We start from the raw sequence: 56,642 nt of genomic DNA, 5'->3' as shown, positions 1-56,642 counted from the left end.
CACATCCCTCTAGCGATCCTCATGTCATTCACTTCCATCCTCTTCATATACCCTTCGTTCCCGTGAACCGTTTTCTTCTGCATTTATTAGCTTTATCCGTACCTCAGGTAGTTGGTGACATAAGGAGCTGTTTCTTCGTTTCCGTCGTAATGAGCTCCGCGACTGCGAAGATTTGGCTGCCAGCGCCGAAACGTCCCGGCTACATCCTCTTTATGCCCCGCGTATTCTGCAGATGCTGCCCTGGTGTTCCGCCGTCAGTCGGTGCTGCTCATCGTGGCCGCGTCTGCAGTGTGCTCTATCATCCTCACACTGGTGGTCATCAAGCTCCTGCACACCGACGAGATGATCGACCTCGCCTGTGTCAGCAACGCGTGCCGCCAGGTGCCTCCACAAGCCCAATACAGGAAGCTCCATCACGCGGCCGCTTTTTGCATTAGCCAGCTGATGGCACTTGGCAGCCTGACACTCGCGAATGCACGGCACTGTTCAAACCCTGCATTTCGATGCAGCGGAATGTAGCGGATAAGGGTGTGGGCTAGATTGCAGCTTGCTCCCTGGCGATGTCAGTGCAGCTTAAGAACCTCTTCCAATCAAAATTAATCAAGAGTCGTCGACAACGGCAACCTTTTCTCTTTCCCTCCTTCCACCTCCTCTTTTATTCCCTTCCTCAAGATGTGATAAGGAGCAGCGCTGAACCTTGTTTTCGAAATCACCGAACCACTCCAGTACTTGGCGTCCTTGTCGTTTCATGCGACTACGAAACCAGTGTCAAACCGACTGGACAAGAGCCCGTTTTACCCAAGTGTTTTTCCTGCCATCACAATCATTCACGTTTTCGTTTTAGCACAATAAGTACGTAGCTTTCGCTCCAGGGTCAGTACACTGACTCCATGGAGAACTGCACGATACCTTATGACACTGAGGGGACTATGCGAGTAAACTCCAATACGGGGGTCTTACTCCCCTATAGGGGAGTAAAAAGAGAGTAAGCTGTCCTCTATCACACACCTTTTCATAAAAGGGTGTGCGCTAGAGGACAGCTTACTCCCATTTGGGAACAAACTCCCATAAGGGAGTTTTTACTCCCCTATACGGAAGTCAAAAGGGAGTAAGCCGTCCTATCATGCGCACTTTTTCATAAAAGGGTATGCGCTAGATAACAGCTTACTCCCTTTTGGGTGCAAACTTCCATACTGGAGTTTTTACTCCCCTATACGGGAGTATAAGGGAGTAAGCTGTCATCTAGCGCACAGCTTTTCATAAAAGGGTGCGCGCTAGATGACAGGTACTCCCTTTTTACTCCTTTGCGTTCAGAGTGTAGGGATGCTAGATCTCGTTCCACACGCCTCCGCCAGGTGGCCGCGTACTTGGAGAGCGTGGTGGACCCCAGCGTGAGCCCGTGCGACGACTTCTACCGGCACGTTTGCGGCCGCTGGCAGCGGACGTCCCCGCCGCTCCGCTCCTTCATGGCGGAAGTCGCGCACAACTTCAGCGAGACCCGCCACGCCGCCCTGGCGCGAGAGCGCCAAGGGGGCGCAGTCGAACGAGCCGCCTCGCTGCTCTACCGCTCCTGCCTGGACTTCTACGGACGCCCGGCCGACCTCGTAGCAGCCGCGACTTCGCTGTTCAAGGTAAGGGCTGCAGTACAGCGCGTGTCCGCCATATGTAGACCGCTCTAAAGGTGTCCCGTGAAGCAAACAAAGCGAGAGTCAGGCCGGAGCTGCCGGGTTCTGCGTGCAATACCGGACATGAAGAAGAAGGCAGAACACTGACCAAAATAAAAATGAACACTTAAATTGAACACTTGGTCGGTGTTCTGCCTCTTCCTTAATGTACACCCCCAACTAGACGTGTTTGGTCAAATGTTTAGGGGAAGCCCCCAAGGTGGAGTAAATTTGTAATAAGGGAGTTGTTCTCATTGTCCTCCACCCAAGCGCTGCCATACGGCTACAAAAGAAAGCTGACCAACAACTGTTCCCACTTCGAGTTGTTGATCAATTCGCTCCCGCCCTACCATAAGCTTGCCGTCCCAGTTAGCTCAGTTGGTAGAGCGACTGCTCCGATGAAGCGGTTCTAACTCCGGACCAGGACGAAATTTTCTTTAACTGCGAGGTTTCTGAGAAAGCTGTATAGCTTTCCTTTGTACCCGTATGGCTGCGCTTGGGTGGATGACCATGAGTAACTACACCCCTACTACCAGACGGGTTTCCGTTCAACCCTCCACTTCACAATACCGGACAGCCGAGCTGGTTGGTTTTACATTTAAAAGACAACAACGCAAAGAGACGAATAAGAAATAAATAGACGTACTGAACTGCTTCTCGACAGGCATTAGTTGAAGTAAATTTATAGCGCTCACTGACCAAGTCGAAGTGAAAAATTGACGTTTGGAAACTGCATGTGTTCCTTGTTCCCACTGAGGCTAAAAGGGCAAGCTGTCGAAACATAAATGCGAAGAATATTACGTAATGATTAAATGCACATGGGTGGCATCGTCCCTTCCTTTCGGTTCATAGTACCAGGCGTCGTTTGGATGAATGATGACTCAAGCAACAGGTTAACACCATTTAACCTGTTAACGCAGCCCCGTTAGCGGTCGTGACAGGTATAAGGCAGTTAACAGCGTCGTTGTGACAATAACTCAGTCTTGAGGGACACTAGCCGCCTCTTACTTGAGTTGTGTACCACTATATGAGGTTTTTAGTTTCGCCCTTGAGTCTTTGTAGGACGCCGCCGGGATAATCTACACCACTCTCATGCGCACTGTGCAGTGATCATGGAAGTGCCTCTAGCGACGGGACACTTTCACGTAAATGTCCGGTCGCTGCAGGCGATATCTGCCCCTGTGGTGATCCTGTACTTCGATGTGAAGCGTTGCGCCAAGGAAGTGTCGACCAGTCCAGAACTTTAGTAGATCCGGGAGGATTCCGGAAACACAAAATTCCGCGTTTTAACTGATGACGACGAGGCGACAGGTAATCTGGTGAACTTTAGTGAGAACAGTGTAGCGAACTACGCAACAGGAAACAATGGCTGTAACGTTGCGAGACAGAAAAGAGCGTCTTGGATTAAAAAAAAGGGAAGGGACGGCATCCTAGCTGCCTTTATAAGGAGGAAATGCACTTGGGAAGAACAGATAATGCACAGAAGACATCCAGACCTGTTCGAGCGACAGTGGGGATGCCAAGGGAAGTTAAACGAATTCGAGAGTGTTCGGGGCTCCGGTAAGGCGATTACGGATTTGCGGAGCAAGTTGCAATCGTCGCTGTCGGTCTTTGCGCCCCAGTTTAAAGAAACATGATGGTGATGAGTACTGTGGTGAAACTTATAGACTATGTAGGAAACCTCAGACAGAAGTTTCCCGCTTGTGCTGGATACCTGGCGGAGAGCTTATGCTAAAAAGTGGTCACCGTTCTTCCAGGAACTGGACATATCCCGGCAAACCTGGATGAAAGAGACTGCTCCAGAGGCGTTCTTTGCTGACATTCTTCGCCTCTCCTTCGTCTACCGCTTCAATTCGCTCTTCAAGATCACTTCCCGGACAACAAGAAACGAGACCCACTACATCATAGACAGGCCGCCCTCTTTCGCGCAGCGCACTGGCGCAGACCACGCTAACGTAGACACCCTCAGGCAGTACCTACGGAGCCTATTGGTTGCCGCAGCACACGAAAACGTGACCAGCAGCGTGCTTGAGCAGGTTACCATCCTGGACAGCGAGAGATCGCGAAACACGTCGACAGAGGCGCCGAGACAAGGAAAGTTAGAAGAACTGACCTGCGGAAGCCTGTCCGGGCCGATATGGGTCGACGTCTTGGCACAGCTCCGGTCAGCGCCAGACGTCGCTTCCGTAGAAGCGCGTCAGTTCGGCGCCATCTGCAAAGACCTGACGCTCGTCCTCGTCGAGACGACTTCGGCAGCGAGGCCTCTGTACTTGATGGCTCTACTCCTGGCCCACGTCGTGAGGTACGACCACAAGCTTTCAGAGCCGGAAGGTGGACTGCGGGCGCTATGCCTCAAGGAGACGTCGACGGTTTTCGGGAGCGCCTGGCTTCCGCTCCTCACGCGTCTGCTGTCAGTGTCCGAAGAGTCGCAGTGGGAGATAGACGGCTACTTTGGCTCCATGCAGAAGGGAGCCAAGGAGCAGGTCCTCGCGAGAGAGTGGATGACGCGCGAAGACAGGATGGTCTTGGCGAACAAGCTGGACACGGTCGGGATGGCGTTGTTTCCGCCCGGAACAGCCTTGGTCGACCACTGGGAGCTCTGCTTCCAGCGCAATGCCAGCCTGGTCCTGACGGCCACGGACTTCGTCCGGAACAAGGTGGTCCTGCAGACCAGGAACGACGATGGAGTCTCTTGCGAGAACACACTGGACGCCGACTGGACTCGCCACCAGGATTTGCTCCAGGGCACATCTCTAGTCGTTGACAGCGCGTCAACTACGCTGATCGTACCGCACGCTTTCGGTGTACCCCCTCTGTTCTATCCAGGTCTGGAGGAGAAATACATCAATCTAGCCGTCCTCGGAATCGCAATGGCACAACATATTCTCGGAGTCGCGTCTTCGGTGGCTGAGTTCAACGACAGTGCTGACGCCAGAGGATATCCGTGGAGCCAGGAGACAATGGCTAGGTATTTGAAAACTTTCAACACGCATGACACTTGAAGGCTTTCAACATGCACTGCAATAGGCATAAAAATAACTACAAATAATTACAAAACAAAGTAAACAATGTTTGAGGGCTAGCCTCAGTTCCCTAGCCAAAGTTTCAACAAGAGGAGTTGCCTTCGTGCGGAAAATCGCGGTCATTATTGGCAGTGGTTATACAACGCCCTCAATCCTTGAGGGGTTAAGACCGGTGAGGAGGGTAAGGGTGTGAAATGGGAAGGGCAGCCAGATGGTGAACATGAACTTTTAAAAATTTAAGTGCAGAAACGTGCACAGCTTGTGACCATTATGTAACAGTAAAGGGGGAGATCGCTTTTCGCGCCCTGTACCCATCTAAGCAACATCGCTTAATTTTGAAAAGGTGGTCATGGATGCTAAGTTGGTACAAAGCTGGGAAGTCGCTGTTGCGGACTGCATTCGAAACGCTGGCAGGAAAGCTCGAGTTCTCATTGCATAATCTGCAACGCGACCACTAGACTTGTTGCCGTCAATATGTATTTGGCCTAGCTTTTGAATCGAGATCTGAGTAAACGCTTCAATTTCAAGGCAGGTCTAAATATTAGCGTCTTTTACCGATGGCCAACAGGTCTAAAAAATTCTGCCAACCAAAAGTTCTGGCTTTCGAACAAAAATATTTTCATAGCAATTTTGGTCTGCTTTATTTGCTGTCTGTAAAAGTTCCTAACAGATTCATCTGGAGATTCTCTCGTAGCGGCCACGTATTTGCTGCGATTAAGTTGAAAAATAACGGCAAAAACAGAATTTATTCAACCTGTCAATGGCTGGACTGAGATATTCATTACGATGCCCGAAAGCTATCTTACAAGCTACTTCTTTCCACCGGGCTCTGAAAACTATGTGCATGTGAATATTATTATAAAGGCTGCGGAAAAAGCAATGACATCTAGCTCGCGAAAAAAAAAAGAAAACTCCTTACTCTCTTTCCTCAATATCACAAATAATCAAGCTAATTTTTTATTCGTGCACGAGTGACGAGCTCAGTCAAACCGCAGTGAAGGGACTTTTTCCTCAGTCACCCTTTTGCTCTGTACATTGTTTTCGAAGATAAACTTGATTTGATTGATAGATGGATTTATTTATTTTATTTATTCATTTATTTATTTATTTGTTTATTTAAGGGAATACCATAAGGTGGAGTAGATTTCAGATACCAATCAGTCATTAAATCAAGCACTGAATTTTTTTTTCCTTCATATTATGTACAAGGATGGTAATTAACCTTTAGCGCCCACCTGAAAGCAGCCGTGCAGCTAGCAAGCAAAGCTAACAGGTCTCTCAAAAGCTTAGCAGTTGGAGAAAAAATCGTCCTGGTCTGGGAACCCGTACTAGCGTATTATAAGGATTAACAGGATTGCGTTAGGATCAGGGTAGATTAGTGCATTGAGTAAGGGGCGGATGGGGGAAGAGCTAGAGGTTCAATCGCTAGCAAGAAAGGTACCGGCGAAGGAGTGTGAAAAGGTGGTTGATGCGGAGCTTCTGGGGGACACCAGCCTTCGTGACGCTGAGTTGAGAGTCAAGGTTAGGCAGAGTACGAAATGAGTTACGGAATTGTCTGCTGTGTGTATTAATTACGCGTTCGTAGAGCAGAGCCTCGTCACAGGTTGGAGGGCTTGACCAGGAAATTGAAGGTGACCAGATACTGAGAGCGTCGCTGAGAAGCTAGTAGGCCAGCTGCCTGCCGACTTAGTGCTGCCTGCGATCGCAGCATTGCCAGGGATCCACCTAACTGCGACCGTGGCGCGGGAGAGGGCATGGGCGACTTCAGGGGAGGTCGTCATGGATGGCTCTAGGGAGCGGGATTTTGAAGGAAGAGAATGGCATCCATGGAGTGCAAGATTAGAATGTATGTCAGTGCGGGGAGTACATGACTAAACAGGATCATGGAGTGAATCATCCCTTACAAAAATTTCTTTAGACAGTCTGTAGACTGTCCATATACTTCTGTCTATAAAATCTATAGACTCTATATAGACAAACCCTAGTGAACAGTGTATCTGTAGAATGTCCATGGACTTCTGTCTATAAAGTCTATAGACAAATCCTAGAGAACAGTCAATAGGCAATACAAATCAGTTAGGAGAGCAGAAAGTTGGGCGAGTTGGTTGAAATGCATAGTGAAGAAGTTGGCGCGGAAAAACGAGGACAAGCGAGACAAAGACGAGCGCTCGTCTTTGTTTGTCTCGCTTGTCCTCGTTTTTCCGCGCCAACTTCTTCAGTATGCAATACAAATCCTATAGACAATATATAGATTTATGGTCATACACTTTTAGCAGACGTTTGTCTATAGACAGTGCATAGACTGTGAAGAGACAAAAAGACATATCTATATTAAGGCAATAGAGGCTATAAGAAGCCTATAGACTGTCTATGCACCATTTTTGTAAGGGATAGGGACTAGCGCAAGTAACTGTCGAGAGTTGACTGTCTCCTCTGCTGTCGTCCAGGTACAAGCGCATACAGAACTGCTACGCTAGCCTGTCCCCCCCTTTCCACGGGCAGCTGCTGGGCTTCCAGTTCGACGGGGCCTTTCTGGCACCGGACGCCTTTGAGCTGAGCTATTCGGAGAAGTCCCGGCTGGACCCGCCCTCCGTGGCTGCCTCGCCCCAACGCGCCCGCGCCACGAGCGCCCTCTTCTTCAAGCGCGCCTGCCTGCCTCTGTGCAAGGCGCGGGACGCACCCGGCGAGCTGGACGAGGTGACGCTGCACGCCGCCTGTCTTCTGGGCGTGTCCAACGTGCCCTGGTTCTACGACGTCTTCGAGTGCCAGGACGGCGACCGCATGGGCTCCATACGGGAATGCCTGGGGCACTGAGGACTCCGCCTTCGCCGCTCCCCTATTCGTTTTTTTTTATTCACTGCCAGGTTCCGAACAGAATTAGTACATGAGGGGAATGGGTTTACAAGGAATTCGATGAACAGAACAGAAACATCCAAAAGGGTTCATCTCTGAAACACAGAACAATTGCCATGCAGCTCGAACTGATTCCAAAAAGAAAGAGAGAAGGAACTAGAACTGAGACCAAGGTTGTAACCCCCCTCCTATCCCATCCGTTGCCAGAATGGCAGTCCTACGCTTTTAGATTTGTTGTGCCCACTACTACAGGTTAACATCGGGTGCACATTTGTTCGTGGTATTTTTGTTATCCTGCATCGCAATGCTATGCCTTATTTGTTTGTTTTGCTGCATGCTGCAATTTTATTTTATCATTTTAACCGCCCCCACCTCAGCGTACTGTTCAGAAGTGTGCAAAGATAATGTTATTAGGCTGCGATAATTACCGCTTCAATCCCAGTGAATCGCGAGTCTGCAGAATACTTTCGGACAAAGCATTCCACGACGATAACGAAGTTCTTTTTGTCTGCACTGTTGAAAAGCAAGTGAGCGAATTTAATAGCTATCTTAGAAACGAAAGCCGATCACAATTATTTTATGCTTTGATTTGGAAAAGGGATCATAAATTAGTGCGATCCTGATTTTGCTGTCCTCTTCACAGCATTAATTATAGCCTCGAACTGCGCAAAACTATAACGTGTTTCCATAAGAAGGTGTACTTGTTCAGCGCAATTGTAATCCTGTCTCAACGATTTGGATAAGCTAGGCCGCATGTGTCACAAATCCGCAGTTTGATATGAGTCTGGTTTGCATATAAAATGGCCACCTTTGTTTAAAATTTGTGACAGGTTGAGACTGGCCCTAAAACGTCAGACAACGCATCACGTGTTCCGACAGGAAACGCCACTCTTGAAAGCGTCTGAAGGATTGACCTGAAGTTTGTCGAATTTAGAGCCATAAGACGTCAAATGACGAGAAATGTGCTTTTTCGATTGTACCGGCATGCAACTATAGCTCATGTCGCATTCTCACTGGATTGTCATCGAAGCATCCCTACTGCCTGCCTTTCCTCATCAGCCTGACAAACCAAGTCGACGAAACTGCCTCTTGGACTGCTGCTATGTGCCAGGCTGAAATGCTAACGGTGTATGAACCGATATTGTGTGAGCAGCTCTCATATCACGCAGAACTGCAGCTGTGTTCTTGCTTTTAGTCGACGCTACCGCCAGACAGGTCTTCATTTCACCTGTGATATCTGCACTGCATTTAAGTCATCGCTCAGATACCTGGAAACACTGCTGCTTCCACGGATCCATGGAAGCTATGGAAGATATCAGCGACAGAGTGTCACGGGGACGTTTAGGTTTTCGCATGCGGTGTGTACATAGCTGTGACGACGCGTGCAAGACCACCCCAGGTTAAGGCTGCAGTGTATCGGTGTGCCAAAACTTCCTTTTTTTTTAAATAAACACTGGTCACTGAACTTTTTCGCGTTCATCACTGCCCGCAGGCTTGTGCTCCTCGCCACTGTAAGAAACTCCTTTTACAGCGATAAGTGTGGGGGTGTCCGCAGCGGCGGCTGCGCTCTGGAAGCGCGGAGCTGCGCGCGTCGGACACCAGGGGCGCGCTAGTGTCGCTCGTGTGGGATGCGGATGCCCACTGCCGTATTCATGTAGACACTGCTTACGGAGTCTTCATGATCCAAAGTTGAATCACTCGCGTCTACATCATCAGGCGAAGCAGGAAAGCGCGGCCGGAGGCGGAAGTCCAGTGCCGACGAAGTACGAGACCACCGCAACGCAGCGAAACGTGCGAAGCGAGCTGCTGCAACGAAACAGCGTTCACTCCCCAAACACACCACTACTCAGGGGCATGCATAAATGCTCCGGCATTTACACATAAGAACTGCTCATGTGTCCCCATAATTTTTTTAATCATGAGTACAGGTGGAACCGAGAACAGAAATGTCTTCCTTTTCGGCACACTGTTTTCTCGGAAGCATTAACCCTGCCTTGTGTTTTTAGTTTGTTCGCAAGCAGAGGGCTAGAAAGCAGTGGCCTTAGGCTATGAACATAAGGCCACTATGAAGCAATACTTTTCGTTGGATTCTATTCGGTTTCTAGCATCCGCCAATCAGGCACATTGATAGCAGCCAAAGTGATCCGTGCGGCCAAAACGAAGTGCGAAAAGAATCGGAAAGAAATGGGATTCGAATACGCTCACATCACTCTCCACTCTCCATGTATAACAAAGCACCCCATCGCCAAACGTACACGCCCTCATAGAGGTTGCCATTATAAATTACGCAAAGTGAGCAAGGGCTGGTTGAAAGCCTCTGGGGGCTTGCCAACGTTTCGACAAGAGGGCTTGAGCAGTAAAAGTTCTTTGTTCATTAATTCCCTGGACTACCTTCCCCTCTTGTCACGAGTCACAACTCTTTCGAAACTAAGAACGGCGACAACAGTTCGAAGAAGGACAAGGCAGTAGTAAGCGGCTTGGGGAGGGGCAGGGAATCGGGGACCCTTTGTCTAGGTTAGGGCTCCCTGCGTATGAGGGCCCACCCAATCATTCTATAAATTAAATGCATTTTCTCTCCCTCTCTCTCCTGTGCCACTCCCAGTTCTTCTTTTGTTCCGTGCAATTGCAGGGTATCGCATTAAATCATCATAATCAGCCTGACTACACCCACTCCAGCGCAAAGACCTCTCCCATGTCGCTCCAATTAACCCTGTCCTCTGCCAGCTACGGCTACCGCATCTGCGCAAACTGCTTAATCTCATCCGCCCATCTAACCTTCTGCCCCCCCTCCCCCCCCCCTGCTACTCTTACCTTCTCTTTCAATCCTCTCCGTTACCCTTAAGGACCAGGGGTTATCTTGCCTTCGCATTACATGCCCTGCCCAAGCCCATTTCTTCCTCTTGATTTCGGCCAGGATGCCATTAACCGGCGTTTGTTCCCTCACCCACTCCGCCCGCTTCCGGTCTCTTAACGTTACACCTATCAATTTTATTTCCGTAGCTCGCTGCGTTGTCCTTAACTTAAGCTGAAACCATTTCGATTGTATTCCTTAACTTCCACGTTTTTGTCGCATAGGGTTTGCGGATACCTTCACGACTATCATTGCAACTGGAAGGTGCCCTTGTTGACTATATCAAAAATTCTTTCCATTTCTCAAAAGTCTGTACTTTTAATTATTTGTTCATTTACTTCCCCGTTCTCGAATATTGTTTTATATTTTTCTTAAATTATTTTTTTTCTAGTTTCCATTAACTTCCTTCTTCTACATTCCGGCCTCATGCCTCTTTTCCACGCAATCACCTGTATGATTTTCCTTGGCATTCATTCAAACCTTGGCCAATCAGCCTGCGCGGTTACGTGTCATGTCTACACAGGTCAAGAAGAAGAAGAAGGTTGCTTTTCGCGCGTTCCTTAATTCGCATTTGGTCAACGAAGCGTCAACCTGGCGTGCCTCTTAGAACAGCCGCTCGCTAGCGCTGTTCTATGACTAAATTCGCGTAGCCGGCCAGCCTTCTCTGCTAAGCGACCCGCCCCACTGTCCCGGTGAGCTGGCGCTTCGCCGTCATTATTTTTCAAGCGCTTGGGTTTATGTCCCTTTGTCACTCTTTCCTTGCGACATAGGCTAGCAGTATGTTTTAACATAGATGAATTAGCTACATGGTTTCGGTGATCCTTGATGGAAGAAATGTTTGTCTCAGTGTTGTCCTTTGCCCTCTGTAAGCTGGTGGATGGGCTGTAGTTTCAAAGGCGAGACTACTGTGCCGGCTGCCGGCACAGGGCTAAATTGCCTGCGGGCTATATTGCCGGCTGCCGGCACAGTATACTGTGCCGGCAGCCGGCAATATAGCCCGCAGGCAATTTAGCCGGTAGTTTGACCCCGTTGACTGATTCCGTTCACATCACGGCGCACAGCCAATGAGGCGACATTGCCTGCACTCTCTTTTTCCAGCTGTTTTGCCAGAATAATCCCCGGAAAAAAATTGGCCGTGGTTTGGCTCTGGTTAACCCTAGTTTGGAAAGCTTCGTTTCCTCGGCACGTCGTCTACGCAGCGTCTATTTCCGGCGCTCTAGAGAACACAAACCGGTTTCTTCCGCAGTTGGAGTCACTTCGGGACGTGGCACGACTTCTAGCCACATCTTCGTTACGACGCTTCTCGAGTCGTGCAGCGCGTTCTTCTGGCGTCTCTTCAGCGCGTTGTCTCTTCCTCGCTTCGTTTGTCATTGTTGCGTCTCTCGCGCGGTGACTACGAAGGCTGCGGCAGCAGCGACCCCCTGCGCTCCGCGTGACGTCATTCGGTTTCGCACATGCGCAGCTGTGGAAAATCGGTAGTGTGGCTCACGCGAAGCCCGTTGTTGACGAGCCTAGTGAAGCTTTTCGCTTCAGAAATGCCTCCGACAGCCGGCAATAAAACCTAACCTAGAGAATCTCAGAGTGCTATCTGAAGGAGACTCACTCCCAACGGAAACAAATATTGATTGGTCCTGTTTTTCATTTCCATTTATAAAAACAAAAAATCCTCCTGAGACAATAGAATGAAACTGCCGGCATTCTGTTTCCCGAGTGAGTCTGCCGGCTGTGAGCCGCAGGTGTAACAGGTGTAACTAGCGGATGTAACATTAAGAGACCGAAAGAACGATGGAGTGGGTGAGGGAACAAACGCGGGTTAATGAAACCCTGGTTGAAATCAAGAGGAACAATTGGGCTTGGGCAGGGCATGTAATGCAAAGGCAAGATAACCGACTGGAATACGCTATTAAACAGTCAGATCTGCATTAGGTATTTTAAGCTCTGAAGAGAGCAAGGGGGCAAGGGATCGCCCACCTTATGCCGGCAAACTTCTATATCTCATCCGCCCACCTAACCTTCTGGCCCCCCTGCTACGCTTGCCTTCTCTTAAAATCCACTCCGTTACCCTTAATGACCAGCGGTTATCTTGCCTTCGCATTACATGCCCTGCCCAATCCCACCTCTTACTCTTGATTTCGACTAGGATGTCATTAACCAGCGTTTGTTCCCTCACCCACTCTGCCCGCTTCAGGTCTCTTAACGTTACACCTATCATTTTCCTTTCCATGGCTTGCTGCGTTGTAAATTTTTCACGCACAGAAATGCTTCGCTTTATTATTCACTTGAGATCGGCTGTTCGTTGATTAACCAGGATAATGCCAGATACTATTTCATGGATAGGTTAAGCTTTCGGTCATATGCAGCCTTTCACCAAAGAGATAAAGAAAGGCAGACGGAGACCGTTCTTGTTATTTGTATTGAATCAACGAAGAGTGTATTGTCAGTACATAGTAGCCATATTAATCATCATAGAAACCAAAACCAAAATTTAGTCTAAGTTATTATTTATTAGCTCTGAGTTAAGTTTTGGTCAACGGCGAGATTATCGCTGGAGCATTTTCGCAGCTAATTTTTAAAGTCTCGTTGTCATGTATGCGTGGTCTTCTTAAATCAATGACAATTTCACAACATTTTCAGCTCCGTACCTCGTTCATCGCCGTCGTGAAGAGAACTATCAAGTCATGGCTGAAGGCAAGTACCGCTCACCTCCGAGAACTTGTCTTATTTCGCGCGCTTAAGTTGCCCTTCACAAGTAGCTCAGTTCGTGCACAAATGTTTTCGGATTTGTGAAACGGAATGCGGGCTCTTGCCTAGCAAATGCCCGCGTAGCCGGTGACGCGACGCCATTGAGGTACAGTATGGACAATTGCTAATCTGAAACCATGGAGAAACAGCCAAAAAGTACCGGTGGCTCCGCGCAGCTATAGAAACGTGAAACGCCAACCAGCCACCCACGGGCACGAGAGTATTGCCTGCATTTCCTTCTTAAAGGAGCCTTGTATTAGTGCATTTACGACACCCCCGAAACTCAGTCTCTATCAGCGAAGGGAAAAGCATCATCACCACCTTTGAAAGCCTTCGTAGCTTTATAGGCTTCTTAAGTGCGAGAATATACTGCTCAAAAGCAGACTTTGTGGCCCGAGTTATGACGCACCCTGCATCTTATGTTATAATGGCGAGGCCAGCATCAGAGTACAAATAACATCACATAATAATAGTAATTGGTTTTGGGGGAAAGGAAATCGCTTGAAAACTAGACAGGTTGACAGATTTGCCTGTCTGGTTGGGTTTGAAGACTTATAATGAACTGCACATCTCCAACCAAAAATTTTAACTTTAACCCAACGTTTCGAAGCCGACTCGGCTCCTTCATCAGGGGTGACTGAGGGCAGTAGCTAGCGTCTTTTAAGTATGGAGGGGAAGGGGGGGGGGGTCAAAGGAACAACAGCTGTGACGCGAAAGGCGCGGGAAGGAGGAGGAGGGTTTAGGCTGTTAGTCACGCTGGCACACTGCAGGGAGGTGCTGAATGGCGACTTTTTTCGTTGAGTTGAAGAGCGAAGTCCCTGGGCATATACTGGGGGCAGGTTTCCTTTTGTGCAGTTGATATTGTTCGGGGTGGTTTGGATATGCCAGGATTCCAGAAGCAGCCTCTTGTGGTAATTTGTTTCGGTTCCGAGGATGCGGGTTTCTTCGTAGTTGATTCTATGGTCGGAGTCCTCGGAATGTTCGACTACGGGACTGCGCTCTCTTGAGAATTTGCGGACGTCGTTTTTAATGTTGCCGAATCCTTTCTTTGAAATTTTTGGTTTCGCCGATGTAGCTTGCGTCGCAGTCGGCGCATGGAATTTGGTAGACAATGCCTTGGGCTATTTCTCTCGGTGGCCGGTCTTTGGGAACAGGTAGGCAAAGCGCAACAGTGTTTGCAGGCTTCTGCGTGATAAATCGGGTCTCCAGGTTGCGCACAAGCCCACGTGCCGTAAGGGAAGGGATAAAGGAGGAAGTGAAAGAAGAAAGGAAGAAAGAAATGCAGTAATGAAGGGCTCCGGAATAATTTCAACCACCTGGGGACCTTTAACGTGCACTGGCATCGCACAGCTAGCACACGGGCGCCTTAGTGTTTTGCCTCCATAAAAACGCAGCCGCCGCGGTCGGGTTAGAACCCTGGAACTCCGGGTCAGTAGCCGAGCGCTCTAACCACTGAGCCAAAAGTACATCACAAAAGTACATCACAAAAGTACATCACAGTTATAATTGTGAGAAAAAGACCAAGCATAACTTCACGGAGCGTTACACTATCTGTTTAACCTCTGCTGACAAGCTGGCCCGGCATTTTTAGTGGGGGCTTCGTTTAAAACGCACCAGGTGTAGTACAAAATTAGGCGTGCGATGCCCCGCCGCGGTGGCTAAGTGGTTAGAGCGCTCGGCTACTGATCCGGAGTTGCCGGGTTCGAACCCAACCGCGGCGGCTGCGTTTTTATGGAGGCAAAACGCTAAGGCGCCCGTGTGCTGTGCGATGTCAGTGCACGTTAAAGATCCCCAGGTGGTCGAAATTATTCCGGAGCCCTCCACTACGGCACCTCTCCCTTCCTTGCTTCTTTCGCTCCCTCCTTTATCTCTTCCCTTACGGCGCGGTTCAGGTGTCCAACGATATACGTACGTGACAGATGCTGCGCCATTTCCTTTCCCCAAAAACCAATTACTATTATTAACCAGCGATTCGCGTTCCAACCAGAATGAAAATGAAAATGGAAATTGGTTTTTGTGGAAAGGAAATGGCGGAGTATCTCTCTCACATCTCGGCCGATGCCCGAACCGCGCCGTAAGGGAAGGAAGAGATAAAGGAGGGACTGGAAGAAGAAAGGAAGAACGAGGTGTCGTAGTGGAGGGCTCCGGAATAATTTCGACCGCCTTGGGATATTTAGCGTGCACTGACATCGCACAGCACACGGGCGCCTTTTAGTGATGCAAGACCACCGATAATACTATCGATACTATCGATAGTTGTGTCACTATCGAAATATCGATGGTAAAAAAACTATCGATAGTAGTATCGATAATACGATACTACTATCGATAGTACTATCAATATCGATAGTACTATCAATATCGATAGCACTATCGGTAATACATTCGAACTGTCCCAGCTATCTTTTAGGCTGAACTGTCCCGCTTTATTTTAACTCTAGCAAGCTCTCACGATCCCGACAGTTACCTTTAAAATTGGTTGGATTGTATACAGCTCGTCGTGTAAAAGAAAAATGCACTACGCTTGCACAGTGCATATGCCATGATATCATGAGGCACAGCAATTAACGTTCGTTCTTTTGCTTGTGTCCTCTTGTTGCATTCTTTGTTGCACGTTAAAGAACCGCAGCTGGTCGAAATCATTTGGAGAACTGCACAATGCACCACTCATAGCCCGAGTTTCTTTCGGGCATTAAGCCTCATAAAACCGTGAAACCAACAAGGTATCGCAAATGTTTTGGCAATATCGCTGGGCAACGAATGCAGAATATCGATAACGTTACTATCGATAGTCTTACTATCGACAGTCTTACTACCGATAGTCTTACTGTCGACGGTCTCACTATTAATAGTCTCACTATCGATAGTAGTATCAATAGTCTGTCGATAGTAGCACTATAGATAGTGCTACTTTTGATAGTACTATCGCTAGTTTTTTACACTATCGATAGCTTCAAAAAACTATCGATAGTAGATTTTCCGATAGTTTTGCATCACTCGCGCCCTTACGTTTCGCCTCCATCGAAACGCGGCCGCCGCGGTCGGGTTCGAACCCGGGAACTCGGATCAGTAGCCGAGCGCCTAACCACTGAGCCACCGCGGCGGGTCGACCAAACTGCGCAGACGGTAAAGAGAGGGACGCGCGCATGCGCAGACAGCACCACAATTAGGCCTGTTCAAACGAGTCTGCTGCGCGAATGGCGTGAAATGCGCACCTTGCCTCCGGGGGCACGCGCTTGTGTGTTCCCTTTAGTACTGGACCTCGCTGCATGGCAGATAGACGGGTCTTCGAACAGGCTAAACCACCAAATAACATCCTTAGGAGCCTAGTATGATGTAAACCCGATGCACAGGACAGACGCTCGCTACCGGTTTTCAGTTCCGATGTATCTGGGACTGAACCGAGAGACCCTGAGATGGCTTCCAACAAAAACCTAAGAACGCGTGAAATTGGGAGCCGATCACTGAGCTTATAAACTTCGGCGTTAAACATGTGATTCAGCGCGTCTATAGGCCATGCCTGCTCCCTCGAGCTTCCGAACACGTGTTGTATTAACCAAATATATTGTCTGTTATTTTCGTCTCTTCTAGAACCAAAGGACGTCTCTGCTCCAAAGGAGCTACTCGAAGCACAGCGTAAGACAACCCGCCCGATAAGAATGTCTTTGTTTAATTTTTTTTAAACATTCGCTTCCCTTTCGCTGGTCCAGGAGAGTGTCTAAATTATTTAAGATTAAAAAAATATTTCAATTGCAAAGCTACAGAAAGAGGCTGAAAAAGATAAAAATAACAATGAAGAATTGTCGCAAATGCACCAGAAGATAACAGTGAACAAAAATAAAATTGTAGAGGATACTTAATCTCCGCGTTAAGGGTATGACGCGTTATTGTAGTGGGTTAGACTCCATTCTGAGAAGTTTGACACGTTTAAACACATTTTTCATTTTCTTTAATTGCTTCAAAATTTAACTGATCAATTACACACTCTAAATTTTCTTAATTAGCATCATCAAGCATTGGCTTTACATTCTGATCATTTTGATACGTTTTTACCCTCTTTTCCAGTCTTTTCAATTCTTTATTTAATTGATTAATTACAATAATTTCATTAACTCGTCATCGCTATACCACGCACCAATTAATAATCAATCACTAGAGGTACAAATCACCATGACACGGTTGTGTTTACGCAGCCGCCGATTATTACCGAAATTTGGAGCCGACTACGCCGACGGCTTTTCGACCGAACGAACTGTATACGCTGTAACCTAAAGGTTATATGAGCTTATAAAGTGTATATAAGAGAACATAGAAAGGACGTCATAGGACGCAGTACATCGCATTGTCATGTCCACTTTTAGCACCGTATTATACCCTCGAAAAACTTCTTTTAGGCACGCCCCTCCAACCGAAGGCTGGAGAAATAGCGTGGGTTTCCGTGCAACCAAAAAGAAATAAAAATCTTTCTCTGGTGCAATGGAGAAAAAAAAGAAGAGAACACAGCGTGGCCTCGTTCCGTAGCCACTACGAGCTCATCCTGGCGCGTGCAAAAAATCGCCGAGCGCCATCGACAGTAGCAGTGCTTCTTCTTATGCCGTACCAGCGCGAATCACTGCTCATCATCAGCCTGACTACGCCCACTGCAGGACAAAAGCCTCTCCCGTGTCTCTCCAATTAACCCTGTCCTCTGCCAGCTGCGCCCACCCTATGTCCGCAAACCTCTTAATCTCGTCTGCCCACCTAACCTTCTGCCTCCCCCTATTACGCTTGCCTTCTCTTGGAATCCACTCCGTTACCCTTGAGGACCAGCGGTTATCTTGCCTTCGCGTTACATTCCCGGTGCAAGCCCATTTCTTCCTCCTGATTTCGACTAGGACGTTATTAACCCGCGTTTGTTCCCTCACCCACTCCGCGCGCTTCTGGTCTCTTCACGTTACATTTTTTATCACTTTTCTTTCCATGGCTGGCTGCGTTGTCCTTAGCTTGAGCTGAAACCTTTCCGTTAGCCTACACATATCTGCCCCGTAGGTCAGTACTGGCAAGATACAGCTGTTGTACACTTTTCTCTTGAGGGATATTGGTAAACTGTCATTCATGATTTAAGAGAACCTGCCATATGCGCTCACCCCATTCTTATCCTTCTAGTTATTTCCCTCTCAAGATCCGGATCAGCTGTCACTACCTACCCTAAGTAGACGTATTCCTATGCCACTTCCAGCCCCTCGCTACCAGTTGTGAACTGCTGTTCCCTTGGTAGGCTGTTAAACATCACTTTGGTTTTGTGCATGTTAATTTTAAGACCTACCGTTCTGCTGTGCCTAACTCATTGATCACTGCTCAGATAGCCATAAATATTGTTGTGTGAACCCTTTTCCAGCTGCCGAGGTGTCGGAACCGGCGCGCAAAGTATCGGAACCTGATCTGTCGTGTGAGTGTTGCCTCTATAACTGCACTCAAAAATGCAAAATGATGGTATTAAAACTACGTTGATTCGCACCTTACGGGACCGCGCAAAATATCCGAAAAACCGAACGACGAATTACGGGGGTATCGAACAAAAAATATAGAAAACAAGATGACGCACATCATCCCTAATGAACGCTGAGAGCACGGTCGGGGATGTGCCTTCAACGAAACCATAGAAGGAAATAGCTGAGCGCAGCAGAAAAACATGCATGCAACCCTTACAGAAATTGTCTATAAACATTCTATGCACTCTTCATATACTATTGCCTTCGTATAGATATTTTCTTTTGTTCGCAGTCTATATACTCTCTATAGACAAAAGCCTGCTAAACATGCATGGCCATGAGTCAGAAGATTGTCTATATGTCTATAGCAAATTGTGGTTTCGGCTTGTTGGTATTGCTGCATGGCTAGTGAAAGCAGCGCGAAGACACAAAGACGAACACAGAGGCTGTCAGCGCCTGTCCTGCTAACAGCTTCTGTATAGGATTTGTATTTTGTGTGGACTATAGTATATAGAACTTGTGTATAAACATTCTACAGAACTTTTTGTAAGAGAAACTTCTGACAGAAATAGCACCACTGCTATGGCACCGAACAGAAATGCCACCACGTCAGTGCACTGCGCCTTAAATGACCTTCAGGGAATAGTTGTCCAGCGCGACACGCGTGAGTTACCGGGCAACTTCAGCCAATTCACGCAAATCGTTTTTGCTGTTTCCAGAATGAGAGAAGCATGGCTTTAAGGGCCTAAAGCTGGCAACTGCGGTTTTTTTTCGAGGGATGCCGCAAACTCGTCTCTGGAAATACACAAGGCGCGGTTGTGGTAACCTTTCCGCAAAGGAATGGCGCGACCCTGATTTTCACAGTCTGTTCATCTTCCCGGCAGCCAAGAGGTCTGAACTGAAACGCCATTCTTCAAAAACATCAGAGCCTGACCTTTCCAGTGAGTATCGTAGTCATGTTTGCATACCGTTCATGCAACCACTTCCGATCTATTGAAACATTAAAAAATGAATCTACCTATGGCGCCATGCATCCGCCCGTACGCTACTCCAAGCCTAAAGTCGCTGCAGCGTGCACCGATGAGGCTGTGAGTCTTGACATGCAGCCAGCAAAAAGAACACTCCTAATCTCACTTCCCCATAAACCTTTGTGGTTCCACATAAGACCAGTTAAAACCTCTGTTTCGTTTAATATAATCGGAACGAAGCTTGTTTCCACTTCTTTTTTATGTGGAACACACATTTAAGGCCTCTTTAATGCCTTTTTAAGCGTGACTTCCGTGGAATACGCTTAAGCATACCATGTACCGTGTTACCGGTACTGGAGTACAGGGAGCCCGCGAGCAGCCAGTGCGCATGTGCAAACCTTCTTGATGCCTAAAGATGGCGCCACGTACCCGGCAGCCGCGCGCGCGCACTTGTCTCATCGTGACCAATCAGCGCGTGCTCAGCGGCGGCGGGCTCCCGGTACTTCGGGAAACTACAACACAGTACGCGGTGTGCTAAAGGTGTCTAATTATGTAGAATTCGGGTCCCGGTTACTTAATGACCCGTTCGAAGAACAACTAGGTGCCAAGAGAGGAAAAGAAAGCCAGTGCCTCAAGGGGACTTCTTCCGCCGTTGGGCAAGTGACCAGCGGGTGCGTCACACCTGGGAGCCAATGGCCTGAAAGTGTGTTGAGTATCGAACTTCTGGATTCTCCTTCGAATCGTGAGAACGTACCTCTCACAGCTCCTTGTGGCTTCGCCTCACTGCCGGTGGCTACTCTGCCTTCGTTAGCCTTGCATTTCGCGCACTTGGATTTTAAAAAGTGCTCGGTTGGGCGAGTCGGTCAGTCATGATCAAGAAAGGGTACTGCGTACATATAAACAAGGACGAGAAGAGTACACAACAAGCACAGGTACACAACTCTGCACTTATGTACCCTTCCCATCCTTGTTTGTATCTGCGCAATACCTTTCTCTTGGATTCCTTGAAGTTCTCATAGAGTGCTGCGACCTGAATTATACCCGCTGCTTCTGGACTGCCGATTCGCCTTCTCTGCTCTGCGCGGTCTGCCGAGCCTGGTGCCGCCACTCGTCACCTCGACGAATCTGTTGTTATGGGTGCACTCATTTCTTCCGCTGTCCACTCTGATTTTCCTTAATAGCACTATGCGCATTTTTCTATTCCATGCGACCTTCTGTCCATTCTGTCTTCTTTCCATCACTTCGCTTCTTTTCCCCCTCTGGTCGATTCTGAAGAGTACGTACCTGAGAGTTCCGAGTATTCGCTGTGGTGAAGTGAACACAAGTTCATTTTATGTTGTTCTATACTAGTGAAACTATAATGAAGTCAACTTTTACCCTCTTAGCCCCTTGTCCGGCTTTTGCATGTCTATCAAGCAACGGCACCTCTAAGCGACGCGCCCTCCATAGCTTGACTGAAGATAAAATGGCGCCTTTCCTCGTATTCCTCGACATGGCATCCAGGAGCGCGTCGTAGATTATACGAGCACATCGCACACAAACACTGGTAGAATACCACGTGACTCATCGCGCGTGCCTCCGCATTTTCCGGTATATACGCCAGAAACGCCAACAGAGAGAGCTTGGCGAGGGTCTTCACAGGGACCTTTTTGAAGAACCCCTCCCTCCCCCCCCCCCCCCCCCATTTCCCACTCTTCGCATTTCGTCAGATTCAGTAAGAAGGGAATTCTTCAGTCCCGAGCGAAGGGTGTTAATATTTTTGTACGTAATGTAGATATCTTCAAGCGCCATAGAATTGCCGAGGGGGGTGGGGAAACCACTGAAAATGCAACAAAAGAGGCACTACGCAGTAAACAGTTCCTTTAAGGAACTTGGAATTTGCAACTTGAAAAGGGACTTTAAAGGAACTTTAAAGGAACACGAAATGAACTTACAGCTTTAACAAAAACGCAAGACAGTGGTCGGGAAAAACCTAGAAAGGAACTGCAAAAAAAAGGCACGTGAGGCCTCATGAAAGCTATCCAATAGAGAATACAAAAACAACAAAATGCACAACCTATAAAGACAAAACTCAATGATTATGCATCGAAACTACACGAAGTATAGGTGTGGGTAAGCAAGGAAAGTAACTGCAACTCGTGTTAAATTGAGTCATGAAAACAACATGTTTAGCTGACACTGTGACAATGAAGCAGTTTTATAGAAGGGCGAAAAGCTGCGCAGTCAGTTGCCTGTAGGCTACGACTGTGGGAAGGTGGTTTAGTTTTTTTTTCATGCACAAGAAGCTTCGATCTGTATAAGTTGTTAATGCGGGAAAATATGCTCCTTTTTGTTTAAACAAAGAAAGATCGCGACTGCTCGGTTCGAGTCAGACCGAAGGCTGGCAATCCTTTAATGCGCGTTCGCATTCTCTCTTGCAGAGTCCAGGCAATCGAGGAAGAGGTCCAGTTCCAGTAAGCGTGCTCACAGTTAATATGCTTTCACAGCGGCGTATTTTTAAACATGTTTTTCCGATCCATTCTTCTACCCTTCTACCGTTGGTAGTAGTGGTTTGAACAAGCAATGTGATTCGTCGACTCCGGTATTGAATATGTGCTGAAATATGACGAAGGAAAGGAAAAAAAAGAAAGGTTTCAAAATACGGCTTATTTCGCATTCCCAGCTTTCCTGCACATCCGCAACTATCGTCATCTGTTGGCCACCAGTGGCGAACATCGCGTAACTAAATGGGGATATTTTAAACGTAACTTTTAGAAAATATAGAGAGTCCCGAGAGATTCTCAGGAACATGGTGATTATCATGGCCATCTCTTCCTCGTCACTGCCAAATCCGACCTATTGGATGCTGTTTCCAACGGATATGAAAACATCAATGGCATATACAGCCGGGGACAAATGTCTCTGGACCGCGCGTTCTCTAACCGAAGCCCACAGCTCTATTATTAAACTGCCGGCTGGAGACCACACTTGCCAGGTTGAAAGTACAAAAATTTTGACTTTAACCTCTATAAGTGTGGTCTACATCCACCAGTTAATAGCAGAGGTATCGGCTTCGTTTGTGGAACACGTGGTCTAGAAACTTTTTGTCTCCGACTGTACCCTTACATTCCTAACTCGAGCGGTAATTCTGAGTGCTCAGCGCCTCGTCCAGAATGTCCTGAGTTCCTGAGCTTTGTATTCACACCTCACTTCTCGTTTTGCTTTCATTTCAGCTAATCCTGGAACTGAAAAGTCAGAGAAAGATGGTAAGACTGCATGCGCGCTTTTTGTCAGCCATTATGAGAATGCAGGAAACGTTGGTATGGGCGGTGCACGGGTCCACCACGTTTCTAGAACGCGGGCAAACGTGAATCCTCACTCTCAACCAATCATGCCTTTCAGAAACAAAGACTTCCAGGAAAAGTAAGCATGCTGGCACCCTTGGTACCCCCAACATTAGCAGCCACATTATTCTGTATGCCGTTCTTCGAGTTATTGATGCTTCCCATACTTGGTCTTAATATATCTCCGGCGTACACCTTCTACGTTCCAGGTCATTCTCTGTCACACAAACGAGAGAGGGAGAGAGAGAAAAAAAACTATTTGGTCCATTAATTGTTTAGCGTTCGGTCTTCGTCTTCATCGCTGCAGACTCTTGACCTTCAAAGCAGGGTTGGGCCCCTAGTCCAGGGCTCCACTGAGTCGCGCTGCTTCGCTTGCGTGCTGCACCATTGCCCTTTGGGCGGCGAGCTCGCAGCTGGTGAGCCGGCTCTCCCACTGCTCCGCACTCGGGGTTTTGTGTAGGTGGAACGTGTAGTTTCGCTTACACTCCCAGGTTATATGGTAAAGCGTGGGGGTTGCCCCGCACCACGGGCATGTGTTCATATACTGTGCAGGATACATCTTGCTAAGTATATGTAGGTTAAAGAATGTTCCCGTTTGCAGCCTCCGCCAACTAGCTGCTTCTTGTTGTGTTAGGCCCTTATGTGGCGGGGGGTATCTAATTCTCCTGCCTCTTTGATAGTTTAGGTATTCTGAAAATCCGATCTCCACGGTGAAGTGCTGTTCCAGGGCGTACGGCCGCTCGGCTCGGTACGTGATCTCTCAAGCCAAGCTGTCTACCCTTTCGTTTCCTTCTATCCCCGTGTGTGCCGGAATCCAGATTAATTTGTGGGTTGCTGTTTTTCTGAGGTGTACTGCTTCGCGGAGGATAGCTAAGGCAGCCCTGCAGATTCTACCTTTCGTATAGTTTCTGCATGCCTCTTTTGAGTCCGTTAGGATGACCAATGATTCGTCTTTTCGATAGCCCTCAGCCGCTGCCAGCGCAACAGCGACCTCCTCCGCTTCCGCTATCCTGACGCTGTGTGTAGTTGCGCAGGTGATTAGATTGCCTGCGTTATCAACTACCACCGAAGCTGTCTTGTAGTAGCTTTCGCGTCTATTACATGGAAACATGCATCCGTGAAGACTGTGTTTTCTAATTTGGCTTAGTGCCTCTCCGCATAATCTGCCCGCGCCTGTCTCCTGGCCGCGTGGAGATTTGGGTCCATGTTTTTCGGAATGGGATTGACCTGCAGGGTTTTACGGATCTCTTCGGGTATATCGGCGGATCGATCGAGATGCCCCCTTGGGTCGCGACCCAACCTTGTCAGGAGCGCTCTTCCTGCAGCTGTGTTTCTGAGTCGTTGCAGCTGTGTTTCGGGCTGTGCTTCTGCCAGGTCCACAAATGTGTTGCTGATTCCTAGCTGTAGCAGCTTCTCATTCGACGTGTTTCTTGATAGGTAGAGTGCAGTCTTGTAGGACTTCCTTAGGATTGTCTCTGCCTGTTCCGTTTCGCTTTTGATCATGGGGTGGTATGGCAGCGAGTAGACGACCCTACTGACTATGAGGCTTCTTACTAGTTTTAGCGTGTCTTGTTTCATTCCATGTCGTCGGTTGGAGACTCTGGTTATCACTCTGCCTACCTGTTCGGCCGACCTGCCGAGCAGGCAGAGTGTGTGGCTGCATTTTCTGCTTGCTTGCAGCCACATCCCTAGGACTCTTATCATGTCTTTCACCGGAACGTTTTGCCCCTCTAGTTTCACTTCGAGCGGCGCGTCGGTGGGATGTCTTCTTACCCTCAATAGTTCGGACTTTTCTGTAGAGCAGGCTAGTCCTCTTTTCTTCACGTATCTTTCAACGCATTTTTCTGCTCGTTGTACAGTTCTTGCTTTTCCCCCAGGGATCCATGGTTCACCCAGACCGTGATGTCGTCTGCGTACATCGCGTGCTGGATGCCCTGGATTCTGCTGACTCTTCTCGCTAGGCCGATCATCGCCACATTAAAGAGTATGGGCGAGATGACCGAGCCTTGGGGTGTTCCTTTGCTTGGGGTGGTGAAGACGTCACTCCTCAGCTCCCTTAGTCCCACCGTGGCCGTTCTGTTGGTCAAGAAGTCTTTGACATAGTCATGGATTCTTCTTCCGCAGTTGGTGTTGTTTAGCCCCTCCATTATAGCGGCGTGGCCGACGTTGTCAAAGGCACCTTTTATGTCGAGTGCCATGACTACGTTCTCCCCTTGTTTGGGCATTGTCTCCAGGACTTCTTCTTTATGCTGCAGAAGTACGTCCTGCGTCGAGAGGTTCGCCCTGAAGCCGAACATGGTGTCAGGGTAGAGCCTGTTGTTTTCTAGGTGTTGCTGGATGCGTTTCGTGACGAACCTCTCGTACAGTTTTCCCACGCAAGAAGTGAGCGAGATCGGTCTGAGGTTCTCGATCTGCAGCTTCTTGCCTGGTTTGGGGATCATGACTACTACGGCATGCTTCCACTCAGCTGGTATCTTTCCTTCTTCCCATAGTCTGTTTAGATAGGCCGTCAACTGGTCCACCGTTTCGTCGCTTAAATTTCTTATGAGAGAGTTTCTAATTCTATCTGCTCCTGCCGCTGTGTTTTTCGTAATGGCTCTCATTGCCGCGGTGACTTCCTCTCTGGTGATGGGCTTGTCCATATCTGGATTTTCTTCTCCAAGGTAGTTTCCTTCGTAGCCCTTGGGCTCATCTGTGCCGTAGCATTTGGTTCTGACTTCACCGAGGAGCTGCTCGTCTGTTCCTTGATATTGGTGCACTACTCTCTGTATGGCTTTTCCGCTCTCTGCTTTAGTCTTGGTAGGATCCATGAGAGCCTTTAGAATCCGCAACGTTTTAGCCATGCTGAGTGTTCTATTCAGCGAAGTGCTGAACTGTTGCCACCCTTGCCTGGCTAAGTGTGTTGCGTACTCTTCTGCTTGGGATGTTACCTCGGCTATCTTCTTCTTTAGCTTCCTATTAAATTTCTGTTTCTTCCACCTCTTAGTAAGACCGCGCCTTGCCTCCCATAGCCTGAGTAGCCGCCTGTTCACCTGTGGTGCTTCTTCTGTACGATCTACCTCCTTGGTATACATTTCCTGTATTTGTTTAAGTTGTTGGTACCACTCTCCTATCGAGGTGATGTTGCCCTCTAGTTGCCGGCAGTGCTTCCTAAAGGCGTCCCAGTCCGTGAGGCGGGCCGTGCCAATTTTTCCCTTGACGTTATCTGCTGCGGTGCTTATTCTTATGATGTGATGGTCGCTGCCGAAGTTTTCTAGCAGATTCTCCCATTCCGCTTGTTTTGCTCCCTTGACAAAGGTTAGGTCGGGACACGTGTCTGGGCTGACGCTGTTACCCTGCCTAATTGGTTGATTTTCGTCTGTGAGGAGCTCGCATCTGATGCTTTCTGCAGCTGCGCAGATATTACGACCCTTCTGTTCGTCTTTGGGGTAGCCCCAGCTCGGGCTCTTGGCGTTAAAGTCTCCCGCTACAATTAGTGTGTTCTGCCCGGCAAGCCTGCTCGCCCCGGCGAAGAGATTTATAAAGTCCGCTTTCTTCTGCCTTGGGGGACTATACAGGTTTACTATGAAGGTACTCCTAGCTTTTCTTTTCTTTTTAGGTATAAGTTCAATCTGTGTATCCTCGATCACGTCATGGGCTATGGCTACAATTTTGTAGCTTACGAGGGTTGCGAGTCGTCCACTCTCCTGGCACTTATACCCCCGCAACGTGGGTGTGCAATTAGTTTCTTGAAGCCTGATTTTGTCTCTTCGTACATTACTTCATCGAAATTTGTCAATCTCGTTTTGTGCTTGAAATGGCTTAATCAAGTAGTTGATCATTTGAACGTGAAAAAAAAAAGCTGTTTTCTTTTTTACGTTTCTACCCACACAAACCAGGCCAACAACGGCAGATTGTAAAACGGCATTATCGCACGAAACATTGTTCTCAACAGTTATACTGTAGAAGTGATTTCAGTAAGACACTGGCACTGATTCGGAATAAAGATACCTGCTTTTGCCAATCGTAGTACGTGCAGGCGCTATTGGCGATCGTCTTTAATTCCTCGGGCGCAGTGTAATTTTACAGCGATAGCTGTTGGACGCCCGTTCGTGGTTTACACGTCGTAGTCGTCGGCGTCGTCGGTGTAACACACGACATGACAGCCATGGAAGGCACCCGTATGCAAAAGGTGTGTAGATATTCTATAGACTTCTTATAGACTCTATTGCCTTCCTGTAGATATTTCTTTTTGTCTATTCAGTCTATAGACTGTCTATAGACAAAAGTCTACTAAAAGAGCATGGTCATAAATCCATATATTGTCTACAGACCACCCGCCGCGGTGGCTCAATGGTTAGGGCGCCTACGTCAGCAGCTTCCTCCCGGAGAGAAGGGTCACCCTGACATTCTTGGAAGCAAAATCATCGAGTATAAAGATAGCTGGGAAGGGCACACCTCAAGGATCCGTCTTGTCCCCCCTGCTCTTCGATATTGCGATGATCAAACTCCCGCAAAGACTTGGCACCATCCCAAACATCAATTTCAGCCTCTACGCCGACGACATTAAAATCTGGACCAACCGAGGATCAGACGGAGAAATTCAAGAGAATCTCCAACTAGCGGCGGCCGCTGTGGTCGATTACGCGGCGAAAATCGGCCTCAGTTGCTCTCCTCAAAAATCTGAGCTATTGATTTACACCAAGAGCAGACAGAAACCCGACATCGAAGTTACAGTGGAAGGCCTAAGGATCCCAGCAGTCAGCCAGATCAGGGTCCTCGGACTCATCATCCGGGCCGACGGGAGGAACACGACCATGATAAACAAACTGCAAGGATCCGTAGCGCAAGTAACAGGGCTCATCAGAAGAATCTCTCTCAAAAACAGAGGTCTGAAGGAAGGGAACTTAGCCACAATAATGCAGGCTTTCATCACCAGCAGAATCTGCTATGTCATCCCCTACCTGCACCTAAATGCGAAGGAAAAAGAAAAGATGGAAGCATCCGTAATAAGAAGGAGTATCAAGAACGCACTCAGTCTCCCTCAATCAACCTCGACTACAAGATTACTGGCAATTGGAATGCACAACACAGTAGACGAGTTGGCGGAAGCCACACGAACCACACAGATAGAGCGGCTCAGTCTGTCTGACACCGGGCGACAAATACTGAGATGGGTGGGGCTTCAACACGACAGGGGCACCACCCCGAAAGTTAGTCTCGACAACGGGTACAGAGACAACCTCTGCATCCCGCCGATGCCAAAAAACATGAGCCCAATTCACCACAAGGAAAGAAGGGAAAGCAGAGCCAAGGCCATAGCTAGAGAAATGGACTCGAAACCACCGGAAACAGTGGCATACACGGACGCAGCTACCGGAAAATCTGGGGCCGCGGTGGTAGATGGGGCAGGCATCCCGTTAATTACAGCATCGATCAAAACAAGAAATGCTGACATCGCAGAGGAAGTGGCTATTGCACTCGCGTGTGTCGGGACGCAAGCCAACACCATAATTAGTGACAGCAAGACGGCCATCTGGAACCTCGCCAAAGAAAGGGTGGCAGCAGAAACGAAGAAAATACTTGAATCCAGGGAGATTTCCCGTAAGGTCAGAATTATTTGGACTCCTGGCCACGAATCGGCACCGGGGAATGAAGCCGCACACGCGCTCGCTCGAGACGTCTACTACCGGGCGAGCGCAGAGCGGCTCGACGACCCAGTACACGAGGAGCGGCTGACCACCTTCAGAGACATTTGCGACTACTATAAACTGGGTAGGAGATCCTACGCCACACCGCACACACAACTGGACAACGAACAAGCCAGGTGTCTGAGAAGACTCCAGGCGGGCAACTATCCGAACCCACACTGGCTATACCTCCTTAACATAGACGCAAGAGAACACGAGAGATGTAAACATTGCGACCAGAGAGGGACACTAAACCACATAATCTGGCAATGCCCCTACTCACCTGGGGCTGCCGTAAACATTCCTAATGAGGAAGCTTGAGAGTCTCTCCTTCGAAGCTCAAAACTCGAAGACCAACTCGAAGCCATCCGCCTGGCGACCGAGGCCTCGAAGAACCAAGAGGTTCACCACACAGGCCTCTAGTCGCGGAGCCCCCTACTCCCTCCCGGGTCTGCGTACCTGAGCTGGGAAGGTAGGCGTGTCTCCTATATCGGTGGGAAATAAAGTTTTTCTGACTGACTGACTAGGGCGCTGGGCTACTGATCCGGAGTTCCCGGGTTCGAGCCCGACCGCGGCGGCTGCGTTTTTATGGCGGCAAAGCGCTAAGGCGCCCGTGTGGTGTGCGATATCAGTGCACGTTAAAGATCCCCAGGTGGTCGAAATTATTCCAGAGCCCTCCACTACGGCACCTCTTTCTTCATTTCTTCTTTCACTCCCTCCTTTATCCCAACCCTTACGGCGCGATTCAGGTGTCCAACGACATGAGACAGATAATGCGCCATTTCCTCTCCCAAAAAAACAATTATATATAATCTACAGGCTGCCTATAGACTATTCTCTAGCATTTGTCGATAGAATATCTAAAGACTTTATAGATAGAAGTCTATGGGCAGTCTGTAGACTGTCTAGAGGAATCTTTAGAAACGGGAAGATATCGGAGGGTGGCTCACAGCCGGCTTCCTCTACTGCGCGGCGGCGACGGAGCCGAAAACCGCGGCAGCAACAGAGCGGCGCGTTGTCCTAATCGAAAGAGACGCCAGACACCAGCAAACCAGTCGTGGCGGGCGCTCGCTTCTCCCACGTGACTCTACGCCCAGTGCCTTTTCTTTCTCCCGCGTGGAAAAAAAAAAAAAAACAGCGGCAGCGGCGGCGGGGTCCGAAGGAGATGCCGAAGGTGCGGTGAAAGTCGTCTGTCGTCTGCTTGCGTTGCTTTGCTTGACTATTATCGCAGACAAAAACAATGCGATCTCGCAAGCGGTGGCAAAAGTTTGAAGTTAGTTGAATAACTTTGCGCAACTCCACAGTTTTTACAGCGAAACACTACGAGTACAGCACCAAAACATATTTGTACGAATATAGCAAGCTACTATTAAAGCGCTGCGCGCACTGCAGTCACATTATTCTGGCCAATATATATGAACGAAATCGAACATATGTAGGGGGTAATGAACTTTGTTATCAATACAGGAATGGTTTGTTAGGGCTTGCTAGTTTCGTCTTTATACTAACATTCGAGAATTAGGGTAGCAAAACAGTTTGGAGAATATTTTACCAGTATCGGCTAATACACATGCAAATTTTCAAATTTTCCTCGATAGCAGAACTCAATGAGTGTCTGAAAGAGATAAATCCGTCATGCTAGTAACATTCCATACCGGATCGTTTTGCTGACATTCCTGTCTGTTTTAATGCATTTTATTCTGATATTCATCTGTGTGTACAACCATGTCTATCGCAAATGCTTGTATTTTACAGTTGTGTATTTACTGTATGTGCTCGAACTAGCCAATGTTTTGTTGACTGAAGGGATGAAATTTTGCCCTACATTTCTCTCTCTCTGTCCATGTAAATAAAACAGGTGTCCAGCTAAATGTAACCACGTTTTTAACAATTGAAGGAGTGTCCTAGGTGCGTAAAATGAGTTCAGTACTGCTGAGAGTCGCGTGGCCTACTCTGCAGTATCTATTCAAGGCAAAGCTTTATAGTTTCAGTCCGGTGTGCGTATATGACATTGAAGTGACCTTCGCACTGAGCGATTTCATAGCAACAGCTTTAAGTCAGATGACAAGCTTATTTTGACTATGACCAATGCGATGGTGTCTCCAAATTAGACCCGGGTCGTTTCCGAAGTGTTGCCCATCCCACCCTCGAAATTTGACCTTCATTGATTTGTTGGTGGTGGTGGTGGTAGTGGTTTTATTAAAAATAATAGTACAAAGGAAGGAAAAGATTTTTGCGAGCCCCGGCATCTGCCATCGATACTGAAGCACCTGAGCTGGGGCAGCGGAAATAAAGGATAGCAGGCAGAATGGAGAAATGAAATGAAAGAGGTGAGGGAACAGGAAGAGAGGATAGGGGGAGAAGTAATACGTACAAACTATTTACACAATAAGAGATGTGTCCAGGTTGTGCGCGTGATTAGTTCATTTTAGATGAATTAAAACACGCGCACAGCACTGTGTTGGCTACAACTGGAGTGAGGCGTCCAGTTATTTATCGTTGAAGGTAGAACTCTGATTTGGGCCAAAATCTATTTTCAGGCTAATTTCAATGTGCTCGATACGATGGCAGTCTCTAAGTTTGACCCGGGCAGCCCCAAAATTTCACCTCGGACCTCGGTCAATTTGCACAAACCATAACTTAGCGTACAACCATATTGAGCGCGCAACCATAAGTGGGCGTGCCCGACACGATGACGACCTCCAAATCTGGTCCGGGCCATTGCTAAAATGCTTTCGCTCGACCTTTGGTATAACCACGATTTAGCCCTGTCTTTCTTTTTCGCACTGCACAGTCAATTAATTAGTTTAGACTGACTAGCTAGCTTTTTAAATATTAACTTCTTCAGAAGGGTATATGCTAGGGCTTGTTGGTTCATAACTTCAAGGTGAAAAACGTAGCGCAAAGAAACGAGGACACAGAAAGACGGACAACACACGGCGCTTACTTCCAACAATGGTTTATTTCAGAAAGAAAAAGTGGTTTTATAACGAAATCACGACCAACACGCCGTCAAACCATGAGCTAGCAAAGCGTATCAGCCAGATATGCGAGCTCTTTCGCCATCAATGATACAGAGCGGGTACTCACACAATCATCTTTCAAAAGTGATATCCATTCCACTTCTATGATTTCTCGTGTCAACCGGTTATTGTGCACTTTTAAAACCATGCATTGTTCAAGAAGCGGTATGCAGTGACAAAAAGATCTATTGCTAGCCTTTCATTTTTTAATTCTTTGAAGAAGTCTTGCCCGCACCTCATGCATGAAAGTTTTTCTCAGCAATGTAAGAGGCTTGAGAATGCTGGTTACCCTTCCCATGTCCTAGTGTCTGTGGCGGAAGGTGTTTTGAAGAAAGTCTGCAATAAAAAAGGCCAGGATAACCAGGAAGCCATGAGTAAGAAAGAAAAAGTTGCCGTCATTCCTTATTTTCATAAGTTTTCTCATAATCTCAAAAAAATAGCGCAACGTTCGGGAGCCAGAGTGGTTTTTTCGGCGCCTAAGAAGTTGAGTCATCTGTGTACGAAACATTTCAAAAAATCTAAAAACGGTGTTGGTTGTACGAAAAAACATAGGAAAAAGTTTGTCCATTGTATTGAAAATGTCATTTATCAAATTCCTCTTTCCTGTGGCAAGCAGTATGTAGGGCAAACCGGCAGATGCCTGAATGATAGGCTTCGAGAGCATGGGCGTGACGTAGATGATATGCGTGGAAAAGGGTTGTCAGTCCACTGCCGGTCATGTCACTGCATACCGCTTCTTGAACAATGCATGGTTTTAAAAGTGCTCAATAACCGGTTGACACGAGAAATCATAGAAGCGGAATGGATATCACTTTTGAAAGATGATTGTGTGAGTACCCCCTCTGTATCATTGATGGCGAAAGAGCTCGCATATCTGGCTGATACGCTTTGCTAGCTCATGGTTTGACGGCGTATTGGTCGTGATTTCGTTATAAAACCACTTTTTCTTTCTGAAATAAACCATTGTTGGAAGTAAGCGCCGTGTGTTGTCCGTCTTTCTGTGTCCTCGTTTCTTTGCGCTACGTTTTTCACCTTGAAATTAACTTCTTGTTCGCAGCAAAGTGCCGTCCGAGTAATTTTTTCTTCAAGCTCTAAAAGATAGCGCGAGAAATCCAAACACACAACAGTGGTGCTACTTGAGGGCAACAGATGCAAATTCGCTTATCGTATATCCCGCGCCCAGTGCAAACACAAAACTCATCGGAGACTCGTTTACCTGGAACGCCTTGTATATTGCCAAATGAAATAAAACCTTCATCCGCTCCCTGTTCCTTGGCAGCGGGCGCTTTTCGGGGCGCAAGAAGCGTACATCTCCCGACGGAGGAATGAAAAAAAAAAGGGGGGGGGGGGGGGGGGGGGCTTATTTTTTTGCGAACGCGCACCCACGCACCGGCGCATCGCCGCCGCCGACGCTCGCCAGCGCCATCTCTCGCTCGCAGCAAGCAAGCCGTGGGTCACGTGGGGCGAGCTCGCGCTGTGACTGGCACGCTTTTTGTGGGGCGGGGCTCCATCGCCGCCGCTCGACGGAAACATAGAGCAGGGCCCAGCGGCACCAGCCGCCCGATTTGTGTGGGAGGCCAGTCCAAAAACATCCCCTCCGTTGACTCCGGCGGCGAGGGAGGCAACGGAGCAAGAGAAAAACCGGCTGTGAGAATGTGACATAACACCACAGCAGTGGTGGCAGGCGGCGTGTGAAGAACTGCGCCCAAATTTCGCATTACCAGCTTGTGGCAACTGTCTGTCTAATAGAGAGTTATAGCATATCGTTGCCGTGTTTACGTTACCGTTTACCGTGTTACCGGACGCCGGATTTTCCGGTTAGCGCGGCGCACGCCAGAAGACGTTTTAGCGTACCGTCTCTCCCGTAACAAGTTACCGTAAGGCTAAAACGAGTGATGATGATCGCAGATGCCCAGCTTCTAATGATAAAAAATACGGATGCATTGCAAGCATTTCTATGAAGTTAAATGCTACACTTTAATAATTTTTTTCTCTGCATATAAAGACGTACCGACTACACCTCAGCTAACAGCTGAGTCAGCGGTTTTTCAAATGTGCCCGTGAAGCAAGACACCTTTGCCTACCCTGGCCAGTAGACAATTTCACTACGTAGACCTCAGTAAGCATGCAAACACAGCGCACATTGCGTTGCGAGCGCTGTAAAAAAAGCACAACTACGACACCTGTTTGCCGTGCCGCATCGTCGCTCCTTTATGTCTATGGATGTGAACACTGTGGCGCCATCTAGTGGCAGTAAGTTAAAGCGCGCCAACTCCAGGCCGGAGAAACTTTTTGTGTTCTGCAATTACTTATGAATATACTAAAATAATTACCAGTCTTTTTTTCGAGGAAAAATCATGAAAATATAGAATAATAGTAAATAGGGCACAAAACTGAAGAGCTGCAGTGTAGTCGTTGCTATTTGGCTATGTACACGACATACAGTCAGGCTTAAGTGCTCAAAATTCGGCAAATAATCTCAAAAACATGGCCTAGTTGTTACTCAAACCACAACGTATGAGTGAGAGGTTGCAAATTAAAAGCGAATCCATTCATATATAGCGAGAAATGGCGCCGAAGAGCGCGGCGGCGGTGCTGTATTTGGTCCGAAGCGGCCGTGCAGGGCGCCGCCATGTTTGTTTTCGAGCGAACGCTAACTATCCGCAACGCTAAATAACAACGCTAAACAATAAGGTTTAAGCGGAAAACAATCAGCATATATTGCCTTGAATCTGGTTAAAAATGTTTCATATGTTGTGTTCGTATCTAAAATGCCAAAAATATCTGTCCAGTCAGTCTGTCTAATCATTTTCTTGAAATGTGCTAATGCTTCAGGTGATATGGAACGATACATGCTCAGCTGTGTCTGTTTACACGTGGGCTCTTTGCGCCGTAAGATCAAAAATATTGGGAGGTGGTCGCTAATGTCGCAGGTTAGAGCTACCGACTTTACTATGTTATCAGATGAGTTTGTAATGAACAAGTCAAGTAATGATGACGATGATGAAGTGACTCGTGTTGGTAGTGAAATGAAATTATAAAAATCATTTCACTCGAGTAATGATTGAAATTCTATGCCTTGGGTAGACGTTTTAGATAGATCTACATTAAAATCCCCTCCAATTGTTAATGTATAGGCCGAGTCATTTATCTAAGAAAGGAAGCGTTCAAAGAATTCGAAGAATAAGCTAACATTACCGGCGGGAGGGCGGTACACCACTGCAAACAAATTTTTATCCTTTTTCACGCTAAGTATTTCGTAGTCGTCTGTGATAAAGCTATATTCATTTAAAATTTCACATGCGATAACAACGTTAGTATTGACACGCCGCCTCCTCTCCTGTTTATGCGATTTAAACAGAAATGGTGATATTCGGGTAGCACAAAAAAGTCAGTTTTGGTTGTACCACGTCTCCGTAAAAAAAAAAAGGACATCAAATTTGCAATGGCAAGATTTAAGCAATGCAGATATGTCCTCCTTTTTTGACTCGATTGATCTCGCATTCAAATGCAGCAGTTTAAGACACTTGGTTGTGTTGTTTTGTTTGATAAGTTTAGCGATTTCTTCAGGAGAAGTGAAAGCACTGCCCATTTCTTATATGAGCATTGATAAGTATCAGAAGACCTTCCTACGCAGAAGCATCGCTGTTCGGGACGACTGCTGGTGACAGTGTCTCGCGCGTCACTGCTTATCTTGTCTATACCAGTTTCTCGAGTTATCGGAATGACTGTGGATGACGCAGTGCTCAGCGCAAAGATGTAACCGTTCCGTCCACGCCACTCGCCAGCCAAGAGAGGCTTACTCCTTAAAAGACAAAAGCCATTTCCCGAGATCGGCTCTTCCCGCGTTCTTGCGCCTTTCAGTCCGCGGATATCTGCACAGCTCAGAGTCGTCGCCCCATCTCACACACTGCCGGCCTTCACAACGCCTTCCTTGCTGCGAGCTCGTACACAAAGCGCTTCAATCACAGTGTAGGACCCTTATGAGATGTACGTCGTTGCATTTTCGCACAGAAGGCACATGAGGCAGATTAATTGTTAATCGTGTCTTTCCTTTCAGACACGAAGGCGTCGAAGAGTGACCTCGGCTCGAGTAAGCGCTTTGGTACCCATCGTGCATGATCGAGGCATTTAAGGAGGTGCCCTGACGTCACCTTCCTTTAAACGGGAAGCGAAGGCTCCCTCGTGTCAATCAGTCGCTCATCAGGGAACCGAGAGCATCGGGTACAACTCAAGAACTAAGCGGCTTTTTCCCGTCAAAGGACCCCTCTTCAGCCAATGGCGTCGGCCGATTGTCATGGGTCTGCTAGCGTGAAAGTGCAGGGAATGGCAGGTGAAAGGGAATACTCCCCTCCCTGCATTGCCACGCTAGTATGTTCATGAGAATAGGCTGACGCTATTAGCTGGAAGGGAATCCTTTAACGGGGAAAAGCCGCTTCGCTCTTGAGTTGTACCCGATTATAGCGCCTTCGTTAATACTGCAATGCCCGGGCATGCGTCGCGAGCAGTTCGGGCCGGCAGCTACTGTGGATAAACCCTCCCGCCTCGGTCTGCTGAGCGGTCAAGTTTGCGTCATTGCCATGACTACGGGCCAAACAATTCCAGTGCTCCTTGCGAAAAAAGCACTTGGCTTCCGGCGCGCTTTCTGCAATGCTACTAGAATAGATGAGGGCTCTCCTATGTTAATGTCACATATTAGGGTTGTCGTCAGGCCAGAACATCGCAGATGTCCCTTTCACGAAATTAGCTGACTGGTCGAGAGAATTCACGTCACCTTGTGACGGCGTCCCAACCTGTCCACCATGGGAGATGGCAACCTGGACACCAGACTGTGAGCCCGCCAATAAGTGGTTTGTCGAGAGGGTTCTAGTGATCCTATGACGTCGTCACAACCTACCCTCCGGGTTGTGAGGAACCTAGTTTTTAGACAGGAACCTAGATAGAGAATCGCAATCAAAAATAAAAAATGCCATATATGTAAACGTTGGCACCGTTGCAGCATCGGGGATGGGTGCTACAGCAGCTAGCAGTACGAATATGGCAAAGAAACTGACGCAGACACACACAGAAGTCGCAGCAATACAACGACAAATGTGCAAATCTAATGCTATCGAATTCCTCTCTTACGGTAACTTAGGTGTCCCCATAGTTATTTGCCTTCCGCTATGGTTCCCAATTTTCTATAGCAACTGGCGCCTCTATCTACGCGCTCGTTAGATTTAATTAGCTTTCACCGTGTCAGCTGTTATATCCATCATTATCTATCCCTCATCTCGAGATCTTGCGGCCGTCGTCTGCTCTTATTTACATCATCACATAGCATGGTCACCTGACAGATTGTAATCGGTTTCCTGGCTCATTAGTTCAAATTCCCTTTAATATAGCTCGTGCTGAAGCTAGTGTCGCATTACGTGGAACGCTTCCTGAACTTTTTTCCTGTTCAACTTATTTATCTGTATGACGGTCGCCTGCGTTCCAGGTTACTCGTCGCCAGAGAAGGGTGCCAAGGAAGGTGAGGTGGCGGAAGGTGAGTTAGTTGGTTAGTTAGTTAGTTAGTTAGTTAGTTAGTTAGTTAGTTAGTTAGTTAGTTAGTTAGTTAGTTAGTTAGTTGCCTATGCTGTCCTATTAAATGAGGGCGATCACAAAGTGCACAGATTAATTTTTCACAGGGTGCCTTGAATGACCGGTTTCTGATTCCCAGTCACTAGCTTGGCTTAGGAAGCCTAACATCATGTCCAACAAATGAGACAGATGAGAGGTAAGAAATTTCCGAGGTGTGTTTCGGCCCCTTTATACCAGAAAAAAAAACCTAGACCTCAAGATTTCTATTCCCTGACCAGTAGCGGAAGAAGGCTTCACGCCGGCATGGGCAGCACTTTTATAAACGACACTCACCGATAGCGGCGACAGTTTAGGCGGTGCCATAGTCAGGACTTTGGCACCCGGAACCTATCTCTGCACTCGATGCGTTTCTATAAAATGGCATTCTGTTCCAGATGCACAAGCCTCCGAAAAGAAAGAAAAAGATGGTAAGCTTGAGCTCATGAAAAGCTTGAGAAGAAATTGCGCAGCCAGACTGTCACAGAGCTGCACCGCCCCGCCACTTTATACTGTGCAGGAGCTGCAGGCACAGCGAAGGAAGTGGAAGCAACAGTAGGTAAGACCCCTTCCAATACCTGATATCAGAAACTTCGCACGGAGCAAACTTCCGTCGAGCAAGAGAGCTTGCATTGCATACCTCATCTTCCGAAGCAGTTATTCCATCCCTGGATAATCTTTCCTCATTACAAAAGCTAGAAACCAGCGGCATTACCCGCATTTCGGGCATTTTACGTGGTGTGCCCGCCACTGAACGCGCGCCATTCGTCTGCAGTATTGCGGTCAAACCGAGCGATGCTCCGCCCACATTTTCTCCACGACAAAAAGCAGTCCGTAGTTAAAATTTTTCTTGTTACCTAAACAAGAAGCTTACCAAAAAATTATAAGCCCTAGTATTTTGATATCTGGCTTGTTTAATGCCGTCAGACATTAAAAATCTGATTTCGTTTACTGTTTTGGTTGGCCAGCGGACTAATACGAGACGCCGCGGACCGTGGCCCAGTGTTACCAGCTGCTGTTTTTTTTTTTGTACCCTACTATAGTCAAAATATACTTAGAACTTCAAATTTTTCTTTTAGAAAAGCAACTCTGCAGTCATGACCAACTCGATCGTGACCAAACTCGCAAGCCACATTTAGGAAAAGACGGGAAAATGTCTCCGATCCTGGGAACGGCGTGAACTGTTCGCAGAATTTGGGCATCACGGCACAGCTATAATAACTAAACCCCGCGAACCGCTGCTGAATCCCAGTCAGGCTGCACGCTCAAATCACGTGGCCCACTTCGCGTTGGTCCGAACTACTCTACTGCACATCCTCTCACAGATCACGATTCAGTTCTTTATTTTCCAGAAATATTTTTATTGGGATATAAGCTGGGCTAAAACCTGCTATTGTAAGCTGGACGAGGCCCAGGGCCCAATGCGATACTAGGCAAGGCATATCATATAAAGTAATGAAGCACATGTATGAAACTATAGTAAAGCATAAATACATACCAAACATGCATGCATGTAAAGTTCCGTTCGAACTGGGACGTGTATACAGTTTTGAAGTATTAGAGATATCTGAAATCATAGACATGAGAAATTATCAAACTAAATAGCTGAGGAAACTAAGTAACATCAGTCAGTACGAGCTACACAATCAGTCGTAGAAACACGAACACATACACACGCGCGCACAAAGAAATGTGCATAGCACGGGATTATAATCGTGACAATGAGTAAAAAATTTTGGTTAATAAAGGAAACAAAATATGCACCACAAAACGATCAAAATCTAGTGTTCGCCACTTCGGTACAGAATTTTTTTTTTTCCTGTATATGCCCCCGGGCACTTTTCAAGTTGTAAGAAAACAGCTTTCTTCGCTTAGGGGCCTTCAACCTCGAGTTGAAAATAAACGAAATGAATTGAATTGAAAAACTATCTCTGGATATGGAAGGGCCAGAAAGGGTTGAGCGACACGAAAATTGCGCCCATTACAGGCCGCCTACGTTTCGGGGAAGAAGGGGTAAGGGCGGGACTGGTTTCAGGTCGATCAGCCAATTTCACCGCTGAACTTTGCAATCGTCTACCAAGAGGGTGCTATTAAAAATTACTGAAAGCGCGCTGTAAGAAACACTGTGCAGTATTCAAGAGGTGCTGTTCTAACGTTGGCGAGCGCTGAACAGGATCATGCGTATATGGCAGTCTTTTAGGAACTTCGTCTGTAGCACAAGCAATCATTAAATTACTTTGCGATGATAAGTACTGGAAAACTGCCGTTTGAAATCCTTAATACTTAACGCAATGAAACTTTACGCAATCGTATCATCTCACTATATTCTTTAAGTTAAATGTTATCCCTGCACTCTTCCGAACCAGATGTAACAGAAATTCCGCATCTCTTCTAGCCATGGCCGAACACAGTCAAGACAGGATTTACATTGATTGGTCTCTATTGATGAGCGTCTTTTTTGTGTGTGTATGAAGCGGGAACTCTGACACATCTTCTATGAGAATTCATTCGCACTTCTTTAGAGCACAGTCTAAGCTCTAAAGCAATTCTTATTGCGACATCACAAGTACACTGCGTGTAGAGTGTGCTACAAGCTGTTTTATCGAAGCAATGTGCTCAATTCTTCTCGCACATTCTCTTTGCTGATCCACGACTGCTAAAGCGCTTCAACTGTACTTATTCTAAATTGCCAAATGCGTAACGGATTTTGCTCTCAACTTATCGGCTTCCCGAACCCAGCAGCTGCCGGCAAGGAAGATACGTCTCCGATTGCGCCTTCGCAGCGTAAGTACGCCCAATGGTTGAAAGCAAGCCACCTGTTGCTCCTAGTCCACAGCCCATTCTAAGGGAAGCTAATGAAGATTATGTACGTGATCGATATGGGACTTGAAACATTTTGTCACGACTATATCCCGGGTTACTTACAAATGCAGGGCGAAGGCCTCTCCCGCTGATCCCCAATCAACCCTGTCCTGTGCGTGTCGCGAGAACCGTATCCCAGAAAATTTAGTCATCGAATCCACCCACCTCACCTTCTGCTGTCCCATGGCTACTTTTACAGCGGTAGCTGTTAGGCGCCCGTCCCTAGCTTGCGCGTCGTCGTCGTAACCGGTAGTCGCGTTAATGACATCCATAATAATAATTGGTTTGGGGGGAAAGGAAATGGCGCAGTATCTGTCTCATATATCGTTGGACACCTGAACCGCGCCGTAAGGGAAGGGATAAAGGAGGGAGTGAAAGAAGAAAGGGAGAAAGAGGTGCCGTAGTGGAGGGCTCCGGAATAACTTCGACCACCTGGGGATCTTTAACGTGCACTGACATCGCACAGCACACGGGCGCCTTAGCGTTTTTCCTCCATAAAAACGCAACCGCCGCGGTCGGGTTAGAGTTCCCGGGTTCGAACCCGACCGCGGCGGTTGCGTTTTTATGGAGGAAAAACGCTAAGGCGCCCGTGTGCTGTGCGATGTCAGTGCACGTTAAAGATCCCCAGGTGGTCGAAGTTATTCCGGAGCCCTCCACTACGGCACCTCTTTCTCCCTTTCTTCTTTCACTCCCTCCTTTTTCCATTCCCTTACGGCGCGGTTCAGGTGTCCAACGATATATGAGACAGATACTGCGCCATTTCCTTTCCCCCAAAACCAATTATTATTATCTTCCACCCGGCAGGTGGATGTCATTAACGCAACCACCCGGTAGGTGGATGTCGTTAACGCACTCACCTTATATCACGGTCAACGTGGGTCGCATAAGCCTACAGGTGGCTCTGTCTTGAACTGCCGCCTGCCAGTAAAAGGGTGCACCACATGACCACTACACCAGCTATCGCTGAATCTCGCGTTACGTACTCGTAACCGTCCTGTGAGTTTTTTTTTAATATGTTAGCAGTAGAACGCCCATTGTCGCCAGTAGTGTCCGGCGCTAGCGTGGGAAACCTCGATGAAGAGGGGGCAAAGTCTAGAAAGGAAAAGCCCCTCTCCGCTGTTTCTCTCTCTCCATATTTAGGGGAAAGTAGGGCGAAAGGAAGGGGAAAGCGGAGAGGGGGCGTGTCGGTGGGAGCAAACTGCTGACGAGACGGAAAGTGACGAAGATGTACGGCATGGCACACAGTGATTGCTGGATTGGGCGAGTGGTGAGGGGGGAAGGGGGTGCGGCGTATCACGCGGTCATTGATGGAATGGATCACTCCACTGGCCACCGTCAGGGGGAAACACTAATGCTAACGCGTACTCGGCCGCATCAACTGCATTGGTCGTCTGTCAGTTTTAGAACGTTTGCACTAGAAGCTCCACCGTGAAGAAAGTGTCCGACAGCATGATGTTCTTACACCACCTGCCATGGTTGGCAGGTGGCAAAGTGGAGAGAGGGAATTGCAGATGCAAGGCAGAGGCCGGAAAGTGGCTGCCAATTGGAAGAACCCAGTGGGTGGTTACCGTGGGATGACGAGGTTCTGACGTGGGTGGATGAATGCGCAACCTGACAGTGGTATCCACGAGAACCCAGTGGGTGGTTATCGTGGGATGACGAGGTTCTGACGTGGGTGGATGAATGCGCAACCTGACAGTGGTATCCACGAGAACAGCCCGGCTGGCGGCTACAGTGAAGTGGAGGGTCAATCAGTCAATGTCGATCAGCTTTTTTACTGATTAATGCACTAACCCGGCAAAATTAGTTTCTCATGCAAGGAGAAGGCGTAGTGCTAAAGCACTCTCATCACAATATAATTAAGCGCCCCTGTAATTTTTATGTTCTCTCGGAATCGTCTTTGTTATAGCTTAACAAACCGACACTTACCTGTTCTCGACCGGCAGCGGTGGCTTAGTGCTTGCGACGATCGGCTACTGATACTAAGCATTCGGGTTCAGTCTCGGCCACTGTGCCCGTGTGCTGTGCGATGTCAGTGCACGTTCAAGATCCCCCAGATGGCCGAAATTAATCCAGAGTCCTCAAATTATGGTGTTCCCATAGCCCGAGTCGCTTCGGGACGTTAAACCGCACATACTATACCATACGTGTTATCCACATTACGTTCCGGAATAAGTCCATCCCTTCCTTATAGTAGTTATACAGGATATCGTCAACTCAAAGTTGTGACCTATTCCGTGGTTCCTCCTCTATGTCGTTTAATGTTACCTCCATAGTTTTTCGTTTCATATGTCGCTACGCTGTCCTACAAGGCATACCAGGCCTCTTTGCACATTTTATGCATCAAGAAAGTGGCAAGACGCACACATTGATTTGTTTCTAGTCGCGTCTTGTGTACATTCCTAGATGACATCATTTGATCTCATTACTCTGAAATTTGTCATGTAAAGCTTTATAACCTTTGATTCATTAACTGCTCATTCCTCGGGATAACGGTATACAGCATACTCGGCAGTTTAAGAAGCATTTTCTTTCTCTTATCTTGCGTCTGTTTTTCACAATAATTGCTGAATTTTAGTTTCCATAGCCCTATACGCCTCCCCTCTATACAGTGCTCCTTGTAGTCTCCTGAGGGTAAATAAACGGATAAAATTAGTAAACACTAAATGCCGTTGACAATTCATAGCGGTTCGATTTCCTGCACAGCCTTCAAAGCCAACACGACGTCGGATACGTCTCCCATACCGCCGACAGCCAACGCCGGCAGCGGCAGACATGGTAAGTGCGTCTGCCGCATCTGTCCGAAAGGGAGGCCTCCGAAGTGTCTCGAAAGCTGCGTAAACGAAACCAGCTGGACTATACTGCAGTATAGTCCCCTTTCGTCGAAAAAGCCGGAGACTACGTCTCCGTGCGGAGCCTACATCCCCGATCGCTCTTAGCGGAACGGAGCGGGTCGGGGTACCCTACGTAGCCCTGACGGTGCCTCCTCCGTAGCACTCTAAACTGGAATACGCCTATATGGGAGTAAAAAAGAGAGTAAGCTGTCCTCTAGTGTTCGAACCCGACCGCGGCGGCCGCGTTTCGGTGGAGGCGAAGCGCAAAAGGCGCCCGTGTGCTGTGCGATGTCAGTGCACGTTAATGATCCCCAGGTGGTCGAAATTACTCCGGAGACCTCCACTACGGACACCTTTCTCTCTTCCTTCTTTCACACCCCCCTTCCTACCAATTCCCTTACGGCGCAGTTCCGGTGTCCGCCGGCATATGGGATACAATTACTGTGCCATTTGCTTTCCTCAACAATCAATTTTCCTTTTTTTCCCTCTAGTACGCTCCCTTTTATGTATAATATGGAGAGCACTAGAGGACAGCTAACATAAAAGGGACTGCACTAGAAGACAGCTCACTCCTTTTTTACTCATTTCTGTTTAGAGCGTGGTGGGTGCACCTCCGGCACCCACCGTTAAACATACATCTCCCACTTTCGAGCCTGCACCCACCACCCACGCACCGACCTCAACCCATCTGGAGTCCACGCGGAACGAATGCGATCAATGTAAAAGTGAAATGTACTACAATCAATATTGCTAACGCAGATTTGTCGCATCACAATGCATGATCGCCTGTGCATTTCTTTTTAAGGCTAATCTTGTAACTCACAAGGAGACTTTCCAGCAGTCGTCATCAATAAAAGGCCAGTGCCCCAGCCGTCATCTTGTCGCAGTCTGAGAGCCGCATTCTAGAGGGGCCTGATGTAAAGCTGCAAGTTGCAATACGCGGTTTTCTTGCTGACTACGAAGGTCATGGCTACTAAGGCTTATTCTGACCCATGTTTCGAGCTACGGTTCTGGATACTAGTTTCGAACTACTCAAAGAGCAGCAAAGAGCCTGACTTCCACCCATGAATATCTCGCTGTTTCATTGTCCAATTTACATGCAATGCCCGACACCGGCTGCAGACAGTTCCATCAGCGCCCTGCTATGTAGACTACGCTACACAACTTTATGGCCTCAAAGTGAAGACAACAAGAAATCAATGTAGAGTCAGACGCAATGACAGGCTCTCTGTTGAACGGAAGCACGGGTTCTGTGGTTGAAAAAAGTTTTTAAGAAGGCAAGAGGAGATTAGCTTGGTGGCACCTGCCATCCCCGCGCCTGATTCAAAGGGAATGCAGACATCATCTATCCATGCGTCCTCACTGCACGAATGCTCGACTTGGTCCTGCTGTTCGCGCGTCGACCCTGCGAAATCCGCAACCATTGTTAAGGCGTAAGCCTTTCTTGGCTCATGAGTGGCGTTGATGGAAGTCATCCGCACGAACTGTCAATGAAAAGTTGTATGGTAAATAAAATAAACTGTATAAGTTGCTTAAGCAGCAGTTCATAAGCGACATATATATGATGAAATAAAAAATGGAAAAAGTAAAAATACAACATAAAAAATGAAAATTAAACATTAAAAAACAATAACATGAGACATGGAGGAAGAAACGGGACACGGAAAGCCTTTCGCATTTCCGCTTTTAAAAGCGCAATTCTGTAATTTTTTTCCCTGCAGACGGGAAGGAGCTCCTCAAGGAGCGGCTGGTCCTGGCTGGCGTCGTCTTCTGTTTTGTGGTCATTGTCGCCATCATGGTGTTCATGGAGGGCTTCAGCTCGAAAAAACCCGTCATCTCGAACATGCCCTGCATCAGCCAGGAATGCCAAGAGGTAACGCGGACAGCGACGGCGTCGGATTCCGGTTGGGACCGGGTTCGAACTCGGCCGCGCTTCGATGGAGGCGAAACTCAAAAAGGCGCCCGCGTGCTGTGCGACGTCAGCGCATGTTAAAGGTCCCCAGGTGGTAGAAATTACTCCGCAGCCCTCCGCTATACGGCACCCCTTTCTTCCCTCAGTAACTCTTTTATCTCTTTCTTTACGGCGCGGTTCAGGTGTCCGCCGAGATGCGAGACATACTGTGCCATTTCCTTCCCGCAAAATACTCATTTTTTTCAATTTCTGATAATGCATGTCGCGCGAGAGATTAGACGAGGGACAGCAGATGAATGGGACTAGCCCTTGTCCCGCTTACCGGCTATCCCTGGTCTTTTCTCCATGACTATTCCATGACTACAGCGCGACGAACGGGACATAGAAGAAGGAAACACGCAGGAATACAGCGTCCCAGCGTGTTTCCTTCTTCTATGTCCCGAGAGAAATAGAGAAAAAAGGTGCCGCAGTGTAGGACTTCGGGACAACTTCGACCACCTGGGGATCTTCAACTTGCACTGATATCGCACAGCGCAACGGCACCTGCCGCGTTTCGCCTCGATCTAAACGTGGCCTCCGCGGCCGGAATTGTACCCGCGACATTCAGAATGCGAAGGAAAAGATAGAAGAGAGCGTTACACAAGTTTTGAAGCCCAGTTCGAAAAGGGGAGAGAATCAGCCCCGCGTGACAGGCCGTGGCTTGTCTCATTAGTCACGAGCGGGTCTCGAACCTTACGTGGGACTGGCTTTGACGTAACAGGAGAAAGTGTAGAGGGACCTGCTTCAAGAGGATTCAGCTTGAGGAGGCCGGTCGCATAACGTCAAGCTATGTCGTGAGTTCGTTTCAACCCGATATCATTAAAAGCCTCGACGAGGGGAAAAATGCGTTGTACATAACTCTCAAGACCGGAAGTGATAAATATACGTTTCGATGTATCTCCATTGCGTCCTTGTGGCCACCACAAGAGACCTCGCGGGAAACATATGTAACCCCCAGCCAGAGGGCATAAATAGACGTCTGGTTGTGTGCAGACGAGTCCGCCAACACAAGCATGAAAGCATCTCATAAAACTCGATTTAAAGACAACGCTTTCGCATTGGCAACACATAATGTAATTACGTGTCCCAGTGATTTTTTTAAGCTGAAAGCTTCACTACGCTAGGTAAAGCAGTCTTAGGGTAGGCAGCACAACGACCTTGAACCACCTTCAGTCCAACCAAGTATAGCCATATATGACCATATGTGGTACAGTTATGGTGTCGAAACTTTGAACCCTGAACTTGGCCCACGACTTTTGACATTAGGTGACCTTTGGGTTGACCTTAAGAACATTCGACGGGGTGATGTGAAGCCACGCGATGACATCCGATAGGGGTGTCGTAAGACCGTGTGATACCACGTCATAGCCGCGTGGTCGTGTGGGAATATATAGAACGGCTGTCGCGAGCGTGTAGCGGAGCTGCCATGGACGAGCCTCAGAGGCTTAGGAAGCGTCCTTGCTTTTCGCTGAATTCCAGGGTTAGTCAAGTTAAGCCACTGCCAATTTTTTTTTCCTTTCCTCTATACCATTCAGCTTCTGCTTGACGCTCTTAATCCGCAATTGTCCTTTTGTCATTAAAATGAACATTATATGATAATCAACACCGCTCGTTGCAGGTAGAGCTTGCTTTTCGCTGAATTCCAGGGTTAGCCAGCAAGCTAAGCCATTGCCAATCTTTTTCCCTTTCCTGTATACCATTCAGCTCGTGCTTGCCGCTCTTAATCCGCAGTTGTCCTTTCGCCATTCAGTATCGTACACAATCAACGCCGCTCGTTGCAGGTAGTGCATCTCACCGAATCCTTGATGGACCACAGCGTAAACCCCTGCACGGACTTCTACCGACACGTGTGCGGACACTGGATCAAGAACACCAACCGGCCGTCCTCGTTCATGGCCGACGTGAGGAACAACTTCTCCATCGTGCGCCACGAGGCGATCAGCCAGAACCAGGGCGAGGCCGAGCACATCGAGGTGCGCAGGAGCGCTTCGCTCTTCTACAACTCCTGCCTCGCCTTCGCGGGCAAGAGCGCCGACCTCAAGGCCACCACGGAGGAGCTCTTCAAGGTGCAGTATAACGGCCTGAGCGGCGAGTTGGTGCATGATGGAATGAACGGCGGCCCAAACAAGGACACTAACAATTGTGGTGTGTCTTTCTTGTTAGTGTCCTTGTTTGCGCCGCCGCTCATTCCAGTACTCAGGCCCCACAAGCATTTCACTGCACCGAATCACGGAACTGCGCTTACGTTGTCGAGCAACAAAATACAAATTTACGCTAAAGAAATCGGGTTCAAATTTCCGCCACTCGATTCAAACTTGAAGGACTCCGTAATGGCCGTTTGGTAGTTACGGGCATTGTAACCATGCCTCTAAACAGGAACGAGTAAAAAGGGAGTAAGCTGTCCTGTAGCACACTCCCTTCTATCAAAGGGTGCCCACTAGAGGACAGTTTACTCCACCATCAAGGGGTATTGTTCAGAGTGTACAGATTCGCGATTACTGCGTCGACGCTCCACAGCATACTTGACAAATTTTTCGGTGATGGCGACACCTGCGTGTTTTTTTTTTGCCCTCCCTATGTTATAAAAAGCTTCATCTTCAGTTCAAAACCCCATATTTCGTTAGAATCGGTAGCCATAGATACTGGTCAACTTTAGTTAACCCTCAGCGTCCTCTTGATGCATAGACTCTACACTCTAAACAGGAATACACCTATATGGGAGTAAAAAGCGCGTAAGTTCTCCTCTAGTGCACTCCCTTTCATAAAATGGAGTGCGCTTTGGCTACATCGCGCCAAAATAAATGCGCTTTCGAGAAGTTTGTTGGCAAAGACACCTCCCCAGTGCTCGCAACTCATCTAAATAGCAAACATTTGTTGAGCCGCAACGTCGAGGGTAACCATGGTTTCGAAATTCTAAAAACTGATATAGATATCACTTACGGTGTACTACACGCCTTTAAATAATTCAGGAGCCTAACGATAATCGTTAGAAAGTTAACTATTCAATTTTAGTTAACTAGCCTGCGGGTCAGCACATTTTAGCTGTATAATGATGCACACCTCTGAGAATGCTATGGCGAGAAAAGCGTTCTTCTAACTCAAAAAAATCTATTTTTTAGAACTGTGTAGTCTTAATTGAAACACCCTGTATACAACTTGGCTGTCCTAACATGCAGATTAGTGCGTGCCAAACAGAAGTCATGTTCGAGTTAAGGCCATTACACCGACGGGTTACCTTGCTACCTCAACGGCTCTCACATGTCCTGAGCAGATATTAATAAGATCATCGCCAATGCCACCTACACGCCAAACATCATCCGTGAATGGGTACCGACCATCGCTGGCATCATGGGGGCAATGTGTAGATGTTGTCAAGATGTGACCGTACCTCGACTGTATATGCCTTGCTTATCTACACCCCCTAGTATGGCATTGCTTGAACTTCTATGGGGGCGCGAGCTCATCGCGAAGCATAGTTTTCCCAAAGATGGCGAGGAATTCCGTACATCAGCCAGAGCCGCAGTTGACAGCATCTGCGAATATATAGGCAAGTATGCCGAGATAAGCGGCCTCTACAAAGCAGTATAGAGCGTGGCTCGACGACCCAGGACGTCCCGCCATGTATCTACATGGGCCCTACGTACTTTTCCCTTCCTTCACAACCCAACTTCCCAACAAACGGCTTCAAGCCTCCCTTTTTAACCAAGGTTCATTCATTCATGCCATAAGCGGATGGGCCGCAGCGGTCGAGCACGCATTGCGAAAAATGACTAATGGTCGTACAAGCGTGTGACCCAGGCCCTTCTTGAGGCTACTCAGCCAGATCATTAAAAAAAGGGGGAAAAATACTGAACTGGAGTACGTTACAATATTCCTCCTTTACAGCAAAATCTCATTTTTTAACCCAGTGCGTTACCGTTGTCTTCCAGGCTTTGAACATATCAGTCACGGAATGGCTCAAGATGACAGACCCAACGCAGCTGTTCGACCACATCGTCCATCTTTCGTTGGTTAACCGTTTTCACGTCATAATGGACGTCAGCATTATTCACTCGGGAGAACAGAGGACCCTGCAGGTTAACAGAATTCCCGCGTTGCACAATTTGGTCAGGGAGGTCTACCACGCAAGCCTTGCCAAGTACTTGGGCCAAGTGGTGAAGGCCATCGGCAAAGACGGCGCCACCGGAGCCGTCGTCAACGAGGTTGTCGCCTTGGACAAGAAACGCGCGGGAAAGCTACCCGAGGGAGGCGACGCACAGCTGAGCCTGAATGAGATTCAGTGCAAGAGTTTCCCGGGAAAGACATGGAGGGATGCGATTGAGAAGGACGTCTCCCTTCCGGAAAACATCACGGTGTCCGCCACGGTTGCTGGCTCCGTATGCGACGACCTGAACGCAGTTCTGGTGGACACCAAGACAGCAGCCAGGCCGCTCTACATTCTGGCCCAAGTCTCAGCGCACGTCTTGACGTACGACTACGAACTGTCTGAAAACCGCGAAGCAAGCGCCGTAAGGGACGTCTGCTTCCGCGCAACAGCATCAGCGTTCGAAGGCGTCTGGCCACATTTCCTCAGCGGCTTTCTCTTCATCAACAGCTGGATAGAAGAGGTCGTGAACGCGTACATGAGCTACATAAAAATGGGCATAAAGAGCCAAGTAGGCAACTGGACCTGGATGGCCGAGGGAGACAGAAGCGCCACGCTCGAAAAGCTGGGGAACATCCAATTCACTCGATTCTATGGCCACGGCATGTCGAAGGAGGCGATACAATGCACCAGCGGTAGGCAGGTAAGCGACACATCATTCGTGTCCAACATGGTTCGGCTAAAATATCGCGACGTCAGCAACTGCACGTCCCTGTCCGTGAGCAGGAACGAGGCGCTCATCAGGCAGATACTGCTGGGAAACGAGCTCACTGTGGACCACTCCAGGCTGATGGTCACACTGCCGCCCATGTACGTCGTTCCTCCAATGTACTACCGGCAGGTGGAAGACGACAAGTTCATCAACATCGCAGTGCTGGGAACACAGTTCGCCCGCAAGGTTGTCTCCCTCGTGGACAGGAGCAGCTCGCTCCAGGCCACGACAGGCGCCACCAAAAACGCCACCAGCTCCTGGAGCAAGGGCACGTTGGCCAACTACTCCGCGTTCCAGGACTGCTACAACAACAAGTCGGCGCATCTGCACGAGAAGCTAAACGGCGAACAGTTTGACGACGCGTTCAGCGTCATGGCGTCGATGCACATAGCGTTCGAAGGAAAGCGCGACTACGAACGCGACTACGTGAAAAAAAGCACCAACCGAATGCGCGCCTCGAACGCTATATTGTACAAGCGTGCCTGCCTCTCGCTGTGTACAGCCCGGGGCGCAGCGCAGGATGCCAACACACTCGACTACACGACAGCCTACGCAGCGTGCTTGTTCGGAGCGGCCAACGCGCCCAGTTTCGCCGAGACGTTTGACTGCAAGCCGGAAGAGACGATGTCATCCATCGGCAGATGCTACACGGGTTAGGGTGCTGCGAACTCCAGAGGGCTTTTCAGCGCTCTTCTATTGCTGTTATTAATGATGTCTTTCTCTTGGCTTCAGTTCATTTCATTGTGCACTTTCAATCGTTCGGCTGCACAAATTGCAGGTTCGCCGCCGACAGGGTAGAGCTTGTCTTTTTTTTCTTCAACTCAGCCAAATGCAGACACACTGAATTTAGCTTGAGTTGAGCTGTAATTGTAATTCACCTATACAATCTCAATTTTAATAACTCAAAATTAAAGGTGGCACATAAGTATCTTTTTAAACCATATCACGTAACAGCTTCCAATGTGTTCCTGTGGATGAAAAACTTCCGCGTTTCACCCACTTTCTGCCAAGGTGGATTTGGCTCATCTACAAACATCATCCAGCTGTTCATGAATCCTCAGTACTTCACCACTACAATCTGTAGTTGGTATCTCACAAAACTTTAAGAGAAATGATGAAGCCATTTGTGCTTTACATCTAAGTTTCAGCAGCACGGCTTTACAGCGTTACCATTTTCACTGCTGCATAAATGATAAATTTAGCAATTTTTGTGAATATGCTGCAGAAAAATAGCTGGGTAAATGTCCCTGGCAAACTGAAAACATCTGCTGGATCAATGCTTCAAGCAGAGATTTTCTTGACATTTTTAGGGTATCTGTGCAAATCAATGTATGCAACTGTGCAAGTTCCAAGCAGCTCCTACTTCTACACATCTCAAAATATTGCTGCCTTTTACCACCTCGCCTGTTTACAAGAACACAGTTACAAAGTTCCACACTGAACAAATTTATTTTGTGGGTGTGAGCTACACACAAGCAGTACGTGACAATTCAAGCAACTCCATATCACGCTCTTGTTGACAATCTGATGCAGAAAATTTAAATTTGTTTGAAGGTACTACCCTACACTTATCTTCAGGGATTTCTTGTAACTTTTTACCGCAAGACTCCACTCCAAGAGGCAGATATTTGTGAATGCTACACAATTTGCATTGCTATCAACAATTTCAAGTAAAACAATTTTTTTTAACTTAATGGAAAGTGCATGTTTACAGCTGCAGGAATTGCAAATAAACATAAACAGTTCCTCCTTTCTAAATAAAAACCTTCCCAACACTTGCTAGTGCAATTTTCAGCAATCTCAGCCTGGTGGCTGCAGCTCTGCAACGCATTGTTCATTAAGGACAGTACAATGGTGTTTGTGGGGCAATTTGGGAGCAATGTGCCAAGTTTAGCAAGTCATCACAGAAATATGCTGTCAATTAGTTTTCTGCAGAGCAGCCCTCATGTGAAGGCAAACTAGAAATCAAGAATTTTTCAACACTTTGTGGCAAAATAAACTATTCTGAAACAAGTCATTTCAATCACTCCTCTGTAAAAATCACACGGTAGTACCATTAATTGCAGAGTACCATATAGAATAGACAAAAGATGCATAAACAAAAAGTGCATATCATATCAATATGTGTATTCTACCTTATTTCATAAACTCATGAAAACACTTCACTTAGAACAACAAACTTATCCCAAAGGGTTCACAGCATAACAGTAGCACAACACATCCAACACAGCAAAAGTGTAATTTTCAGCTAAAGCACAGCACAAAAAACTTCTCTAATCTCTACAATGAATACATGCACACATCAGCTTCTTACATGAGGGACATTATTGTGAACACTAGTAGTACATAAAAGCTGAAAACATGTCCCAAAAAGAAACAGGCAAGTTAGTGAAGCTACTGCATGATGGTGATGCACTCCTCAAGCTATGAGCCACACTATTTCTGAAGCATACTTTCACTTTGTTTAAAAAAAAAGAACTTATCCCGTGTTTTACACTACCCTGCAAGTAGTGATAAAATCAGCTGAATCCACTTTGGATTGCAGTATCTAGCAAATCAATACCCACTGGTGATAAGCATAATCGAAGTACCCCATTTTCACTAAAATTTCAAGAATGCAGATATCACGCAGTCTAGTGTAAACTTCTGCAAACTTTTCTAAAATTTGAAAACAATCTTTTATGCATACAAACAGTGAGCAATATAACAAACATGAAGCCTGCAAATAAAACTGGGTTCAAATCTACTAAAGGGTAAAAGTAGCAGCACAATATTCAAATTACTCCACTCCTCCAGCCTTCCACAGTTCCACAATGAAGACGTTCTACGATAAAGTCTCTACTTTCTAGTTCACTTTTTAATGGAAGCATTTCGTGCATCTCCTGCTGCTCAAAAAGCTCCCAGTCTTCCTGCCCTCCCCATGGGCGAGAAGGTAGCGGCGATAACTGCACTGTACTGTCCAAGCGTGACGTGACATTATCGAAGGATGGACGGATGGACCGGACGGGACGGACGGACGGATAAAAGGTAGGAGCGTCCCCTGTGAAAGGAGCGATGGCATTTGCCATAATGCTCAGTTTTTCCTTTATTCTCGGCACCTCACTTTCATGCTTTTCCTCTTTTTGTTTGATTTTTCGTTGCCAAGTCTCAAAAGCTGCAACAGCATCCATAGTCATTATAAAATGGATAGATGTTAGGAGCATCCCCTTTGAAACAAGATGGTGGCGGACGCCACCAGGCTCGTTTTTTTTTGCTACATTTGTCTAACCAATCTGTCAAATTTACAGACAATACCCAAAAATTTTTTCCAAAAAGGAAAAAAAATTTTATTGACATTTAACCTATCCCAATTCTAAATTAAGAGCTAACACCTACCCCACATTCATTCACATTATCTTAATCTCTAATCCCTAGAACATCAAGGATAGTGACCGCATCTGTGTTGACATCTGAATGGATGCTGCCACATTCTATTAAAGTATGTTCAACTGCTTCCATAGATTTGGCACTCACACCACAAGTGTAATCACGTTGGTTAAATTTCTTATGTGCTATCTCACCGAACACTGCCAACAGCATTAATTTACAGTTACAGCATACTCCACAAAGCAGGCCAAGCTTGGTCGTGGTGGAATGTTATGCATTTAGCTACCCATCAAAAGATGTTCACCATAAGGCTCTGCAATGCTCATTCTGTCCACCATGTCCATCACTGCATATCCATATGTTAATAAACTGTAAATTACAATATGGTCCCCCATTGTGGTTCAGGCCTGTCTAGCATGGCAAAAATCTTAAGTTACCTGGCAGTAACAACAAAATAGTAAAAAGATATTAGCACCAAGACGTATTGCACACAAGAAAGAAGACAACACGGGCACTTGCTGAACTGTTAAATGTGCAAATGATCAACATATATACCCTCCCAAAAACCATGTGCATGCATAAAAGGCAACAAGAAAATAGAAGCAAAAGGTCTTGTCATAGTAGTCATGCAAGGAATTTCTCAGCTTCATAGACTTCACAGAGAAACACAGATGCATCAATGACACAGTTTGGACCTGCATTTTTCATGTGAAAGGCTTCCAAAGTTTCACGAGCTGTTTGTTGTCTCTGCCCAAAATCTTAACATCGCAGAACCGTGGTATACAATTAGTTCAAGCTCTGCAGTGTTCTTCATGTTGCTCACCCTTATTTTCTATATTTTGTTCATTTCCCCAAGTCTGTTGTTTATGCAATGCCCCGCCTGGACAAGTGAGGATTTTCCGTGACACGCCTGTTTTTCTCAATGAAACTGAAAAGAATTTACTTTCATGCCTAGCATGATAAAACCTTTTGCATTTTCTTATCACCTTGTACGCATGTACATGCACTAGGGTTTCGGGTGGGCTTATATGTTGATCATTTCCACTTCACTGAACAGTTGTAAGCGCCTATGTAGTCTTCTTACTTGTGTATAGTATGTCTTGGTGCTAAAATCTTTTTATTACATCTGACAAACAACTAGCCCAGCAGCTAAGAAAAAAAACTTAAGTAACAAGAAAATATATGCATGCATCACAGCATGCTTAGCTCTAACTTTGATGACATGTTGTGGAAGTTACACAGCCTCTTTCAAAGGCATTTTTGTGCCTTCTACAGACTATCCAAGCAGCCCTTCTTCATAGAATTCCTGCAATGAAGAGTGACAGTCTCACATACACAGGTTAAATGCTACAAATATTTATGAAACAGCATAAGGGATCACAACGACAAGGTACATCAGAACAGACTGCCGAAAAATGGAAAATGTGGGAAAATGTGCAAGTCAAAAACTGAATAGTGCTTGGTGAAAACGTTCATCAAGCCTTTTAGCGTATGCAATGAACCAAAGTATGTTCTCTTGAAATTTACACAAAAATCACAATATATCCAACTGCTGAAAGGGCACCACCACAGCTCTGATACAACCTAACGCTGCTCTCCAAGCACAGGCCACGCCTAAGACAACATAATCCACTGCAACGTAGGGCACAACAGCAATCGGAAACACTACCAATATGTAGGTACTGGAGAAAAAAGCAGTAAGGATGATTTCTAACGCACCAGACCACGCACACACAAAACCTATATTTGGTGATCTTTGATTACAACCACTACCGAACCTGTTCAACACACTTCCATTGAAATGTCATCATGCCTGTCGCAAAAATAATGACCCTTTCTTAGAAAAACTTGCACCTCTGGCTCCACATGCAAAAACATATAGCACAAGCAGTGGTCATATTTGGAAGATTCCCTACACCCGCACCATACAACTCTTCTTGCATTCAGCAGAGCCATGAATGTATGCACTTGTCAGGTTTTCTTGTGGTCCAGTGCCACAATGCAAAATACGTATCACAATGCAAATCAGTACACTGATTTGCTGAAAACATGCCCTTCTTTCGTAGACCAAAGTAAAAACAGCCTCGCAGAGCTGCAAGCAGCTGCCAGGTTTTGTAAACTCGAAAAACTAGGCTGCAAAACTAGCAAAACAGCTGATGGCAGATCCACACTAACAAACAGTGCCAGTGCACCTAAAACAGAACTATTTAAACATACTGTTTTTTTTCCACAGTATGTTTAGGCTAGTTTATAAAAGGAAGACACGTTTTTGGCTAGCTTTTCTTTATTTTAACCCAAAAAGAAGTGCCACAAACGAGTCCTAAGTCGCGCTTCATTTAAACTGTGAATTGGGGTGGTTTGGACCATTATACGGTACCTTCCGGTGCCCACACAAGAACGCTGTTTGGAAGGCATTTTCTTTCGGAATCCACACATTTTTAAAGCGCAAAATCAAAAAATCACTTTTTTTCAACTATGCCTACCATCCTCCCTAAAACATTGATACTGTCGCGAGACGCTATCACCTGGCTTCTGAGAAAGCGTTACTATACAAACTCGTGCACAGCAAGCGTTTCCACTAAGAACACTACTTGCACACTGAAATGCGATACATATACGTGTTGCAAGTCAGAAAGAACCCCACAACTTCCACGCAAATTTACTAACAGTAAGATACTAACAGCTCTGTGGTCCCACACAGCATGGCGACGAACAAGGCTTCCTCAAAGGCGCGCCTTGAAAAATTAGACATACCTAGCAATTAGTTTCCACGCAAATTCAAGTAATCTTCTAAAGTCGACCACAGGTGCGGCTTCAGAGCCCCACGGCAGTTTGCACGCAGTTCCGTACGCACAACAATTTCCTGCAACTTTTGGATCGCGCAAGACCCATCTAGACGCTTAGTCGTCTTCGTGGGAACGTGAGAATGTTCAAAAGCATCACTGCTATCAGATGTAAGCGTGCGTCATCAGTCATAATAAACAGAAATGCAGAGCGTCAACACAAAACAGAACCGGAAAAGAGTTCACGACGAACATTTAGCAAAAGTTGCTCACCGTTTCAGTACGCATGCAGTGCCGCTGGCGAAAACACGGAAACACCGCTTCATTGCACCGTGCATTCAATGCATTCACGGACACTCCGCGAAAGCATAACGCCAATAGTATAGTGCCTAGAATATACTGGCATATTGTAGGCACTATACCAATACATGCCAATATTGCGCTCACATGCTACATGCACGCGGATCCGTCTGGCCCTCGCTGGCGTTTGGCCTGACTCGCCTGCGCGAAGGTGACGAGATGGCGCTCGCTGCTTGCCGTGTTTACGGCATAAAACAAAAAAAAAATATTTACCTTTATATTTTTACTAAGTTTTAATTTGGTTATTTTCTGCATTTTTATTTGTAAGCCACTGAAAGCGTAAACGGTCAACAATGCTGACGTAGCTGATGCACTCGATGACGGCACGGAGGGACGCCATTTTGAATATGATACCCCCCTGGTAGGTGAATCGTGACCGCGCCTACTTGTGCCGCGGTGACTACGGTGTCTGGAACGGCGGCGGCATCTAGCGAACAAGGGAGAA

At 47.3% G+C, this 56,642-nt stretch overlaps 2 protein-coding genes across 2 annotated transcripts; both read left to right on the top strand.

The window, feature by feature from the left end:
- The first annotated feature begins 10,945 nt into the window (after positions 1 to 10,945).
- On the top strand, positions 10,946 to 37,305 carry LOC144103765 (uncharacterized). The gene is made up of 11 exons (XM_077636419.1): positions 10,946 to 11,083; positions 13,026 to 13,079; positions 16,725 to 16,769; positions 18,511 to 18,561; positions 19,489 to 19,545; positions 21,993 to 22,025; positions 22,785 to 22,817; positions 22,954 to 22,974; positions 35,648 to 35,680; positions 37,067 to 37,114; positions 37,289 to 37,305. The coding sequence occupies exons 2-11, from the start codon at positions 13,070 to 13,072 to the stop codon at positions 37,303 to 37,305; spliced, it is 348 nt and encodes a 115-aa protein (XP_077492545.1). The 5' UTR covers positions 10,946 to 11,083; positions 13,026 to 13,069.
- Positions 37,306 to 37,536: 231 nt separating this feature from the next.
- LOC144104767 (uncharacterized) lies at positions 37,537 to 56,333 on the top strand. Its single transcript, XM_077637947.1, has 7 exons — positions 37,537 to 37,616; positions 37,706 to 37,744; positions 39,928 to 39,969; positions 42,754 to 42,825; positions 44,603 to 44,754; positions 46,614 to 46,898; positions 48,762 to 56,333. The coding sequence occupies exons 5-7, from the start codon at positions 44,677 to 44,679 to the stop codon at positions 50,343 to 50,345; spliced, it is 1,947 nt and encodes a 648-aa protein (XP_077494073.1). The 5' UTR covers positions 37,537 to 37,616; positions 37,706 to 37,744; positions 39,928 to 39,969; positions 42,754 to 42,825; positions 44,603 to 44,676; the 3' UTR covers positions 50,346 to 56,333.
- The last annotated feature ends 309 nt before the right edge of the window (positions 56,334 to 56,642 follow it).

The sequence above is a fragment of the Amblyomma americanum genome, chromosome 9 (assembly GCF_052857255.1).
Source record: "Amblyomma americanum isolate KBUSLIRL-KWMA chromosome 9, ASM5285725v1, whole genome shotgun sequence".
Classification (NCBI taxonomy): Eukaryota; Metazoa; Arthropoda; class Arachnida; order Ixodida; family Ixodidae; genus Amblyomma; species Amblyomma americanum.
This window is presented reverse-complemented; position numbering and strand designations above follow the sequence as displayed.

Excerpts from the sequence above, each read along its gene's own strand:
- LOC144103765 (XM_077636419.1), top strand. Across the intron at positions 18,562-19,488 it reads ATCGGAACCTGATCTGTCGT|CCAAGAGGTCTGAACTGAAA; the intron begins GTGAGTGTTGCC and ends TCTTCCCGGCAG. Across the intron at positions 22,818-22,953 it reads TGAAAAGTCAGAGAAAGATG|AAACAAAGACTTCCAGGAAA; the intron begins GTAAGACTGCAT and ends CATGCCTTTCAG.
- LOC144104767 (XM_077637947.1), top strand. The coding sequence starts at position 44,677 with ATGGTGTTCATGGAGGGCTTCAGCTCGAAAAAACCCGTCATCTCGAAC. Across the intron at positions 44,755-46,613 it reads TCAGCCAGGAATGCCAAGAG|GTAGTGCATCTCACCGAATC; the intron begins GTAACGCGGACA and ends CGCTCGTTGCAG. Across the intron at positions 46,899-48,761 it reads CCACGGAGGAGCTCTTCAAG|GCTTTGAACATATCAGTCAC; the intron begins GTGCAGTATAAC and ends GTTGTCTTCCAG.